This window comes from Nelumbo lutea, chromosome 1 (genome assembly GCF_056320005.1).
Source record: "Nelumbo lutea isolate HS-2025 chromosome 1, American lotus-T2T, whole genome shotgun sequence".
In the NCBI taxonomy this organism is placed as follows: Eukaryota; Viridiplantae; Streptophyta; class Magnoliopsida; order Proteales; family Nelumbonaceae; genus Nelumbo; species Nelumbo lutea.
Window position 1 is genome coordinate 201,731,554 of NC_142684.1, and position 72,089 is coordinate 201,803,642.

The following is a 72,089-nucleotide window of genomic DNA, read 5'->3' on the forward strand; positions in this document are numbered from 1 at the left end:
ACGTAACATAATGTTTAGCTTCACTCCAAGGGATATTAATCCAGTGGCACATTTCCTAATCAAAGATCAAAATATCGATATGCGTAATACTAAAAAAGATTTGGTATTGGTGCGTATCAGTAGATTGATGCTTTTTTTTCATCAACCTAATAATGCTCACACAATCTAAGAAGCTAGGATGCTTTCTGTCGTCCTAAACGTTCAAAACCTCCAAATTCTATGTATTTGACCCTTTATATACGGATATCATGCGTATTGATGTTTTGATTCTTGTTCTTACCATGAGAAGTCGATCTATATGAAAGTTAATATATCTATCCTGTTGTTTGTGTCTAAATTACTAACGATAAGGGGTTTTTCCCCTTTAGGCTGCATTTAATTTCAGTGGATCAATGGAAAAGTCAGTTGATAAATTTAAAATTTTAATGGACCATTGAAATGTTTTATGTAATAATCATTATAAATAATAATGATTATTATTTATATCAATTCACATTTACACTAAGAACAAACATAACCTTAAAGTTTCGTTTAAAAAAAAAATAATAATAATAATAAGTCGATATAAACTTATCTAATTGGGCTATGTCCTATGTTACAACCCGCCGGAAAGCTCACTACTAACCAGATAGTGTAAGCATGTGACTTACTCAATTTCCATTAATTTATTAATCACAATGGTGACATTCCTTATAGTGAGGTCTTAGGATTAGCAAAATTTGTTTTTTCTCTTGTTAGTTTCATTAAGACCCTGGTAACAAACACTAAGGTGGAAACAAAATATGTCACTTGTTACAAAAGGGAAAAGCCAAGAAGAAATAATAGCTTTGTTTTGTAGTCCGGGCTGGTCACGCCTCAGTATTTATTTTATGTTTTTATCTATTTAGGTTTCAGGGTCATCTATCCAACTTTTTTTTCCTCTTAACTCCCCAATAGCTCTAGGCTCTAGCATAGTGGTGGCATCCTTGGGAGAAGAGCTTTCAGCTATGCATACCGATGGGCTCTGTTTGGTTTGATAAAATAAAATTGTGATGTATTAGAGAGAGAGAGAAAAATGCAAACCTTACCTTCGTAATTCATAAATCACGGGCATATGCACATTCACGTGGGGTTCTACTCGAAGTGGGACCAATTCTACTGTAGGTGTCCCACGTATCTTTGCAATTTTTATATCGACGATACCATTGGACATTTGGCGAGAATTTTGGGGGAATTTGTAGTCTAATTGGAAAAAAAAAGGATGGGTCGACGGACGGATCCAGGGCCAGGTCAGCATTCCCTTGGCACGATTGCGACAATTTGTCACCTTTCTCTCGATTCACAACTGACAATTCTGATCAAAGACGTTGCAAGGTAAAAGAAATGGCATCACAATATAATATATATTTATATATATAATATTAGGGGCAATTACGTCATTATAAGGGGAGTCATAGCTTTTGCTGTAACCTATCTGGCAGATCCATTGTCTAGTAGCGTTCCAACGTTCAAAAGCTTAACTGTTTTCAGAAAATGGTCCCACCCAAATCTGACTCGTGACCCAACTCACGGCATACTACATTACAAAACACTATCCTCCATGCTTCCTCCATCAACCACCGCCACCACCACCACTCTCTCTCTGCACAACTTAAAATCTTTGATGATGGCAGAATTTTCTTGGGCAAGGTGACCGTTGAACATCAGGTTTAAAGCTCAACTAAGAGCTAACTGAAACGGTTCTAGTTGGGGATTTGGGGTTTACTGGCTTGGCTCAGCTAGTAAAGTTAACATATAACATCTAAACCGTCCATTAAAGTGACCTTTTTCTAAGACTTCTTCAAGGGTTCTCATCATCTCGCCCAGAGGCACAACACTGTATGAAAAGATTGACCCAAGTCCCTAGACTAGTCAAATACCACAAACAAGCTATATGATAATAACATTCTTGAACACGGTGCACGTAACTCGTTCTTGTGAATGCTGACCGTTTAAAGAATCTATCTTATCTAGAGATATACCTTTTGGACCATAGGCACTGACCCTCTCTCTCTCTCTCTCTCTCTCTCTCTACATGCAGTGTTGTGAACTCATGAGTCATGACTAAGATAAGCCAAGCCGAGCCGAGCAACCATCTCAACTCAAAACGACGAGTAGGATAAAAACCCGACCGTTGGACTGAAATCATTCCCGACGAAATTAACAAGAATATCAAGATAATAATAATAATAATAATAATAATAATATAAAAAGCGTCATCCCTTGTGGTTTCAGAGACTTTCACGTTGCTTTTTCTCATCTTCCTCCTCCTCCTAAGGTTTCCCTTCTCTGAGACTGAGAGCTCGAGAGGCACGCGACCCACAAAACTCAAGAAAAGAAAAAATAGAAAATTTGTTGGGTGTATCTTCCCCAGCTCTTCGGCCAAGACATTCTCTTCACTGCTATCAACAACATATATTTTAGTTTTTAATGGGCTCTCTCTATACTTTCTTCATCTTCTTAGTTTTCTTTTGCTTCTCTACTTTGTTCTTACTACATTCACCCTTACAGGTTACAGGGCTTCGAGACAATGACTGGGGCTCCGTTCCTACGGCTGCTAACAGAACGAGGCACCACCACAAGTGGGTTGGACCCACTGGCCGCCGAGTGATCACCGTCGACGCTCGTGGGTGCGGCGACTTCCTTTCGGTCCAAGCTGCTGTTGAGTCCGTTCCAGAGAACAACAGAGAGAATGTCATTATACAGATCAAAGCCGGGGTCTACATGTAATCTTCAAACCATCCTTTTCTTCTCCTGTTCGTCGATTGTGGATTTGCTGGTTGATTAATAATAATTGTCAGTTTCTCTTTTTACTCATTAAAATAATGTCCACGTGGTTTTGTGTGGTGGGAGAGCAGAGAGAAGGTCGTTGTGCCAGCGACGAAACCATTCATCACGTTTCAAGGGGAGGGCAGGAAGGAGACAGTAATCGAATGGCATGATAGAGCGGGAGACCGTGGGCCGAACGGTCAACAACTACGCACATATAATACAGCTTCTGTTACTGTTTTTGCTAATTACTTCACAGCTAGAAACATTAGTTTCAAGGTGATCGAAAATCCTTCTGATATATATTTTCTAAGTGTCTCCTTAAAACTCCTATACTTGAGTAATTAAATTAGCATAGATCTCGGCCACTGGTTCTCACTTGAAGCTATAAATACGAACAAGGGGTTTCAACCCACATTGTACAGATTGAAATTACTGGAGTATCCCAAGGTTTTATGTACTGAAGTAGTGAGAAAATGAAGGAAAAGAGAGGTTCACGGCTTTCAGAGATATACAGTGTGTTCGACGATAAAATGGGAAGAGAACTCCATTGGATTTCTTAGAGGTGACCATCGGAGATAGTGGAATAGATCTGAATTCAAATCTAAAGACTGAGTATTTAAGGAACTAAACTGTAGATGCTCAGAAGGTGATTAAGAATAGTTAAACATGTTTTGAAATTAATGAATAGTACTGTGGCCATGCAGAACACGGCACCGGCACCGATGCCAGGGATGGAAGGATGGCAAGCGGCGGCCTTTCGCATATCCGGTGACAAGGCTTACTTCTCGGGTTGTGGCTTCTACGGTGCACAAGACACCCTCTGCGATGACGCCGGTCGCCATTATTTCAAGGAATGCTACATCGAAGGCTCTATCGACTTCATCTTCGGCAATGGTCGATCAATGTACAAGGTACAACTGCACACTTGAATAATAATAAACTCGTCATCATCTTAAACGTATCTGCATTTGCAGAAAACCAGAAACCCATTAGTACTGGTAGTAGAGAGATCAGAGACCAGAGAGTAGCAACCCTTTTTGGAGACCATCCTGGTTGGCCTGACCAGCCTGTCTCTGGTTGAGTAAAGTGATGAGAACCCTTTTTTCATCCGATCCGAGTTTCTATTTGCTCTTCCACTTCTTCAGCATATTACAAAAGGGGAACCTAAACCCCAAGTGATGAAAGAGAGACATCATCTCGTGCGCCTGCAGAGTGTGTAATCACCTTTTTCAGCCTCTTGAACGGAAAAGAAAGAACGCATGCAGATGCAGTGGGACAAAATAAATAAAAAATAAAATAAAATAAAGCTTTTCGTGCTGTTTGGGTAGGGGTGTGGGCTAAGTTAACTACTAAAGAAAGGTGTTCGTTTTGTTTGTATGTTGTGGGCGGGAAATGCAGGAGTGCGAGCTACATTCCATAGCGACTAGATTCGGGTCCATAGCGGCTCAGGACAGGAAATCGCCCCAAGAGCGAACAGGATTCGCCTTTGTCCGGTGCAGGGTGACGGGTACGGGTCCTCTCTACGTAGGGCGTGCAATGGGTCAGTATTCAAGGATCATCTTCGCCTACACCTACTTCGCTGACGTGGTCGCGCCAGGTGGCTGGGATGATTGGGATCACACCAGCAACAAGAACAAGTAAGGACTACTCACTCACTACATGTCTACAACATAAATATATATATATATTAAATTAACACTTTTTAGCAGTTAGCACTGCCACGTATACACACTGCCCGATGGCTCCGCTACAGACAAAGAAGGGCCCCAGGGTAATAGAGCAGAGACAACTTTTTCGTGGGTAGTACTCTCTACTCTGTACTGCTGAGTGAGAGAGAAAAAGATTGCAATTTGCGGCAATCACGGGTCGGGGGTAGAGAGCCACAACCCTTACGGCTGCCAACCCCACCAAGGGAATTTTTCAGAGTGAAGACTGGTGGACTCTGGAGCATGGAATATATATATGGGTTGCCTGTAACTTATAAGATAGATAGATAGATATATAATGGTTTTTGGCTTTGGGTTTATCTCTTCTAAGTTCTAAAATTGGGTGAGTTGGGTGGTTGTAGGACGGTGTTCTTTGGAGTGTACAAATGCTGGGGACCGGGAGCATATGCAGTACGTGGTGTGACATGGGCTCGGGAGCTTGACTACAAAACGGCTCATCCATTCCTTGCCAAAAGTTTCGTCAATGGAAAGCACTGGATTGCTCCTCGTGATGCTTAGCCTTGGCCCAGAGACTTATTACTTGTCCTCTTTTTTCTTCTCTTCTTTCTATTAAAATTCTTTCATTCATTCATTCATTCAAAGTTCAACCAAATTCTTTTCCCAACCCCAAGTTGTAATAAACTACTTTAATTGCAAGGCCGGTGCTACTCAGATCTTTTTTCTCTTTTATTATCTGTCAATGCTGTGGTTTCCATCAGATGTTTGTTTGGATAAGTTTGTAGAAAGCATTTGAACGTGATTATTATTATTATTATTATTATTATTATTTGTTTCTGCCATGTTCATTAAGATGTATTTATATTGTATGCCATCCTAATACAACATGTATTAGTTTCTTTATTGATCGGTTATCAATTTTGCTAATCCGACCCAATAATGACTAGTATCAATCAAGGGAGGTGGAGGTGGTAGAATAATTGTTTGACAGACACAGACTTCCCATCTTTATTCTTCTTCACACAGTTACAATTTACAAAAGTAAAAGAAACATAGTGTTGAGAGCTCACGTTTTTGAACCAAAAAAACAAAGTTTGATGCTCAAGTTTTATTTTACCGGTTTGATAGACATCATTTTATTTTCTCACAGTCACAGTATACAAATAAATGAATAATTATTCAATAAGCAAAAGAAAGCATAGAGGTGATTTGCAACATTATACAACAGTTGGACTCAGACGCATCTTCGGAGACCTGGAAGCAGCAGCCTATATACCAAAGATAAGATGGTGCAGATTGCAGAGACATGAATGCCTCGTTATGGGCTACCTATGCGATAGGCCCAAGGTCAGTCTGGGCTCGGGTTGGACTGCCCAAGCTGCATCCTAAGGACTCTAATGTTTCCCTCCAGGCCTCCATGTGAGAGCACGAAATCTATCAATGAGTAAACATATTAGATTGTTAATGTTCTGTATCCTCACATCACAAGCATAATGGGTTCCAGTGAGATGTGCACAGACAAAATCATGTCGAGACCGTGATGGGACAGTTTTCGTTATAAACAGATCCCAGCTCTTATTTACCAAATTGGGATAGAGCTCGTATACTTCTTATTGTTATTTCATGGGAAAATACTCCCAATACACAGTAGGATGGACTGTGACATCGGTGTAATGTGCGCTCTGTGAGGAGCAAATGATACCATATTCACACACTTGTGCTCGTATCAAATCCACACTTCCATATAAAAAAAGCCCACTGTTAACAACAACACTATCATACATGCATGTGCATAGTTTAAACTTTACAACATTACACTTTAATCAATAGTATAGCAGACTTTTATACTTAGAATAAAAGCCATCATATATATATATATAACACTTACAACATGGAAAGATTGGTTAACTCCATATCAGGAGCAAATTCTTGCAGGATATCAATAGGGAGTTGGCCACATTCTTGCATTTTCTGCATGAGATCAACTACTTTGGGAAAGTTATCAGGATAATTTTCATATACTGCGTTCAGTTGTTTTATGATCATATATTGGTGGTTGTAGCGCTCATATTCTTCTTTGTTCAATCCAGACTTATGATCTTCCAACCACTTTGGATATCTTTCTCCGATTTCTTTTATTGGTCCATGAAGAATCTCCTTAGACAAAAGCTGCTGCATCATGGTCTCTGCAATTGATTTCATGTCCTACAGAAAAAAAAAAAATGTTGTATTAACTTGTTTGCAAGCTGGTATAACAGAAGTTGAAAAATTATATTTGTCATTTGGATACTAAAAATATTGTATCTTATATGAGACAAAATTATATGATCCCACTTTATATAAGAGACAATTGAGATCTGAGGATGGTGTTTCAAATTTTGCAGCACTTTTCGGGATGTAAAATTGGTATTGAATGCAAATGAGAGGGTGATTAAAATTTATAGGAAGTGATGTTTTAAAAATTGATTCAGAATCGAAACTGCTTTGACTACCAGTTTTCTGGTCAGAGGTTTGATTGTCTGGTTTGAATGGATCAACTGGTGACAATTTAAAAAAAAATTAAAATAAATCCCCCAAACGAACCATTATCCGGGTGGATGATTCAACTGCCTAGATTAGTATTTTTGACAAAAGGGGGTTTGGGTTGAAACGGAAACTGATATCCTGACTGTTTCTGGGCCAAATGGTCCGACTGTATATATTAACAACAGCTCGAAAACCATGAGCCAAGATTTGGGTCTTTTGTCATAAATACATTAATTAATCAAAATGATTTTCCAGAATGTTGGTTTGATCGGTAATCAAATACCCGAGCAATGAAACTGTAGTATAAGAATTCATTTAGGTTGTGATTGGTATCATTGCCATTTCTATATTTTTTTTCTACCACAAATGCTTTAAGTTATCAATACAACATCTGGTATCGTTGTTGTTTCTTCATAAAACATGAAATTTAGTGTTTCAGTATAAATTCCAACATCCAATTCAATGCCTTTTTTAGTAAAAGTAGTTATTTAAAATGATGTGATGATGTGATGAGATCATTTCTCAAAAATTTGCATTGGCCGACCTAAACTTATATAGAGAAGTGGCAATGGTACCAATCACAACCTTTATCACAAAATCAATAATTAAGGGGCGTTATTTTTTGGGATTTTGAGAAGAGGGGAAGTTGGTCAATGTGATTTTAGTTTCTATTGACCAAGAATCTCATATTCCTTTTTCATATTTATGTGGGGGTCATAGAAAGTTTATTTTCTTTAATACTTCTAAGTGGGTAAATAACTTTCTCAACTAGGGGGAAATTTTTCAAAACTTGAGTGGAAAAAAATATATCCCTTCTAATAATAGATTTTTATGGCAAAAATGATCATTGGCTTATTTACTGAGAAAATAAAATAACATGGGTAAACGCAATTACTTGGTTAAGTGCATTTACCCGGATAAATAATCAGGAAATAAGACCCTAAACGTTATATGAGAATAGAAACATACCTGAGACCCAACAAGCTCCTCAATTTGCTTAACCAAATCTTCAACCATTATCTCCTTCGTCAAATCATCTCCACCGACCTTGTCTGTGGTTGAATCCATCTCCTCGACAAGCTCTCGTGTCTGCTTCCTAAGCTTCTGAGGGTCCACTGAAACGTCAGGTTCTATCGAGACCTGCTGCTTCCCTTTCTTATTATAACTTATCAAATCAGGCAACCCATTCCCCAACCCTTGAACACCAGAAAGCAAAGGGAGCTTATCTTTTTTCTCCTCTCCACCATCCACATTACTAAAAAATATTCACAGGAAAAGAAAAATAAAATAAGATAAAAATCAAAAGAAGAAAATCAAATGACAAAACAGAGAAACTCTTGTTACCTTTGGTCAGAAGAATCAAGGTTGAAATCCTGGAAATCGCCTAAAGCACCTGAGAGAATTAACAAGAACCAATATAATCCTTAGAACACGCATTAATACATGCATGGATACAGAAAGAACACCTACGAGAGACAGAACTTACTATCGAGGAGTGCTTCTAAATAGTAAGAGTTATCGTCCATTTTGGTGTCTATCCCCCTCTCGAGCTCTCTGCTTTTTGTAATCTGGGATACTTGAATTGAACTCAGGTGTCTCCTTTTTATACGTTGGAACGTAACGAACCAGCTTGTGTAAGGAAGAATCAAAGAATCGGACACTTGCCGCTTCGATAAGGAAACCCCAACACAAGGCAAGTACCGATTGCAGAATCAACTTAGCAGCTAAAACCGCCTCTCTCATGTTTCTTTCTTTATCTTTTTAAAAGAAGGATCGAGCCTTTGGCCGGGGAAAAGACTCAGAAGAATACTTGTGATGGAGGCCCATCATGGACCCCATCTCACCATATGGGCGGCAAGTTTATAGGAAACAAGATAAATCAAGAATTCAAGAATTCAAGATAATTCAAGAATTCAAGAATCTAAGATAATTCAAGAATTCAAGATACATCAAGAATTCAAGAATCCAAGATAATTCAAGAATTCAAGATACATCAAGATCCAAGATTTTAGGAAGTTCAAGATCCAAGGTAATTTCAAGAAGACAGGATAACTTATGCGCCCAGGGAGATTGGACGGTGGAGATCAAGACAAGATCAAAGAAGAGTTTGAACCTAGCTAGAAGATTAGATGTTTGAGATCTATTACTATTTTTCTTTCCTAGTTATTCTACAATTTTCATATGTATTATAAATATTGTTATTTTCCAAGCTAATAGACAACTTCAGTTTTTCGCGACCTTTTCTCTCTCCTCTAGAGATTTACGTTTAGCTTCGCTAGAAGCTGGTGTTCACACGATGCTTGCATAGCCAGCTTGGTTTTCATTGCTTCCACGCTGCGTCAGGTGGTATCAGAGCAGGGAATTCACCCAGTCAGATAGCCAACCAAGACGGTAGCAGTCGCAACCCACCCCGTGACGGAGATCAAGGGGTACAAGTTGTTTGGAGAGCAATCGAAAAGCAATGCACGGCCACACGTAACATCGAACAGTAGTTGGCAGAGATAGCTAAACAACTGCGGACCTTGTTACGCGAGGTTGTTCCACGGAACCAGAAAAATCCACATCCAATTGAAGGAGACGATCACGATAGACCACTTGTCCACATTGCATCCAGGCATCCAGTTTTCGATGATGAAAGTGACGATGAGTTAGAGTTCAGTGTTGCTCCAGCTATTTCTGGCAATGTCAGAAACGGAAAAAATTGGTGCAACCCAGGTAATTTCAATCCCCATCAAAATAATGATGAATTTAAGCTCAATGTAAACATTCATACTTTTAGTGGAGATCTGGGGATAGAGGGTCTGCTAGATTGGATCACAGAGGTCGATTGTTTCTTCGAGTACATGGAAATCCCAGAAGAACGGAGAGTTAAACTGGTAGCCTTCCGACTAAAAGGAGGCGCATCTGTTTGGTGGGAACGCATGAGAGAGACCCGGATCAGGGAAGGAAGGGGTCCAATTCAAACCTAGAGGCACATGAAGCAGTTAATCAAAGGTAGATTTTTACCCCCAGGTTATGAATAGTATATGTTTGAATCATATCAACAATGTGCGTAGGGTTCCCGAAGTGTTAATGAATATACATCTGAATTTTTAAGATTAGCTTAAAGAAATCAATTATCTGAAAGTGATAACCAGCAGGCAACCCGTTATCTGAGCGGTTTAAGGCCAGTTATCAGAGATAAAATTGGCGTCTAAATGGTTCTTAGTGTGTAAGAAGCAAGGAACCTAGCCTTGAAAGTTGAATTAATGTTCCAAGAAAAGACGCATAGTGATAGTTATCGCCGGTACAGCGGGAGCGACAACAGATCGGCAACTGTCGACAGGAACAAATCAGCCCCGGTAGTACAACCTTCTCACCCGGAAAGTACAGCTAACGCCGGTTAGGCCATCACAGGAGGAAATACTCGAGGTAACCCTTCCAACCTTCATAAATCCAGTAATCCCTATGCAAAACCTGCTCCTTTTAAATGTTATAAGTGCAATGAAGTTGGGCATAGGTCCAGTGACTGTCCCAGAAGGAATGCGGTTAATATGATAGAGAGGGAGGAGGAAGAAGATGTTAAAGAAGAAGTATATTTTGGACCTGATGGGGAAGATGAAGAAGGTTCATACGAACATGAAGAATATACATGTGTTGTGAGAAAATTAATGTTGTCCCAAAGAAATAAAGATACCTCACAAAGGCACAGATTATTCCGTACTAGATGCACTATCAAGGGTAAATTATTTGACTTAATTATTGATAGTGGCAGTCAAGAAAATATCATTTGCAGGGATGTAATACAAAAATAACAACTACTTCTTGAAAAACATCCAAACCCATACACAATTGGGTGGATCAAGGAAGGAGGCGGCGTAAGAGTAGAGGAACGCTACAAGGTGCCATTTTCTATTGGTAAGTATAATGATTAAGTATATTGTGATATTGTAGACATGGATGCTTGCCATATTTTGTTAGGTAGGCCTTGGCAAATTGATACAGATGCAAGACACATGGGTAGGAAGAATACCTACCAACTTGAAAAAGAGGGTATACGTTATACTTTGTTACCCATGGCTGAAAAGAATGTTCCAAAGGCCCCAAAAACAAATGAGAAAAATTTCCTTACTATTACACATCATCATGCTGAATTTGTAAAAGAATGTAAGGATACGCACGAAGTACATTTGTTGGAAGTAAAGGGAGAAGATATGAATGAGACCCTGGAGGGGAATAAAATTCCAATGGAAGTGCATAAACTACTTGATGAGTTCCATGATGTAGTTCCAAATGAACTACCACCCATGAGAGACATAAAGCATCATATTGATTTTGTTCCGGGAGCTAGTCTACCTAACCTCCCACATTATTGGATGAGTCCTAAAGAGAATGAAATTTTATGGGAAAAGGTAGAAGAATTGTTGAAAAATGGACACATTCAAGTCAGTATGAGTCCTTGTACAGTACCAGCATTGCTAACGCCAAAGAATGATGGAAGTTGGAGGATGTGTGTCGACAGCATGGCCATTAATAAAATTACTATTGGCTACAAATTCCCTATTCTTAGGCTGGACAACATGCTAGATCAACTTAATGAAGCTGTAGTTTTCTCAAAAATCGATCTCAGGAGTGGATACCATTAGATCAGAATCCACCCGAGAGATGAATGGAAGACAGCCTTCAAGACTAGAGATGGCCTGTTCGAATGGTTAGTCATGCCCTTTGGATTAACCAACGCACCCAACACATTCATGAGGCTGATGAACCAGGTACTACATCACTTTACTGGTAAATTTTTTGTAGTATATTTTGATGATATTTTAATTTACAACAAATCTATCACTGAGCACATTTGACATATTAGGGAGGTCCTAAAGGCAATAAGGAAAAATAAATTATATGCTAATTTGAAGAAATGCACTTTCATGAGTGATAATTTGTTATTCTTGGGGTTCATTGTGAACAATGATGGAATTTAAGTAGATGAAGAAAAGATGAAAGCCATTAGGGAGTGGCCGACCCCATCAAATGTCACAGATGTAAAACGCTTCCATGGGCTAGCAACTTTCTACAAGCGATTTATTAAATATTTTAGCAGTATTATAGCTCCCATCACTGAATGTTTGAAAAAGGGGAAATTTCAATGGGTGGAAGAACAAGAACAAAGTTTTGCTCTCATAAAAGAAAAGTTATGCACTGCTCTTGTCCTTGTTTTACCAAATTTTGATAAATTATTTCAAGTTGAATGTGATGCTAGTGGAGTTGGCATAGGGGCTGTATTGTCCTAAGAAAAAAGACCCATTGCTTTCTTCAGTGAAAAGTTATGTAAATCCAAGAGAAAGTGGTCCACTTATGACAAAGAGTTTTATGCTGTGATGAGAGCCTTGAAAACATGGGAACACTATTTAATTGCAAAAGAATTTGTTCTTTACACTGACCACCAGGCCCTAAAGTATCTCAATGGGCAGAAACAATTAAGAAGTGATTTTCATGCAAGATGGTATACTTTCCTTGACAAATTCCCATACAAAATTATGTATAAGGCTGGACAACAAAATAAAGTAGCTGACGCTCTTAGTAGGCGTGTAACCCTCATCAAGACCCTCAGTATTGAGATTGTGGGTTTTGAGTGCCTAAAAGACCTATACGCCTAGGATAAGGACTTCCAACAGGTATGGGAGAAATGTGTGAAGCGACAACCAGCAGATGATTTTTACATTTATGATGGGTTCCTTATGAAGGGGGAACAAACCAACGCCAAGTACAAGTTGGTAGTAGACAAGCATCGTCAGCACCAAGTATTTGACATTGGTGATGAGGTTATGGTATTCTTAAGGAAGGAAAGGATTCCCATGGGAAAGTACAACAAGCTGCAGCCTCGGAAGTACAGTCCATACAAGATCATAAAGAAGATCAACGACAATGCCTATGTCGTAGACCTACCAGATCATATGGGTATCTCTAAGACATTTAACATGGCTGACCTTCATCGCTACCTACCAAAGATGACACATGCATATCCTAGTCATGACTCGGGGTCGAGTTCTTTCCAAGTGGGGGAGAATGATGGAGGCCCATCCCATCATGGAGGCTCATCTCACCATATGGGCGGCAGTTCATAGGAAGCAAGATAAATCAAGAATTCAATAATCCAAGATAATTCAAGAATTCAAGATAAATCAAGAATTCAAGAATCCAAGATAATTCAAGAATTCAAGATACATCAAGATCCAAGATTCTGGGAAGTTCAAGATCCAAGGTAATTCCAAGAAGACAGGATAACTCATGCGCCCAGGGAGATCGGATGGTGGATATTAAGACAAGATCAAAGAAGAGATCGAACCTAGCTAGAAGATTAGATGTTTGAGATCTATCACTATTTTTCTTTCCTAGTTATTCTAGAATTTCCAAATGTATTATAAATATTGTTATTTTCCAAGCTAATAGACAACTTTAGTTTTTCGCCACCTTTTCTCTCTCCTCTAGAGATTTACGTTTAGCTTCGCTAGAAGCTGGTGTTCGCCCAGTGCTTGCATAGCCAGCCCGGTTTTCATTGCTTCCATGCTGCGTCAACTTGCAACTACTAAATTGATTAGGGTACATTTGGCCCTCCACTGACATCATGACACATGGCATATCAAAATAGTTGGACTACATCCCACCATCACCTAGGCGACAACTTGCCTTAGCCAAAATGGGGTCCTAGCTGGTGACCTACCTCTCTTGCCGACCTAGTGACATAGTTCTGTTGCCGACCTGACGACCTACCTCTGCTGTCGACCTGGCGACTTACCTCTACCACCGACCTGGCGGGCTGCCTCTATCGCCAACTTGGCGACCTGGTGATCTGCCTCTATCACCGACCTGGCGATCTACCTCTATCGCCGACCTGGCAACCTACCTCTCTAGAAGCTTGCCAGTTGTCTCCAAACCTTTCAGAATCACATTGCGTAACCGTAGGCCTTATCCTCATCCTGTCTGAATCAGAGGGAAACGGTAAGCCTTATTAATTGGCACGTTATCCTCCTTCCAAAGCGGAATGGATCCCTACGTTGTGGACCGAGAATTCCGGGAGCATTTCGTGAGACCCACGACAACCTAACTATTTAAGGGCATCAGCCCCTAAGACCCAGGTAGATGCGCAATTTTTAGTTCTCGTAGTTCTCCAACTATCTCACATTTAGCTATTTTAAAATCTTTGATTCGCTAACTTAAGCATCGAGGTGCCCACCCCGGGTAAAGCAACCCATGCACTAACACTGTTTCCTTGTAGGTCGCATCAGAGCCACCTTTCCAGCTCGTTATTATTCAACTAGGCATCAAAGCCACCTCTCTAGCTCGTCACAATTCAGCTAGGCATTAGAGCCACTTCTCTAGCTCGTCACTACTCAGTTAGGCATCAAAGCCACTTCTCCAACTCGTCACCATTTAGCTAGGCATCAGAGCCACCTCTCTAGCTCGTCACCATTCAATTAGACATCAGAGCCACCTTTCTAGCTCGTCACCATTAGACTAGGCATCAGAGTCACCTCTCCAGCTTATCACCACTCAGTTAGGCATCAAAGTCACCTCTCCAGCTTGTCACCATTCGACTAGGCATCAGAGCCACCTCTCAAACTTGTCACCATTTAGCTAGGCATCAGAGCCACATCTCCTGCTCGTCACTTTCTAAGTAAGGATTATTCAGCCATGCATCTGAGTCACTAGCTAGCCGGGAACTGCCAAAATGCGCATCATCACGAATCAACTTTGGCTGTTTAGAAAAAAACAGTCTACGTTGTTGCTTCCTCTGCATGACAAGTTATCAGACTCAAGTTGTCTTTCACAATAAAGGATAAGCTGAATTTGATAAATAGTTCATAGCTAGCTGTAGGACCGATCATTTATGACTGATGTAGAGCAAAATGATTGGGGATACAACCAATAAAATAAAACAGTTATCAAATTCAGCTAACTCTTGGTAACGCATCATCCACAGGCAGCCCTCATACTGGGCTGTTTTTTTCCGCTTTCTACATTCTAAATTCTGACAATTTAAGCTATCTAGTGCAAACGAAGCGAATTGAATCATATATTCAAGTTTGGCTGCATTACATTTGGATTTAAATAGAATTCCTATTGCAAACTGATATCAAATAACATTAATAATTAATATTATATATTATTAATAAAATGAACTATAACCTTTAATATTATATATCATGCACAAAATATATAAAAAATAACTTATATTTGAAACTTGAACCAATGATTCTTTTAATTTAGTAAAAACACAGCATAACCAACTTTAATAATAGATACAATATAAATGTGCATGTTAACTTGTTAAGTACTTATAAGCATATATATAATGGAATAAATAGGATCAGGCAAGGATTGATCCATATTTAATCAAATTATAAATGGATAAGATATTTTTGCAGCCCTACCTTTTTTATTTTATTTATTATTTATTATTTTTTTAAGGTTACACTCGTAAGTATAAACCACTATCATCCAACTAATTCTATTCGACCACATGTATCTAGTTTGGTCATAGTAAGACTAGAACATGACCAGATGGTTTACTAATTAGTGTAATTGTGTCTTGGAATATTGAATTCATGGATCTTCAAAATTCTCATGAATCTAACCTTTTTTTCTGACTAAATATGTTTTTACAATTATTAATTAATATTTCAACTTTAATTATTAAAATCTTAAAGATTATATAAATGCAGTAATTCGCATGGTTTTCAAAACTAGACAGGACCGGACGGTTGGACCGGAAAAACCGGGAACCGATCACCTGGCCGGTTCTGTTTTACCTCATAACCGTCATTTTGGCCAAAAACCTTGATTTGGTTAGCAAACTACTGACCTGTGCAGTAAAACCATTTGAATCATTCGAACCGTTCAGCGGTTTTTAGCTGTTTTTTATTTTTTTGTCAAAACAAGTCATCCGTTCGGTTCAAACAGTTGGACCATTTGACTCGAGAACTGGACCCCTGAACAATTTGTTATCCGATTCAGTTTTAAAAACCTTGGTAATTCACGGATCCTCAACATTCTCATTAATTATTGAATTGATGCATTATCAACAAAATTATTATATGATATGTACGTATCCCAATTGTCTTATTTATAATGTATTTCTTCATATATATACTTATACTGCTTTTGTTTATTATATTTTATAATTAATCTTTTCATAACTTCTATTAATTTTGTCGTGGTGCAGGCAAAGGTTATTTTCTTCTGGAACCTGCATCACAATCTAAAACTGAGGTTTACACATCTTTGAAGTAGGCATTTAGTAATCAGCACGATGCTACCAATAGTTGGCTAAGGGTCTAGTCGACAGAGAGACTGGATCTGCTCCTCATACCGCACACCAATCTCACAGCATGTCTTGATTATACATCGAGAACATCTTCCTTATTTGTATTTATTATTCATCGAAAGATGTTCCTAATATATGATGGGACATGGTTGTTAGTTGTGCTCACAGTTAACTAAATCGTGGGATATTTTTTCAAATCAAACCGATCTGATTGGTTTTTTAAATACCCAAACTGAAACCGAACTAGTTCAATTGGTTAATTGGTTAACCGGTTAACCACGGTTTGAGTTTTTGGTTTTTTTTATGCACTTAAAATAAAATAAAATAAAAATCTAAAACAATCGATGGACTGGTGGTTGCTGTCGGTGCTGGCCATCTGTTATTCTCCTGTCGGTGCCGGCCATCAATTCAGATCCTGCATCGAGACATGGTGCTTCTAACAAAGTTATTTTCAGAGGTTGCTAACAAAATTATTTTCAGAGGTTGCTGTAGGCTGTTGCAGTGAGACCTTGAGAGGTGGCGCTTGGCGAAGCCGCAGAGAGGGGAGATGAGAGAGAGAGAGAGAAGAGAGGGATACAGACTACAGAGATGATGGCGGAGTCACAACCAGCGTTGCCGCTTGGGGCTGGTGGTTGGCGCGGGCCGCACGGCGGAGATGACAGGCAAGAAGCCGAGAAGAGAACTAAGAACTACTGGCAAAGCGACGACCAGCGTTGCCGCTTGGTGCTGGTGGTTGGCTCGGGCCACACAGCGGAGATGACAAACAAGAAGCTGAGAAGAGAACTGAGAGAGGTTTACTGGTTTAGGTAGGAGGGACCGAGAGAGTGAGAAATTGAGAACTGAGAAAAAAAGAGAGACTAGCAATCACCAGTCTAGCAATCAACAATCTGAGACTTAAAGCCTTTTTTTTTTTTTTTTTTTTTTTTTTACTTTTCAGTTCGATTGGTCGATTTGATTAACCATCAGTTTTTTTAAATGGTTAATCGAAACCGAACCGAAACTATCGGTTTTTTTTAAATATCAAACCAAAACCAAACTGACCGGTTTGATTAATTGATTTTTCAATTCGATTACGGTCGATTCAGTTTTTCGATTTTTTGCTCAATTGGCCAACAGAACACTACTTACGAAACTAACAAAAGAAACAAATTTTGGGTTTAGTACGATTTAATCCTATGATCCTATCTGAGTGAATACATTACGTTTAAGTTATTAGAAATAAGTACAATACCAAAGGTATAAAAGGGGAAATTTTATATATGCTCTTCCAGTAAACCTCTCTTTACTCCTTGAGAAACAGAAGGGGTGCTTTCTTTAAACTCTCTTCTATCTTCCTCAAGAGCCATTTCAAAAAGAACAAAAGGAATTCCTGTGTCCAATAAATCAACAAATGAACTGTACAATAGTGCCCACAACTCCTTTTTCTATTTGAGGAAAGGACACTAGCTTCCGTCCTTATAGAGAGGGAGGGTCCCCTGGGACATTCTATCAAAAGCCTTTTGCGTTCAAGAAACTGTTGCATTTCACCAAACAGATCCCCATTTTGGCATTTCAAAATTCCCAGTGGGATATCAAAACCCACTGCTGACCTTTCTCTGGGGCAGAGGATGGAGTAAATGTGTCGACTAATGTGACCACGAGAAGCAAAATTGGAGATCTACATATTCACCACTGACTTCACAATTCCACTTCATGAAGATCTCCGAAACTGTTCCCATTTATTGGCAGGGGCTTTGGTGATGGATCACAGGATGATGGTGGCACTCCTAATGCCTCTCCTAAGGGTTTTATGTCTGCTGTATTGGACACGTTAAATGTATCATTAAAGCTTCCACCCCATGATGCTGCCCGCCGTGAGTGGTGAGAAAGAGACTCCTTTCCATTTCCCATCTTCTCCATTCCCTTGTTTCCCATAGGAGCAATATTATTCATGCTTGGAAATCGTTGCCTGGATAATCGTGATGATGATGATGATGATGGTGGTGGTGGAGATGGGATAGATGACTCGTTGATAACAGATGTTGAAGGATCGTTATTGGCTTCAGTGCCTTCTTGTGTGACCTCACCAGTTGTATTTAATGTTTGTTCTCCTGATGCAATAGGAGTGGGAATAAAGAACTTGGCATTGGCACCTCCAGCTTTGGAAACTGGAACAGAAGGCGACTGGAATAGGTTGGCTGGGGAGGCACCTCCCTTGTTAAAGGTGTCAACGTATCTGCAGAAATAAAACAGAAGCTCAGGGAGTTTCCATCGATTGCAAGCCCAAGAAAATTACACACGCATCAAAACCTCTACTCTCTAATGCGGGCAAACAGCTTAACAATACATAGTATGCACCGCAAGGGGGTCATAAACTAACCAGAAAATACCACAAGGGTGGGCTCAGGTAGTCCTCAGCAAGGTTCAAAACATTGATATACACCGGTAGTGGTGTATCGGGCAGTATCGATAGCTTTTTTTATTTTTTTTAGTTTTTTTTCAGATCTGGTTGAGGGGCCGGATTAAGGTCCATCCACCCCCTGAACCGGTCAAAACCCTGATACACCCTCTGTAAGGGCATATCGGGAAGCTCCCGGTATGGCCTGATATGTATCGATACTTTGAACCTTGGTCCTCAGACACTAGGGCCTCCATCCTTTGCATGTTTTTAATTAGGGGTGCAACTTGGGTGGGCTCAGGTAGAGAATTTATTAAAATTTGAATGGGTCTCAGCCAAAAAGCCTGGGCCCAATAAAGTGAACCATGTGTGACTCCGAATAGCACAAGTAGGAATAGCTCAAATGAGGTAAAAATGGATGATGAGGATGCCAACAAAAAGGACAAGAAAATTTCAAAATGTCTTTACCTTGATCGAACACCCATACGTCCACGAGCAGAGAATTGGTTGGAGCTTGGTGGGATGGGTGGGATCCCTGCATTCCGTTCTGAGGGAGTTGGAGTTTTGGTTTCAGGTGTTCCATTAGAAAGCATATTTTCACCCTTGATTGCATTTCTTATATTGTAATCTGACATTCCATTCTGGAAGGCAGAAGCTTTTGGTGGGGGCGGTAAGGCTGCTTCTTCAGCTGGAGGTTCAGTGCCTTCTTCCACCCATCGCTTAAGCTTCTCATCATAATAGAATTTGTTTCTTTCGCCCAATTTTGCCTTTGGGAGGAAACAGCAGAAATGCCAATAAGTGAGCAACAGAGAGAGATGTAAGAAAATGAAAGCATCTTGTCATTTACTGAAAGGAATATACTAGTAAACATGTACATCTGGTGCGGTTTTGCAAGAAAATGTCCAAAATGAAAACTTAAGACCCTTAATAATCACTTTAATGTTCTTTATCAAAAGCTTTCTCAATAACCAAACGACTTTAAAAAGGTGAAATAATCCCCGTTTTTTTTTTATTTTCCTTCTTTTGGAACAAAAAGTTTCATGGCAGTAGTAAATTGACTAATTACCTGTCGATCTGTACGGGATCTTGAGACCCACCCCATAGTCTTTTGTAGGAGCTGTGATCCAAAACGTCCAAAACGAGATGGCACACCAGAGACCGATGCTTTGCTTTGAGCATCAGAGGCAATGTCTTTTGATTGATTGACCTGGCCCTATATAATGTCAGCAAGACTGAGAAAGTTCATAAATTGTACCTATAATACAACTTTTGTCAGAAAACAGATCATTTGTTCCCAAAAGCAAAAAATAAACCTGTCTAGGGCTTCTACCAAAGTCCGGCTCTGAGATGCTTCTATTATGTATTATCTTTCTATTGCTATCACTTGTCCACTCACTTATAGGCTCCATTGATGCTGAGGGAATTAAAGAAGACATGGCCATTGTTGATTGACTGTTTGCCACTCTTGGAACCGTTGGGTGGTTATCATATTCATTAATTTGAGAGTTAATCTGGGAAGTTGACTGGACTGGTGGTGGTGGGGCCCCAATCATGCGATGAATTGATCTATCAATAAAAGGAAGTAATTTGCCTACAAGTTTTGCAGGAGCCAAGTTTGTGCCATATCCACCCTGTGAATGGATGTATGTTACCAATTAGTACAAATAGCTTGACAAAATGAAACCCTTTGTATGTCTTAATTTAACTCCAGAAAGATACCTGTTGATGGGTTCTTATGCGCTCCTCAAGAGATGATACTAATTGCTTCCAACTATCCACTTCAGGTGCACGACCAGTTTTCAAAGACTTCAATATTGCTTGACAGTACCTGCCAACACAGAATGATAACTGATTGCAACAATGCACATAACATCAAAGCAAGGAGAAAAAGATCCATATACTTACTTCAATGAATCTGAAAGTTTCCCAACTTCAGCCAGCATGTGGGCATAGATAAGCTTATATGGTTGAAACGGTATCAGAACAGACTGTGAATTTCCAAGCACTTTTGAATACTCATACAGTTCAGTCCTCTGTACAGATTCAATGGATCAGTGAAAAGCAAGACACTAACATAAGGAAAATACGAAACCAACCCAAGATCAATGTAACCCTTAGGTCCACATTACTTGATCCATGGTTCCCAATATTTTGTGTATACAGAACTAGGGCTGTAATAGAGTTGGATTTGATACAGATTCAGCTACATCCGAATCTGATCTGATTATTGAAATTTGATCTGAAATCTGAAATATCTGAGTTGGATCTGATTTGGATTTGAATTTAGTTTGATTCTGTTCAATTGGCATCAAGAATTCGATATCACCAATACTCTTTTTTTTATTTGTTTATCTTATAATGATTAGAGGGTTGTGGCCCACATCTCTAAATCTTTTAAATTTTATAAAAGACTATTGTATCGATGTTATCCAAGTGTATCTGGGTACACCGATATGGATATGATATGCCCAGTATTTGTATCGGTATTTTAAGATTAGCAATAGAATAAAGAAAATTTTAAAAATTATTTTTTAACTTGTTATATATATATATATATATAATTATAGAATATTATATATACTATTTATATTTATGCAATATTATATTTCATATAACTGGACTTGGATATTTATCAGATTGGATGGGTCAAATCTGTATCCAATCCGAATATTAAATAGATGCAGGTTTTAACATCCAAAATCCAAATAATCAGATTTGATGTCAAATTGGGTATCAGATTTTTGGAGTCCGTTGATAGCCCCATATGCAACAGATTAGGAATGACATGGTTTGTGGACTATGACAATACAATCAATGATGAAAGACAGGACTTGATATACTTGTCTACAACTATACTTGTAATTAGTGTATATTAATAACGGTGAGAGAAGATATAAAGACTGGCCCTAGGCAACAAAAATGGGAAAAGATAATAATAGAACACTGCAACAGGTTTTCATGTTCAGATCAATACTAGAAGGAAAAAAAGAAATAGGATAGTCATTATACAACAGAAGTGCTAATGAAAGGGGAAACCTAAAGAGTAAGCATTGTGCATACACTTGTTAATACAAACTCCAGTGTTTAACTCTTTAACCCTTAGTCACCACCCTTGTGCAATATAAGAATTATGAACTTCAGCATGAGTAAAGAAAAAAGATTCCATCTTTTTAACAAAAGGAAGAATATGAGAATTGAATAGAAGCAGATAATACCTGAATAGCCTCAGGACTAGCATAGGTTCGGGGGAAATTCCAGTGATCTGCCCCAATAAGACACAATCTTGCACTGTCAGAATATGACTCAAAGTTTGCTTCCGCAACCAAGTAGCAGGTGTGTGCAGATATTATCTGCATCAAAATTCTAGTGTAAGGAAAATTAAAAACATATTTAATTAATTGGGGACTAATATCAACTAAGGAAGACAATTTGCAAAACATACTTCACATCTCTCCTTCCATAGGCAATCCCCAAGATGAATAATTACAAGCTCATCACCTTTTGTTCGGTTTGCAGTTATGATGGCCAAATTTTCCTGCCAATCATCTAACATACCATTGGCTCCAATCTGTTATCCATGTAATAGAACTAATGAGCTTACCAACAACAATATTTGAAAGGAAACTAAATTGATTTATAATGGCATCAGCATATAAATTAGATAAAGGCAGTTGATAGAAATATCAGGAACTGCACAGGACTTATGTACATCCTCTGGTATGCACAATAACCATGATTACATGCAACACAAGATTGAAATTACATAGTGCCCATGAGTCAGTGAAATATTGCAAAATTGGACACCTGGGAAGGCTGTTGTGGCAAATGTCCAACAAGAGGTGGGTCACTACTTGAGCTGACTGTGGAGAACACATCTGCTGGTTGTCCTGCAATTAGCAGACATAATGTTCGTAATGGCGATCCTGCTACTAATTGGCGATGTGTCATTTGCTTCACCGTATCAACATAAAACTGCAGAAATTCAAAAGAAACAAAGGAAGGTCAAAGTAGGTAAAAGAATATGCTGAAAATTTTAACATATTCATCATGGATAAATTACAGGATAAATCTAAACAAACTGGAAAAAAAGGTAAAATATTTTTCACAAACCTGGTCTCCAAGTTGTGCTGCGAGAACAAGTGCAGGTCCCCACAACTGACCTTCTTGTGCACATTTGAGAGCCTCTTTTGTCTTACCGGAAACAAGAAGGTTTTGCACCTCAACAGCAGTTGCCTAGGAAATGTGATACAATTATTAATTGCAGGTGCTTCCTTTAGGAGTAACAGGAGGTACATATAAGAACCATTGCATACCCGTATTTGTCCTTCAGAAGGAAGGTTCTGCAAGCAGTGAGCAATGGCTCCATATCCACTTATTTGGGCATCATTCCTTTTAGCAGACGCAAAAAGCTTAGCAACTGCTGATTCTGGTCTATCATTTTCCTATTAAAAAGAAATTAGAGCTCTATAATAAGATCATGGATATGTTATCAAATGTGTAGGAGAGCTTTTGATAGACAATATCTGCAGATGAGAGAAACAGTAACAAACTTAACCAGCAGTTATCAGTCAGTAACTTCATTTACCCTAAAAAAATACAAAAACAAAGAAACGTCAAACTGGTATCTAGCTTACATGTAACATTGACTGAACACAATTATCAATACCTCTTCAGAATATTTTGAGGAGGTTTACAAGATTGCTAAGAAGACTCCTTATTTATTGACCAGTACTGTTAGAATCTTTATTTTTTTTTTTCAAAATAACTGTAGAAAAATTAAATCACACTTTCACCAAACCAACACTGCCCTATGAGCTATGGCTCTTTTGATAAGAATCACAAGGAAAATCGTTCAGAACATTTCTGACATTAAATATTTTCTATTTAAAGAAAGAAACCTACTCAGGATATTGGATAGTGAAAGAAGTTCTTAAAAGGAGCAATATCATTTATTTTTTTATAGCAAAAAATATAATTAAAACAAAAGCAAGTACAAGGAAGGTAATAAGAAATAGCCTGAAAGGAGAAAGCAAAAAAACAACATAACCTTCACCTAATCCAAGATCCTAGTAAGCACCATGACATCAAAACTAAAACCACACCTATAACAGATAAATCCCTCTTACACTATTCAACTACAAAACAAGACATTAAACCCTTCCCCCTACCCCACCCAAACTACATACCCAAGCTTGTGATGTCAAAATTTCCAAAAATCCTCACAAGAATGTTTACCCCTCCATGATCCACCTAACATAAACTGATAAACCCCCATATTTTAATTTGGAGGATTCTGATAACAAATTTAATCATTCACTCCTACACTTCCAAATCCCATTTCTTCTTGAGAATCCATCACCATCTCATTTACAAGCCCAGACAATATACTTAGTGTCATTATCGATTATGCTATCAGACAAATGCTTCCCTTCTGAATGATTTCTCACCTACTCGAAAAAAAATCATTTACTCGAAGTCAAGGCTACAACCAATGCTCACAATGGAAAGTCTGACATATTTAAAGTTTACATCTTAAACCTTGCACTACTTCATTCAAACTGGTAGACTCAAAATGCATATGATATTGGATCTGATAGTGAATGGGTAAGGCTCAACTCCAACAACCATAACTTCAAAATTAAACACAACCATTACCCAACATCAATGCCAAGAGTAGAGCATCAGGCAGATGCACTTATTTGTCTACATGTACAAAGGCTCAATAGGAGATATTATCAACCAATTTATACAATCAAATCGAGGATCACAGAACATATGTTATAGGCCCGGGCGTAGGATCTCGTCACAGGTCGGTCCACAGGGAAAAGCTCCTGTTTTCCCTTGTTCCTCCCCTTCCTAGCTGAACCTATCTTGGCATCCTAGAGGGTGATTTGTCAAGAGATCACCGAACTCTCCTTTTACTCTCTTTCTTGACTGGAAATTTGATATATTTATTCAATAATTTCAGCTCCTTAAATAGGAGATTACAAGAGATAAGAGTCCCCCTTGTAGGAAGTCTCCTTGATAACTAAACTGCTTGCAGATAAGATAGATAAGACTCCTAGAGAAGACTAACTAAGCTGCTTACAGATAAGATAGATAAGACTCCTAGATAAGACTAACTAAACTGCTTACAGATAAGACAAGAGTAAGAAAGCAGATACGATAAGGATAAGGTAAGATGAACTATGGCTAGCTAGATAATCTGATGAGGGTCCCACGTTATTGCTGCTGCCGGCGGCGGTACTTCTTTCCCACGAATGCATCCACAACATTACTCCCCTCCTGGACTACGAGCTTGTCCTCAAGCTCGAAATCTGGATGTGTCTTGGAGTTCAATCAAGGGAATCCAGGATAGGTGGAATGATTTAGTCCTCCTGGATCATGTTCCAATGAAAGGGGTTCACCCTCATCGTCCTCTTGTTCCAACAGGAGGCAGAAAAGTCTCTTGCACATGTGCCCTGCTGAGTAGAGTTCATCACAATTAAAACACTGTCCCCTCGCCCTGCGTTCCGCCATCTCAGCCCAGGACAAGTGCTTAATAGGGGGTGCAACAACGCTGCTCCTCTCACTGGATGCTGATCTGGAATTGTGGCTCGTTTGTGGTTTCTGTTCTTGGCTGGCTGCTGAAGATGGAGCCATTCCGAGTGGTTCTGGGGATGCCCATGCGGATGGAGACCGCCCCATACTGAAGGTTCCGCGGCTGAGCTACATCTTTCGTTCGAAGGCGCGAGCTAGATTCATGGTTGTAACCAGGTTGGGGGGGGTGTTGCATCTCCACATCCACCCTCAAGGGTTCTGCTAACCCTGAGGTGAACATGTCTACCTACTGGTCCGATCGTACCGAAGCTGCTCTGGCAAGAAGGGTCTGGAATTGGCGCTAGTATTCAGCGGCTGAGCTACATCTTTCGTTCGAAGGCGCGAGCTAGATTCATGGTTGTAACCAGGTTGGGGGGGGTGTTGCATCTCCACATCCACCCTCAAGGGTTCTGCTAACCCTGAGGTGAACATGTCTACCTACTGGTCCGATCGTACCGAAGCTGCTCTGGCAAGAAGGGTCTGGAATTGGCGCTAGTATTCAGCCACCGTTCCCGTCTGTTTGAGGTTGATCAGTTCACCTAACGGATTGCTCGTCAATGGGGGCCCAAACCAGAGGAGGCAGTAGGATTTGAATTGGGTCCAACTGAGCCCGGGTTCCTCCTGCTCCAATTTATAAAACCAAAGTTGCGCCTCCTCCGTCATGTGGAATGTGGCCAAGCTTACCGTGTCGCTGTCCCCTGTCCGTTGGTTGCGAAAGAGCTGCTCGCATCTGTACAGCCATCCCAAAGGATCTCCGACACCATTGTATGAAGGGAACTCCAGCCTGTTGTACCTGGGAACGACCGCGGCTACTGGGGCGACGACCTGTTGTTCACCGGACGACTCCGTCAAGTCTGGTCGGCGGTTGTTTGTGGTTACAGCCCCTTCTGGATTCCTCTCCTTGTTAGAGAAATACAATTCCAGCAAGCGTCGCAATTCCCGGACATCGTCTTTGACCTCTCGAACCTCCACGCTGGTTTCCACGAGCCTATGCTCCAATTCGTGGACCCTGGATGATAGCTACTCCAGATCTCCCATGACGGTTGGCTCTGATACCAAGATGTTATGGGCCCGGGTGTAGGATCTCGTCACGGGTCGAACTACGGGGAAAAGGTCCTGTTTTCCCTTGTTCCTCCCCTTCCTAGCTGAACCTATCTTGGCATCCTAGAGGGTGATTTGTCCAAGAGATCACCGAACTCTCGTTTTACTCTCTTTCTTGACTGGAAATTTGATAACTTTATTCAATAATTTCAGCTCCTTAAATAGGAGATTACAAGAGGTAAGAGTCCCCCTTATAGGAAGACTCCTTGATAACTAAACTACTTGCAGATAAGATAGATAAGACTCCTAGATAAGACTAACTAAACTGCTTATAGATAAGATAAGAGTAAGAAAACAAATACGATAAGGATAAGGTAAGATGAACTGTGGCTAGCTAGATAATCTGATGAGGGCCCCACGTTACTGCTGCTGCCGGCGGCGGTACTTCTTCCCCACGAATGCGTCCATAACAACATACTCGTCTACACCCCACACTGACTAATTTCCTCCAGGTACAATGTATACATATTATAGATAGCTGAGCTTTTAAATATATTTCTGTTTTAGCACTCACATTTTCTGGTAATAAATAAAAAGAAAATATTTTATTAGAAAAAGGAATAAGATATTTAGTGACAAGAGATTGCCCACAAGATTGAGACAAGGATCAAAGTTTCACAATGTATTGGCCTGTATTGCCTATACCGGTATGCTGATTTTAGGAAAAGACACCAAATCCTTTTTTTTCCCACATCAAACTTCGACTTAGTGAGAGAACAGCTGCTTCCAGTTGATTTCTATCTTTTATTTCTGGTCTTCGTTCCCCTTCTCTTACAGGTCCTCTTGAATTTATTGTAGGAACCATCTCCAAAGAGACCTTCCTCCAAACGAAGAAAAACATTAGAACATGAACTAATTGTACATTGTTAAACATTAGGTTTTTTTTAAACCAGCCACAACCCCAAGATTTTTATTGTTCCCTTCAAACAAAATTATCTCTTTTTTCCTTCCTAAATTCACACCCAACTTCCAACAACAACCTGTCTGACAGTGGATTGATCCATAAAAACCACATCCCCAGGTGAATGTTCAACTGCTGTTTTAGTGCTTGCACCATATGGCTCTTGGTTGTACATGGGCTGTTTTTATATCTTAAAGGGGTAAGGATTTACTGTCTAAAAACTATTAAAAAACATCAGCTATAAACACATTATCCAATTCCACTTCCTATCTATATAGGACCACCATATTAAAGAATAGGTAAAAGGAAACTCAACTCAACTAAGCCTTGTCCCAACTATATATGGTGAAGTACACGAATCATGTTCCACAATTCTGCCTTGTTCAATACATAAACTGTATTTTTTCTATAAGAAACAGAAATATTTCAATAAGGAGAATAGCAAAATTACTTATCGAAAAAAAAGAACAGCCAAATTGCTCAAAAAACAAAATAGCTAGCTGGCCAAAACTAGTACAAAGTAGTTCAAAAATAATACATCACTAACTGAAATTCTCATGCAACTTAATTACATGATAAAAAGATATTACAGATTACAACCTGGTCCTGGACATCCCCATTTAAGCTTATTACTTTGCACTCCTGCCCTGACTAACAAGTCTGCAAGTCTATTAGCACATCTAGGCACCAAATAGAATGAGCTATTCAAATATGATACCCAAGAATTGTGCCTGTCACCATTGGCCTTACATTCCAAGGAATCATATCTCGTCTTTTTTTTCCTTTAGATAAAAATCACATCTTGTTTTCTCATCCAGCAAATTATAGTTTGGCAGCCACCCAGAACCTCCACATTCTTCAAACCCTCCATACTAATCAAATTTAACACCCAAATCAAAGCAAGTAATTTGGCCCTCACGGAATTTCCAACACCAACAGGGCCAAAGCTTAGTAGTATGGGCCCGCAAACCATTTCTCACTACTTCAATCCATGTCCTATTTGGTCTGCCCCTAGCTTTGTTAGACCCTTCATTTTATTGCCTATTAAAACTACTCGTACCTTCCTTCAGATAAGTTCATTTCTGATCATGTATTTTCTACTTTACATTTCTGCTACACAATTTTTTCGGACATGTTTCTTGACTGACCAACACTCTGCCCATAGCCCCATACTATTACCCAAAAAAAAAGAACACTCTGCCCATACAGCATTTGTTTTATAACTATCTGCCCGTACAGTATTGATAATCTTATAACTGTTTTATAAATTTTTCCTTTTAGCCTGAAAAGAAACTCTTATCACATGCATTCTACATGATTGCCAAAAAATCTCATATAGGACCCTGGATGCACCTTCAATTTTGCCCATCTTCCTCTAATTGTATGCACAACAGCCAACACCATGGTTTCAAATAATTTTTCAGACATGTTGGCCAACATATTTTGGTTTCTAAGCCTACTAATAGAAACTCTAAAGTAAGTTTTAAAATTTCAAAAAGTTGGTCAAATATCATAGTATTTGAGTCAAAGTTGACCACATCAACAACCAACATAAATATATTTCTTTTCAGAACTACAATCACCTCAAACAGAACAGGGTAGATGGGTAAATAGGGAGAGGATGTACAACAGCCCATTATTGTCTTAATCTGTGTATAACACACATCTTTTCATATAGCCTTCACAGCGTAATGCTTTTTGATGGCTCTCCATCTTGTACATCCTCATTTTGTATGTTTTCCCTCGATTTTAATAAATTTCTTTTGACCATTGTTGCTCCAAAAATGTTTTGGAAGTAATAATCTAAGAAAAAGACAAGACATCCTTAAGCTTATCATAAGAGTAAGATAATGACAAAAGGACAACAATCAGAGAAAGCTCAATGAACTATACCTTCGAAGTGGGGTCAGTTCCAAAAGGAGATCTAAGTTTTCCATAGTGCTGACAAGCTATTTTTAGCAAAGACAGAAGCAACTTCAAAAGCTCGCCCTTTCTGTAGTCCATGTTGGGGGATTCATAGCTTGCAATTCTCTCATCAATCCATTTATTTAATTCTTTATTTCCAACATTCCCACCAACTAGTGGGCCAGGGAAGGATTGCTGGCACAGACTCTGAAAGTAATCACAAACGCCATATGCAATGCCTGTGGTATCAGTTTTGTCCAAGATAACTTCCATCAAGTTGAGAATAGAAACTGAGCCTCCCATAGGGTCCTTCACATAAATAAACATAAATGCAGAACCTTTGATGTAAGAAAATTTCTAATAAAGATAATTTACAAATTGAAAACACAATAATTTTATGGAGAGCTGAAGCTATGAACTTAGGATCTAACCTGGCTTCCATATGCAGGATTAGTAACAAAAGAATAATTATTTTTCATGACAATGAGTTTTCCACCAAACCCAAAAGTAACCAGGGCATGGGGGGGACGTCCTGCAGATGACCTCCCCTCATTAGGAGAATAGGGGGGCTGAGTGCCTGTATGGAAATGTTGCTGGGAAAGGTTCCCTGATTTCTGGCTGCCATAGTAATTGTGTGAGGAATGCATCTGTTGGTTCTGCTCTACCTTTGTCTGTTTAAACTGTTGGGAGAAGTTGTCAGGAGTAAAATTTTGAAACCCAGTAAACCCAGTGCTACCACCATAACTGCACATTGTCTGCTCATACGAAGAACCTGTTCCTGTGGGTTTATACCCCATTCCTTGATTCATATAGTTATTTACTTCACCAGGTAAACTATAAAGATCCCTTGATTGCTGGTTTTCAACGAAACCAGCTACAGCCTCAGTCTTAGCAACAGCTGTAGGTTGCCATGTACTCATATTTTGATGAGTATAGTTATTCATTGACCCAGCCCAGTCCCCAGTTTGGTCTTTAGCACTGAAGACTTGTGATCCATACTTTTCAACTTGCCCATACTCACTGTACTGGTTGCGGTCTTTCTCGGAGTGAAAATCACCTGTCAAAGCATTATCATGTTCATTTGTCTGGTAATGAGCTGTCCCTGTTGACTGAACAGATGCAACATAAGACTCTAACAAGCGCCATTCCTGGGCAATAGTGTCATAGTACCAACCAGGATACTGGGGATCAAATACCATATTTGATGGGTACTCGGTGCTCACTTGGGAGGCCTGATTCCAGCTAGAGACACTACCCGTTGTGCAACTCTCAGCAATGGTTCCTGCAACTGACTGAGCTGTTTGTTGCAAATAAGAAACTTCTGATCTCTGGCCTAAAACAACATTATCACCTATCGACTGAGAGTTACCTTCAAAATCCCCCCCTCTATTCATTGTTGTTGCATCAGAACCATCCACTTGATGCCATTCCCCAGTATTTGGATTATATTTCCATCCTGGATAGAGGTTTTCCCAATATTGACTGCTATACATATCCTGCCCATCTGTAGTTTGTTCCATCCCTGATCCATATACTTGACTCTCTTGATGTTGCACAGAACTAACTGAAGTCGTCAATTTGCTACCTACATTCCCTGAAGTGCTAGATATTGTGTTGGAAACAATCTCTGTATTCTTCTCCATCTTCTCAAATGGGTCGCTTGATCCATCTCCCAACTCAGTAAAGAAGTCCGAGTATGATCCGAACCCACTGCCACCATGCTGAGCCAAATCAGAGTTAAAAGAACTCCACTGGACCTCTTTAAAACCCGCATCCCTGGATCCACTGTTCTCGATTGTTGTGGAATCCGATGCAACATCCACCCCGGCAACGGTATTACTTGCTTCGATCACGTTATCAGAATGCATTTCCCCTTTTCTATCGAAACCGTCATCTTCGGCGTCGGGACCTTCTGATACAGTGCCAACCTCGGAAATGCTCAGATTCGATAGTGCTTTCACCTCATCGGAATCATTAACTTCAGCACCAGATTCCGTAACGGCAAACTCCTCGTCAACGAGCTTGTTGAAGAAGTCCACATCCGTCTGATCCTCCACCTGAAATGGAGGAGAAGCCATGGAATACAATACTAAAACCTCTAAGATCCTTCTCTCGAACGGTTGGTCCGGAATTCAACCCAATTCAACAAAGTTAACTACAATTCAGTTCAGAAACGTTCGAACTCCTCCTCAACACCAGTCTCTGCAGATCCAAAGATACGCTTAAACGAGTTAATATTCCCCGGATCCCCTCTCTCAAACCTTGTTATACAAAATCAGATCTGAAATCCAGAGATAAGAAAAAGAACCCTAGGCATTCAAAACAAAAGGTATTTCCAATTCCAACACCCAAATTAGGGTCCTACGCCCGAATCATCTAAAGCAAAACCTAAAACAAGTAAGATCCACCCTTCCTGAAATACGCCACTTAAAAGCCATAAATCGACCAAAATTTAAAATAAAATACGGAAAATAATCGCCTTAAATTCAACCCTCCGGCTGACAACAAAATTTAAACTTTCAGGGAAAAAGAAATCACTTACCAAATTCGCAGGGCGATCAAGAGAAAGCAAAGAGAAGCCAAGCGGGAACAAGCCCTCGGTTTCGCAATTCGCACCAGCCCGCACCAGCCCGCACCAGCCCATGTATCACCCACCACCAAAGTCTCGGTTTTTTTGTTCTTCTGTTTTGTATTTTCTTTCTTTGTTTATTTTTTTACCGCCAAATACGATATAGATATATAAAGAATAATTGAATATCACACAAACTTAGTTTTCATTTTCCCAAAAAAAAAATATATAAATATATATATATATATATATATATATATATATATATTTGTTTTTCAGATCTGCCGGTATCAGTGTCTTGTTGGTAAAGACATAAATGAAGCCTGTCTGACTAACTCCAGTTTGCCCTCGCCTGTGTATCTTTTCCTTGGACCAACTAACTTTTGGGTGTGGTGACTAGGAATAAGGAGAAAAGGTAAATCATTCAAAATGTGATTTTTCAAATTCCTTCCTTAATAATATTTCAGAGAAATTACACATGCATACCCTTAATTTGACATGAAACCCTAACATAAAAGGCTCTTGTACAGTTGTACATATTCTAGGGTTACAAGAACCTTTGCATTTTACATATATGAATAACTTTTGGGGGATATTTTGGACACTCCAATAGTATTTTATGGGCAAATTAGAATTAATGGAAGGGATTTATTTGTATGATTTCCATGGTTTTCGAAAACCGGATCAGATCGGGCAGTTGAACTGAAAAAATCGATTATCGATCAGCCCCCAAGTCCAATTTTACTAAAAATCGGAAATTGTTAAAAAATGTTGAAAAAAGTTAGAAAGCCATTGACCCAGGCGATCGAACCGTTAAACCATTTAACCTGACTAGCAATTTGCGGGTTAGTATTTTTATTTTCAATGTTTTAAATAAAAAAACAAAAAATAAAATACTTTTTATATCCCCAACCCAGTTCGAATCCCTTACTCCCTTTAGCTTTAGGGTTAGAACTTCTCCTCACACCCTATTGACCGACCACCTGCGATGGCCAGCACCTCCCGCATCCGATGGCGACACACTGATTGACAGCAACCAATGAGCTTGCAGAAAGACTCACCCACACTTGCAACGGCATCCAACAGCGAAAAGTCTCATCCTCACCAGCACTTGCAACGGCGTCCAACGGAAAAAAGACTAACCAACACTTGCGGCGACTATCCGGCAAGTTTACAGCGACAATCAACGCAGCACTTGCAGGTTTGCAATTGCAACTTGCCTGCAACCAAGCTCGACTGCCCGAACCCACTAGCGGCGAACCGACTATGTATTTTTTGTATTTCATTTAAATATCTATTTTTGCAGAAATCCATGCATTATTTCCTTTCTCTTGGTTCCTCGTCTGACATGCTCATCCGCACCCAACGCCTCATGCAGATTGCCATGAAGAGGCTTAAGAAGGAATTTTATCATATTCTCTCTGCCAATCGCGATCATCTCGATCCCAAATTCATCTCTGGCCACTCCTCCCTCATCTCCACCTCCGCAAGATCCTGCATCTCCGATTACGATGACACTTATGAAGACGACGTCCATGTCATCGCTCACTCTATCTCCAAGGTCGAGCAAGCTTCCACGCTCGCAATGTTGGATCTCAGGTCCATTGCCGATTGCATGATTTCCTCGGGCTACAGTAAAGAGTGCGTGAAGATCTACAAGATCATAAGAAAATCAATCATCGACGAAGGTCTCTACCATCTCGGAATCGAGCAGCTTACCTCCTCTCTCATCCAAAAGATGGATTGGGATGTCTTATACCTTAAGATCAAAACCTGGCTCAACGCCGCCAAGGTCGCAGTCAAGACTCTTTTTAAAGGGGAGAGAATTCTTTGCTATTTTTTATTATATATAAATATTTTTTGTTTTTTTATTTATTTATGACATCACGGGTTGAATCGTTTAACTTGGACGGTTGAACCGCCGAACCAGAAAACGGTGCTCTGATCAATTTGTTCTCCAGATCGTTTTAAAAACCTTGATAATTTATCTAAATGTCATGAGAGGAATTTGGAAATGTTAAAAGCATAGAAGAGGTTAAAGCATTTGTCAAAAAACATAATATATGGAGCTTTAAGGATCCATTTGGTTTATAATAGGAATCAAAATTAGAACCCCTCAGAAGCAAAATTGGAATGATCTATTCCCATTGGTGTTTTTAAAGCTGGACCGGATTGGACGGTCGAACAAAAAAAAAACAGGACTTGACTAGTTCTGTTTCACCTCAAAACCATTGATTTGGTCAGTGAACCACTGACCCGAGCAATTGAATCGTTGAACCAAACAATATTTTTTTTGTCATTTTCTATTTTTTAATATTGTAAGTTCTTTTTGTCTAAGCAGACCGTTCGTTCGAACTGGAAGGTCAGACAATTTGACTTTGGGACCAGACCCCAGAAAGGGTTCCTTGTTCGTTCATTTTTAAAAACCATGATTCCCATAGTCTGTTTGGTTCATACAGGAATTGGAATCAACTGGAATGAAATTTTATTTCCAAGGGAGAGGGGGGAGAATGCCATTCTACCATGAATGGGAATAGGATTCCAATTCCACCTAACCAAACAGTTGGAATTAGAATGACCCATTTCAATTCCAATTACAGACCCCTTTATCGTAAACCAAACAGGCCCTAAGTAATTTATGCTACATATGTCCATATTTGAGAATGAAATTCCACTTGGATTTATGAGTTACCAATAAACAACATGATCCATGAGATGCATAGAAATTCACAATTTTCCACAAAAATTAAATGCATGATAAATTAGAATTCGGATTTTCTCCTCACCAAAAATGAGAGCTGAGATACAAGTGCTATGAGGTTGGTGTGAAGATTGCTCTCTGAGCAGAAAATCCAAATTCATATTTACATGTTTGAAGGTGCATCCTTATTTATTGAATCCATAGGGGTGTAACTAGGGCGGGCTTAAATCATTATTATTATTATTATTTTAATTTTAAATGGGCCCAGGCCCAAAATAGTGTAAAATGCTAACGAACAACTCAAGTTGCAGCCATAAAACCCACTGATAGGTAGATCCTATAGACAGAACCAATGTTTTCAAAATCGGACCTGATCAGACAGTTGAATTGGAAAAACCGGTAATCGGTCATCTGATCAGTTTTGTTTTGCCCTAAAACCACTATTTGGCCAAAAGTTATTGATTTGGTCAACAAACGTTAATTCGGGCGGTTGAACTTTTTGACTTGGGAATGGTTTTTAGCCATTTTTTGGTTTTTTTGATTTTTAATTTTTTTTATTTTTTGTCAGAAAAAGCCATCCATTTGAACTGGATGGTCAGACCATTTAATTCGAGAACCAGACCCAAAACAGTTCTGTATCCGATCCGGTTTTAAAAACGTTGCAAACAACTTAAAATAATTGGACGGCATACAAAAAAAAAGCCATAAAATATATTGACCCACAATTTTTTTGGTGGGAGTATGGGACCAAGGAATGATGTGTAATAAGATCACGTTTCCTGGAAGGTCCACCTCTCTCTAATTGCATCACAAAAGAAAGATGAGAATCGAGAGTGTGGATTTGGGGGAGAGGGAGGAAAATAAATGGATTAGAATTTTTAAATGGTGGCTTGGACGTGAAGCTAATGCAAATAAGGATACTATACGGTAAAGATTTTTTTATAAAAAAATTATATCTTATTTTTGAAGTCTTAAGATCAGAGAGAGTGAAGTCACTACACTTGTCACGAAGATCAGAGAGATTTTTTTTTTTTTTTTGGTGCCTAATAAGTATGCATGAATCCACTGGATAAAATTTGTATGAATTGATCAAATATAGTGAAAAAATTAGGAGATTTAATGGTGAAAAGGAAGAAAAATTGAATGTGAACTTGTCATCGAGTACAATGGTTCTGCGAAAGTAGTAGTTATACAGGAGGTTTATTTGTTGAGTACATTGTTTAATCATAAGCACTCATGGTGACTACACGGAGTAAGCATTCAGAATTTTTTTTTTTTTATACACCTGTCCCTCAAAATATACGTTCAGCCTATTTTTGAAAATAGATTAAAAATAACTTTTGATACAGTTGTCGGAATATTATTGAATTAATGCTGTATTTCAAAAAAAAAAAAGAATATTAATGAGTGCTCATTGAATGCATTTCCTATATCAGATTCTCCTAAAGTGCACCTTCATATTAAATGGGATCTCCCAGGTAGGCTTGGTGTGCTGCAAAAATATTTAAAGTGGAAGGGGAGGTTAAGGGACAGATATCAAAATGATGAATCCGGATCTCTTCTCACAGAATGTTCCTCACACCAACCAACATGTGTGTTTTTATTAATGGGATATATTTTCAATACATGATGGGATGTGGTGTGAAGTTAGTGTCAAAAATCCTAATTCCAAAATGATAATGTGCTCAAAGTTCAAAATTTTGATATATATTAGTGGCTTCCCAATATGCCCCTATAAGGAGTGTTTCGGGGTCAGACCTAGTTCAGAAGCTAGACAGGTCTTAAACTGATACCTCTGAACCGGTTTAAAAAAAACTAAAAATTAAAAAATAAAAGCGAGCCTAGGTACAGATATGGACATATCTATTTGTATCGATATTTTAAACTTTGAATGTGCTTATTCAATTTATTCAGTATGATTTATCATATCAGGACTCTCTCCCTTATTATGCAGCATTATATGGCAAAGCCTACTAGCTTTGCACCATGTCAATATATTGGCGTGAGCTGTAAATTAAGGGATATCCCTTGAATTCAGGGATACCTCTTATCTTAAGTTTGTATGTAACTAGGAGAGAGAGAACAAGTTTACGTGTAACTAGGAGAGGTGTGTATTGTGTATATATAACTCATTCTTTGCAAAGGAAGGATAATAAGAAAAATAGAAGAGCTTCTCCTTCTACTCGAATTATCATGGTATTAGAGCATCACGATCTGTGACAAACTCGATGTCCCGATCGCTGTGAAATCTTGGTCGTCGGTAGGTGACCGCTGCTATTACCACTGCAAGTCCGGCGATGGCTCTATCATATGGTGTTTTCCCTCTATCCAGAACTATCAACCCCACTGTAGACTCCGGTGGTTGGCTACTACTACTGGCATTGCAAGACCGACAATTGCCCTGCTAAGATCTCGTCGTCTCATCGTGGTCGCCAGTGGCTAACAACTGCTACTACCGCCGCAACCCGCTAATATTGCCGCTGCGAATTCTTGTTGAGTGCAACCTTCATCTTCTTCACATCAGAACTGTGATTCCACCGTGGTCGCCGGTGGTTGACAACTACTACTGCCGCTACAACCCGCCGGCATCTTCGCAATCTGCAACAACCAAACACCATTCCCTGACACTCAGCCTTAGGGGAGATTGCTGACTTCCTTCTACTCCATGACGCCATCGGAAGAACACCCTTCTGCAGGCACAATCATCTTCGATTCAGAAACCTCAAATCCATTTGGAGAACAACGGCCTAATCCTACCCTCACTGAATTGACCACCAGAATAACTGAACTCCTGCACAAACCGATCCCGACTGCAAAGACCTCCGCCACTCAGATCGGTATTAAGTTGGACGGCACCAACTATGCCCTTTGGTCCCAAGTTGTTGAGATGTATATCTCTGACAGAGACAAACTAGGATATATTAATGGCAAACTTTCTCAGCCTCCACCGACTGACCCAACCTTTCGAAGGTGGTGCACCGACAACACTATTGTCAAAGGTTGGTTAATTAACTCCATGGACGTATCATTGATTGGTAACTTTATTCGATTCCTTACAGCAAAGATTGTGTGGGATTTTGTTGCTACTACGTACTTTGATGGCAGTGATACCTCATAAGTATATGATCTCCGGCATCGTGTGACCCACTTGCGCCTGTCTGGAGGGTCTCTTGAAAAGTACTATAATGACCTCCAAGGATTGTGGAGAGAAATTGATTTTCGCCGTCCGAATCCAATGGAGTGTGCGGTGGATATTCAATGGTACAATACTCTCCTTCAAGAAGAGAGAGTGTATATCATTTTGGATGGCCTTGATGACAGACACACATGTTCAGAGAGAAGCTATCCGACAGAGGGTCATGATCATCAGCAACAATATTGAAACTCTAGGAGCTGTTTTGGCCTCTAAAGGTGTTAAGACTAGGCAACCTACGCCTTCCTCAACGGGCTCTCTGCCTACAAGCAACAAAAAATCTGGTACGTCCTCTAAATCTCGAGCATCTTCTGGTGGAACTAAATGTTCTCATTGTGGTAACTCAAAGCATACCCGGGAGAATTGCTTCAAGCTACATGGCTATCCCGACTAGTGGCATGAACTCCAAGCTTGGAAACGTTAAGACAAGGCCGAAACTAGTGGTAAGGATACAACGGTTACAAAAGAATCTCAACTCTCATTCACACCACAGAGAGATTTACACCTCTCGGATTTAGGTAACAATCTTCCCAACAAGACCATTGATAACAAGGCATGGATTCTTGATTCAGGAGCTACTGACCACATGACCTATGATGCTACTGATTTTTCAAAGACTTCAACCCCAAGACGGACTACAATTACTAATGCCAATGGGGCTATCTCTCAAGTCACAGGAGCAGGCACTATGACCTTGTCACCCGCAATATCCTTGAAAAACACCTTGCTTGTTCCCTCGCTCTCCCATAAATTACTATCTGTTAGTCAAATCTCCTCGGATCTAAATTGTGTTGTGCTCATTTATCCCACTTTTTGTCTTCTTCAGGATATTACCAAGGAGATAATTGGGCATGGTACTAGACGATGGGGGCTCTACTACATGGATGATCTTAGCATGGGCCAAGCACATCATGCACATCATCAAAGTAACACCAAGGCACAACAGAATTGGATTTGGCATCGCCGGTTAGGACATCCATCATTCGGTTATATGAGACATTTATTTCTGGAGTTATTTACAGATATACAGCCGCATGTTTTTCAATGTAACACTTGCATCTTAGCTAAGAGTCATAGAACCATCTATCCCTTAAGTATGGATAAAAGTCAAGCTTCATTTGCTTTGATTCACTCGAATGTGTGGGGGCCATCCCCGGTAACTACAATGTCTTGATTTTGCTGGTTTGTACTCTTTGTTGATGATTGCACTCGCATGACATGGTTATATCTACTGAAACATAAAGATGAAGTGCTGACTGTTTTTCAATCCTTCCATATGATGGTGAAGACTCAGTACAAATCCTAGATCCAGGTACTCAAGTCTGATAATGGTGGGGAATACATGAATCAACGGTTCTAAGATTATTTTCAGGTTCATGGATTACTTCATGAGACTTCATGCCCCCAAACTCCACAGCAGAATGGCATTGCTGAGAGGAAGAACCGGCACATACTCGAAATTGCCCGCACTCTGTTACTTGGAGCACATGTACCTAACCGACATTGGGCTGATGCTATTGCTACCGCCGTGCACCTCCTTAACCGAATGCCATCACAGGTCTTACAGTTTAAAACACCATTACAAGTTTTTTCATCACATGTCACATTGCCCTCCGTTTTGATGATTCTATCTCAAGTTTTTGGTTGTGTGGCGTTCGTACATCTACATCAAAATCAACGCACAAAACTGGATCGACAGGCAGCTAGATGCCTATTCTTGGGGTATGCGCTACACCAGAAAGGGTACTGTTGTTATGTCCCAATCACCCACCGCACCTATGTTACCATGGATGTCACCTTTCTGGAATCTAAAACTTTCTACTCTCCTTCCACAACCAATTCTTTTCTTCAGGGGGAGAGTTAGAGTGAAGAGCAGAATTGGTTTTTACCCGATTGGTCGAATACGAGTGCTTTAACAGAGATGGTGGTCAATGAAGCAACCGGTAAGACACCTACAAAGATAGCACTAGAAATATCTACAGAGACCTCAACGTCAGCATCGCCTCTACCAGCAGAAGAAGTAGATACCCCAACCTCCCTAGTACCGGAAGGCCCACCTCCTGAGGATATCCTGGAAGCACGTGAAAGCATCCCTGAGGTAACCTCCCCTACCACACCTTCAAGCTCTAATGGTATGAATACTTCGGCTGGTTACACTTTACCTTTCAGGCATAATCGTGGCAAACCGCCAAATAGATATTCTCCAGATGTTGAGGATAGAAGGACAAAGTATCCAATTGCCAACTATGTATCAACGAGGAGACTCACCAAACCTCTAAAAACATTTGTGCAAGAATTGTCCTCTAATCATATTCCCACCAGTGTTCAAGAAGCTTTGATAATCCTGAAACGGACTCGGGCCATACAAGAAGAGATGGAGGCACTATTGAAGAACAAGACATGGACTCTGGTTACTTTGCCTAAAGGAAAAGACCTGTAGGGTGTAAGTGGGTATTTTCCGTTAAATACAAGGCAGACGGGACAATCGAGAGATACAAAGCAAGGCTAGTCGCATAAGGTTATACCCAGACGCAGGGTGTAGATTATCAAGAGACTTTCTCCCCAGTGGCCAAGTTGAATACGGTCAGAGTCTTATTATCTCTTGCAGCAAACCTTGATTGGCCACTACACCAGTTCGATGTGAAGAACGCCTTCCTCTATGGTGATCTTGAAGAGGAGGTATACATGGACATCCCACCTGGTTATACATCGAACTCCAAGAATCAAGCTGTGTGTAAGCTACAACGAGCACTATATGGACTGAAACAATCATCACGGGCATGGTTTGGGAGGTTCAATCTTGCGATAAGAAAATATGGCTTCCAACAAAGCAATTCATGCCATACACTATTTTTGAAGCACCAACGAGGAAGGGTGACAGCTCTAATAATATACGTGGATGATATGATTATCACAGGGAATGATTTAGAAGAAATAGCAACACTACAGAAGCAATTGACAACTGAGTTTGAGATGAAGAACTTAGGTGGGCTCAAGTACTTTCTAGGAATTGAAGCTGCTAGATCAAAAGAAGGCATATTTCTGTCTCAACGGAAATACACCTTAGACTTGCTCTCCGAAGTGGGATAGTTAGAGTGCAAACCGGCAGACACACCAATCGTTCAAAACCATAGACTTGGAGAATACCCAAACCAAGTACCTATTAATAAGGAGAGATATCAGAGGCTAGTTGGTAAACTCATTTACCTCTCACATACTCGTCCAGACATCGCCAGTTCATGCATTGCCCAAGCGAATATCACATGAATGTTGTAATGCAGATTCTTCGATACTTGAAGTCCTCTCCTGGAAAAGGACTCATGTTCTAAAAAAATAATCATCTAAAGATAGAAGGCTACACAGATGCAGATTGGATCGGAAATATCTCAGATAGAAAATCCACCTCGGGGTACTTTACATTTGTCAGTGGAAATCTGGTCACATGGAGGAGTAAAAAACATAAGGTAGTAGCCCTATCAAGCGCTGAAGCTGAGTTTCGAGGAATGGCTAAAGGGCTTTGCGAGCTACTCTGGCTTAGAAGACTGATGACTGAAATTGGTTTCCCCCCAACCTCTAAAATGGACCTATTCTGTGATAACAAGGCTGCCATTGACATCTCTTAGAATCCCGTCCAACATGATCGAATAAAGCATGTGGAGGTAGACCGGCATTTCATCAAACAAAATATCGATGACAGAATCATACGATTTCCCTTTGTCAAATCTGAAGACCAGCTTGCAGATATACTTACAAAGGCTGTATCTAGTAAAAACTTCTACAACTCACTTGGCAAGTTGGGCATCCAAAATTTGTATGCACCAACGTGAGGGGGAGTATTGGCGTGAGCTGTAAATTAGGGAATATCCCTTGAATTCAAGGATATCTCTTAAGTTTGCATGTAACTAAGAGAGATAGAACAAGTTTACGTGTAACTAGGAGAGGTGTGTATTGTGTATATATAACTCATTCTTTACAAATGAAGGATAATAAGAAAAACAGAAGAGCTTCTCCTTCTGTTCGAGTTATCACAATACACATTCTTTTAGTCCCAAATTTTACTCCTGATAGTTAATGATAAAATTCTATTGAGTAACCCCTTGAAAAAGCTATACACAAGATCATCTCTTCATTGATCTTCTTAGAAAAACAAAGTGGAGTAGATCCATAGCACACCTACTTTATCATTTTGGAGACACTTTTGAAAATGGATAGAAGGACATGAGTAGGTAGATCTGCAACTTCGACGGGCTAAGATTGAATTTTTGTCAAATTTTGAATGCGCTTGACCCTTGGCTTTAAACAGTGTAAAATGTCACCTCGAACCAACCCGAGTTCCACCCTTATCACTGGGCCAGAAAATGCTGCTCACCCTTGAGTCCCATGCATAGTTTGCCAGAGCATCCACCACATGGTGAGATCTCATTACGTGTGACCTTGGTCACAGAACACCTCAGTTAAATGCAAATACACCTCAGCGACTCCCGTGAAATGCAAATACATGGGTATTTGCAATAAATTCAATACATCATGTCAAATGTATTATCATTTGAAACACTGACGTGCTAACATTTCATTGGGGTTGTTGAGTTATTCTTCGAGGAGAGTTGCAGGTATGTTTTCTCCCACTTGGTTATGTTACTTGTTTCTGAAATAAGATCATCATCATCGTTGTCATCATCTAAGTCTGGTGCCATATCCATCGTTACCCCACTTAAATCATTTTTTATTATTTCCATCCAAGTGGCTGAAAAAAAAAACTATTTTAAGATAAGATAAACTCACATTGGCAATGTAAGATAAACCCATACTAGCAGAGTTGTTGCTGAAATAAAATAACAACTTTAATTAATAGTCTTTTGATTAATTACGTTATATTAGTAGCTAATAATGTATAATCTGCTCACTCACTTGTGTCATTAACTGGGTCGGAACTAAGTTCTAATCTGGCAATGCCGAGTTGTATTGTCGAGTTAGTAACTGTAAGTCCGAACTGAAAAGGGTTATAAAGAGAGACGACGAATTAGAGTGCCTAGGTAGGTTTTACCCAAGAGAACACTCTGATGCTTAAGTCAATAAGGAGATTTTAGTGAGAATATGTGAAAGAGTTCAAGAGCATTTTGTGCACATACCTTTTAGAGTGATCCATGGACCTTTTTATAGGTATCTGAGGTTCAGGTACCATCAGGCAACGTCTCTAAGTCTTTTGTGGAGTTGTTTTTGCAATTTGGGGCATATTGACTGCCAGTTGCTAGATTCACACAATAGTTACTGGTCTCCCATGGGTCTTGTGGCGTATGGTTCGGCGAAATGTTCCTATGGTTGCGGTAAGGGTGTTCGTGAGGGCACGACATGTGGAATAGTTTTGGACAAGCTAGTGTTGTTGACAGGCCAAGCTTGCCCCATCTCGGGCGCACACTTGATGTCAATTGCCACGTGCACTATTTTCAAAACCAGACCAGACCGGAAAAATCAGGAACCGGTCACCTGGACAGTTCCGTTTTCCTCCAAAACCACTTTTTCCCCCAAAACCGTTGATTTTGGTCTGCAAACCGCTTCACTGGCCAGTTAACCGTTGAAACGGTTTTGACCATTTCCAAATTTTCAATTTTTTTTTAAATTCTTTTATTTTTTGTCATAACGGGCCGGCCCTTCAGGTTGAATAGCCAAACCATTCAAACTGGTAACCGGACCCCTGACTGGTTCATTTTTAAAAACCATAGCCACATGTTAGTTTGTCAAGTTGTCTTATTGAGTTGGACGTTGTATTACCAACAACCTCCACATGTCGGTAATTGTGTGGGGTGACCAAAATGCCCCTAATCAGTAGCCATCTAAAATTACAATGTGTTTCATGTCATATATTTTAAAAAACAAGCATGTTAGCAACCAATTAGGGTAGCTTAGAGGGAAAAAAAACTTATATATATAAATACTAAGAAATAAACCAATGCAATGCATGAAGTTGAATAGAAATTTTGATTAGGTTTGGATTGGCAAATTTGGATCCACCAGGGTTCGATGTCATGGGTTGGTTTTGTCTTGACCCTTAATTCCCTACTTTCTTTTTTATTTTAACCGGGTGGCTCATTCTCTTGCCAAATTGGGCATTTCTGGCCATTTCTTTTGGAATGGTGTCACTGCCCCTTGTATTTCAGAGTTAATTTCTTATTCCAGACGGTTAATTTTTGGACATTTCTGGTCAGAGTTAACTTCTAAGGATTTGTCCTGCTTCGAAGGATCTATAATTCAAGACAGTTGATTATTATTACTTTTTGACCTTTAGGCCCATTCAAAAAAAATCCCCTACTTTTTTCAGAAGGACGAAAGAGAAGAGATTTAATGGGGGATAATGAATTCACAAATATTAACTATTGGGAAGAGAGAATTTTAACAATGACATTTTAAAACAATGGTGGATTTTATTAAAGAAAATTAAGACCTACCACAATATTTAATTATTGTAACTTCTTAATTTTCTCAATATTTTAATTTGAAAATAAATAACCATATATGATAAATGAGAAGAAAAAGAGGCATGTATGAGTCCTGGGGTCAGAGGACCCTTACTTTCCCCATTTTCCTCTTTCTAATATAGATGCCATGGCCCGTGGACAAATGGGTTGCGGACAAAAAGAAAAAAGAGGCAGAAGATCAATCTCAGGTGCCTCCAAGAGACAACAAGTAGGAAGTGACATAGGCGGTTGGTGAAAGACAATGCTATAATTTTGGCAAAAGGCATATGTTGTTGGTAATGCTTTCAAAACTAGACCGAATCAGACGGTTGGACCAGAAAATTTGAGAACGGTCATCTTATCGGTTCTATTTGACCTTTGAATCGTCTTTTGGCAAAAAAACCATTGATTTGATTAACGAATTACTGATTCAGGCGGTCGAATTATTCAAACCGTTGACCTAGACAATGGTTTTTGGCCTTTTTATTTATTTATTTTTATTTTTTATCAAAATAGGTCATCCATTTCGTTATAACGGTCGGACTGGGAACTGGACCCCTGAATGATTTGTTGTCCAATTCGGTTTTAAAAACCTTGATTGTTAGTGTGGATGGGAAGGAGGAAGTGACAAAGATGATGGCATGTAACACTTGTACATTGCCCACCAACTACAAGCACCTAGTTACAATATGCTTGGTAACTGCTGAAAATCGGGTTGCCCCATCTAACAATGGGTAAATTGCTGAAACCTCCTCTAAATCTCCCTTGAGGTTTGGCAATTGCAATTACCTCTTCTGAACCTTTTAAAATAGTTGCAATTAGATCTCTTCTAGGGGTGGATTCGAGCTAAGTCGAACTCACCAAGGCAGTACGAGGTTTGATCTCCAGTTCAAGTTCGGTTCAAGCTAGAACCTTGAGCTAGAGCTCAGCTCGAGTCAAAAGCTTGTAAGCTTGTAAGCTTGAGCTTGGCTTGGCTCAAGATAAACTTGAGAAAAATGTTTTATAAAAATAAAAAAATTATATATAAAAATAAAATTATTTGATATTTAAAAAATTAAGAATTATAATAACTAGTTATTATTATATATAATAATAAAAATATTATAAGATTTTTATTATATATTTTATTTATTATTATTATTATTATTATTTGATGAGGGGTGATTTGGCCTGACCTATTAATAAGCAGACACGTGAATGCTACCAATTGACAAGGCATTTCCTACCACCTCAACAGGACAGGTCACCTCGGGCACCTTGGCCAGGACTGAGGTGACACGTAGCAGACTTCTAGAAGCAAGCCAATTGTCTCCAAGCTCTTCGGGATCATGCCGCACGTCTATAGGCCTTATCCTCATCCCGCCCAGATCGAACGGACTTGATAAGCCTAATCAACTATCATGAAGCCACCTCTTGGTGCGGAACAAACTCCTAACAACACAGGCCAAGGATCTCAAAGGTGTTTCGTGAGACCTACAGTAACTCACCTATATAATGGTGCCTACCCCAGTGACACAAGGTACGCATGATTATTTGCTCACTAGCCTACTTGTTATCAAGCTTTCAGCTCGCACACATTGAGTACTGATTTAAGTATCGGAGCAACCACATTGGGTAAGCCACCCCGGGTCCTTTGATCCCTGTTCCCTTGCAGTTCAACTGGCCAGCTAAGCAACTGATGTCCGAGCTGCCCTCCAACTAGGAGCATCCATATCGTGCTCCATCAATTGGCGTCGTTTATGAAAACGCGACAAAAAGCTAATTTTTCACTTTTAAATTACTTACTTTTTTTGTAATATTTCATTAAGGGCATCATCCAACAACACCGGCAAGAGTATCGACATGACTGACACCGGGGGCAGGACCAACCTGCATTTAACCCAGAGATCCCCTTTGTGACGACCATCAGACAATTCACCACCCCCCTCACCATCTCGGGGGTATCGACAATTCAGAGCAAAACATTTGTCGCCTAGTCAGTTAGCGTACCCCTACCTCATGTGAGCATCACTTCCCCAACCATAGAGCCCTTTATGGTTCCTGTTGGGGTAGAAGCACGGCAATTCCATGAGCTCGTGCAAAGCATACGGGTCATGGAGCTCTAGATGCAGTAGATCCACTAGTTCCAACAATACAAGTAGTACTACTACTACCAACAACAGTTTTCACTGCTTCGCCAGAACTAGCATCAAGGACACTAGTCACCTCCTCGGGTATCAGTGCCATCTTGGATCCCTACTCCTCCCCGGAACTAGACTCCACCCTGGGAACCCGCCCCAGATCAACGTCCATCACCACCCCGACAAGTTGTGGACTAGAGAAACCAGTCGTTGCGTAGCCATCTAAGCGATTAGTAGCAACGATCGCGCAATGACCAACAACATTGTCATCATGACAACCAACATCCCAGGACAAGAGGCGAGGACCCAACTTGGGACCCCTCTATTCCCTATAACAACCAGAACCCAGATCGCGTTTGTGATAATGCCAGCAATAGACACCAGCTCCCTCCTCGTGGCAGTATCCGAGATCGGGAAAATACCAAGGTCGAGGTACTAGCCAACATTGAGGTGAACAGCCCTAACTAGGAAGTAGAGAAGAAGCGATGTTGTTGCCGAGCATGCCACTCCTCGGGTAAGAACAACAACACCCCAACAACAACAGCAGAGAGAAGATGGGAAGAAGTGAGCTCGATAGTTGCATAATTGGCTCCTATCTCATTGAGCCGGCCTTCCCCGCTAGTACCGAAGATCCTTTCTGCCTCGAGGCCGAAAGGTTTTAAGACCCTAGCCTTGGAGACCTACAATGGGAAGACTGACTCCAACAACCACGTTAATAGCTTCCAGTCCTTGATGCTACTCGTGGGAGTTGATGAAGCAAGCTTGTGTATGGCCTTCTCAACAACCCTGAAGGAAGAAGCAAGGTTATGGTTCCAGACTCAAGCTCCATGTTTGATCAGGAGCTGAAGCAGTTCATGGACCTTTTCATAGTGCACTTCTCTACCAGTAAGAAGTGCCCAAAATCAATAACTAGCCTCGAACTTGATGTAGAAGGAGAATGAGTCACTGAGAGACTATATTAGACAGTTTAACTCCGAAAGGCTACAAATACCTAACCTCGACCCAACTGTGCAGCTTGCTACGCCCAAGAGAGGAGTACGCCACCCTGGTCTTTGTTAGCACCTTGAGTTGAACCCCCCAAGCACTATGGAGGCATTCCTCGAGGAGGCCGATAAGTTCATCAAGGCGGAAGAGGCTCTGGGGTCCCAGCTAGAGCTGCACCAGGTCGGGAAGAGGAAGAGATCAGAAGAGGAGAGTAGCAACAACAAGCATCGGTGAAACAACAAGTCACCAAAACAAAGCAGGTAAACTGCACAGCAGGTGAAGCAAGTCGCCGAGGAAGCTCCGATCACTACCTCGGGGTTCTAGGTAAGGTCAGCGATCTAGGACCCCTCCTATTCAGAGATCCAACTACACCGCCTTGAATGCCAAGAGGGGTAAAATTCTAATGTCCATACATCAAGTGGCCTTCAGGATGAGAGGTGACCCTACCACCAGGAACCCGAACCGGTATTGCCACTTCCATTGGGACATCGAGCATGACACAGAGAGCTGCCGCAACCTGAAGGATGAGATCAATGAACTGATCCGTAGGGAATATCTGAAGAAATTCATTAAGTATGAAGATAGAGAAGTGGAGCACCGGCTTGCCGACCACAATAGAGATGCGCTGAAATCAAGCAGGCGGAACGACCATGATTAACAGCCACCTTGACAGCTGCCACTAGAAGACAGATCGATCCATGAACATGATCACCGGTGGATCCATTATAGCTACAACATGGCAATAGGGAAAGCATCTTTTCGAGAGCTCATGCACGAAGACGAGGACCCGCCGAAGCACCCTCAGGTAGACGAGGTGATCTACTTCAGCGAGGATGATGCTTGTGGGATCTAGTATCTACACGACAATGCTCTCATTGTCAAGATGGTAATCAACGACTTTGAGGTAAAGTGGATCCTGGTAAACTCAAACACTTTTGCAAATATCAACTTCCTAGAAGCCTTCGACAAGATGAAGCTGGAGCGGAAGGATCTTCAGCCGGTAGACACACCCCTGGTCGGGTTTAGTGGAGACATGGTGAAGCCCCCTCAGCGAATCACAATTCCAGTTTGTAGCAGGGACTAGGCCCAACATAGTCAGGTTCGAGCACACGTTCCTGGTGGTCACCCATCCTGCATGCACTACGTGCGGTGGTGTGGACCTACTATTTGTCGATGATGTTCCCAACGAACTATGGAGTAGGGGTAGTACGGGGCGACCAACTAGAGTCACGGAAGTGCTATGGGGCAAGGCTAAGTTGGCGGACGATGTGGAATTGGAACCCACCCCCAAACACATCGCGGGGTGAGCTGCACCAATGGAAGAGACAGTCCAAATCTCAGTCTCAGATGTCGAGCCCACGAAGACTCCAAGCCGGCGCTCACCTAAATGAACCACTTCAGTCACAACTGGTAAGCTTTTTATTAAGTAACTTAGATGTTTTTGCTTGGTCGGCAGCAGAAATGCCCGGCATAGAGTCATAGACCTTAATATTATAAGTCACAAACTTAATGTGGACCCTTTAGTTGGGCCAGTTAGACAAAGAAAAATGAACCTCACCCTTTAAAGGTGGAGGGTAGTAGACGAGGAGGTCGGGAAGCTCATCGCGGCAGACTTTGTTAAAGAGGTCTAGTATCCGAGTTGGTTAGCAAATCTAGTCCTTGTAAAGAAAACCAATGGCAAGTGGTGCATGTGTGTCGACTGCATCGACCTGAGCAGATCCTACCCAAAGGACAACTTCCCCCTTCCCAAAATAGATTGCATGGTAGGTGTGACCTCAGGGCATGAGTTGCTAACCTTCATGGATGCTTACTTCAGTTATAACAAGATTAGGATGGATATAGTCAACCAGGACAAAACTGCTTTTGTAACCGAACTAGGGCTATATTGTTATAAAGTAATGCTCTTTAGATTGAAAAATGGTAGAGCAACCTTTTAGCACCTTGTAAGTTGTAAACAAAGTATTTGATCCTTTAATAGGCAATAAAGTGGAGTGTCATGTAGATGACGTGGTCGTGAAGACCCAATTTTTTTCTTCCTTGATTAATGATTTAGATTCTGTTTTCCAAACTTTGTTTTTCAAATTTTAAGAAAATTTAACATGAAGCTCAACCTGAACAAATGTGTCTTCAGGGTCACGTTGGGCAAATTTCTTGAGTATATAGTGAACTGGCATGGCATCGAGGCTAACTCAAAGAAGATAAAGATCATCTTAGATATGAGACCACCCTGAAACATAAAGGAAGTGCAAAGGCTAACTAGCCGAATAGCCACCCTGAATCGGTTTATGTCCAAATTGAATGGTCGATGCCTACCCTTTTTTGAGGCTATCAAAAAGAATGAGGACTTTGAATGGTCAGAGGAGTTCTACCTCGCATTTGACAAGCTCAAAAAATGTCTAAGTACCCCACCAATTTTAACTCAACCTGAATCTAGAGACGAGCTTAGAATATATCTCTTTGTGAGTGTTGAGGTGGTCAGCTTGGTACTAATACGAGAAATAGACCGGGTCCAAAGGCCCATCTACTACATAAGTAAAGTTTTGTAGGCAATTGAGACAAGATACACCGGCATCGAGAAACTAGCCTATGCACTGGTCATCGCAGCTCGAAAGCTACGCCCTTACTTCCAAACTCACACCATCGCCGTCCACACGAACAGACCACTAAGGCACATTATTCAGAAGCCCGAGGTCTCAGGCAGACTGATGAAGTGGGCCATCAAGCTGAGTGAGTACGACATCTGGTTTGAGCCATGCCTAGTCATTAAAGCTTAAGTCCTGGTGGATTTCGTCGTGGAATGCACGTTCAACACATCGACCCCTGAAGTGGTTGAGCCAACCAGTACGTCAGAGGCATTAACCAGCACAGCACCAGTTCCAAACAAGGAAGCCCCAACCTAGGACGAGGAGCTTTGGATTTTCTACATTGATGGCTCATCTAATTAGTGAGGAAGCGGAGCCAGACTCATACTATACGGGCCGAACGAAGTGAAACTAGAGTATGCTCTCTAGTTCGAATTCGAGGCATCGAACAATGAAGCGGAATACGAGGTGTTGATAGTTGGGATGATGCTAGTGAAAAAGGTTAGAGCAAAGCACATCGTGGTGCAACGACTCTCAGTTGGTGGTGAACTAGGTGAATGGCAAGTATGAGGCTCGAGAACTCGCCATGATGGCTTACTTAGCCAAACGAAGGGAACTGTTGTCTAGCTTCCACTATTGGTTCATCTGGCAAGTACCAAGATCAGAGAACGCCGACGTCGACGCACTCTCGAAGTTGGCAAGCACGAACGGCAACACCATGAGGACGGTGCACACTGAAGACCCACCTTAACCCAACATCGTTAGGGGGACAAAAGAGGTCACTCCTGTGTTGTAAGCAGAACTGAGTTGGGTTGACCCACTTATGGATTATCTGCTCCACGGAACTCTACCAGTAGAGCGTAACACAGTTCAGAGGGTAGAGCGTCAGTCGGCCCAATACGTCATCATCGACAGGCGACTATATAGGAGATCCTTTATGCTCCCTACTTGTGCTACTTACAACCTTCAGAAGCAGGTCAGGTGCTACACGAGATCCACAAAAGGTCTCTATTGGAGAACACCTGGCGGTAGGCGTTTGCCCAAACAACTTTAAGGCAAGGATACTACTGGCCTACAATGAAAGTGGATGCACTCGAGCTCATCCAGAAGTGTGACAACTGCCAGAGGCACACTAACATCCTTCACCAGCCTGTTGCTTACCTCAAGTATCTAACTAGCTCGTAGCCTTTCACCTAGTGGGAAATGGACATTCTCAGTCCATTCCCACTTGCAACTGGGCAGAGAAGATTCTTGGTCGTGGCAATTGACTATTTCACAAAGTGGGTGGAGGTCGAGCCCCTAGTGATCATCACAACGGGAAGTTGTTTGAAGACAACACGTTCCAAAACTGGTACGCTGAGATGGGGATCCAGTAGAACTTCACGTCGGTGGCACATCCCCAAGCGAATGGATAAGTCGAGGTGATGAATAGGGCAATTCTCCACAGACTGAAAGGTTGCCTAGTGCGAGCTAAGGATTTGGGGGTTGATGAGCTGGCCAGCGCCCTGTAGGCCAACAGGACCACTATCAAGACCACGACGGATGAGACACTGTTTAACCTAACCTATGTTACTAAGGGCGTCATCCCCGCTAAGATCAAAGTACCGGCCTTGCATCTAGAGGTGTATGACGAGGAGGCCAATGATGACGAGCTGCGCACAAACCTCGACCTGATTGAAGAGATACATGACCTGGCCTACATCTGGACTACGACTTACCAGCAACGGGTAGCTCAATACTACAACACTCAAGTCAAGAGATGCCAATTTCGAGTTAGCGATGTTGTGCTCTGGAAGATAATAGTACTTGAGCCTGGTGTGGGTAAACTTGGACCAAACTGGGAGGGTCCATACAATGTAAGACGTGTATTTGATGAAGGGACATATGAGCTCAAGACATTGGAAGGGAGGTAGGTGCCCCGTTCTTAGAACATCAACAACTTAAGTAGATATTACTTGTGAGCTCAGGAGCAAAGCATCTGCCAAAATTTTCTTTGTCTAGATGGCCACTCGCTTAGGCGACCCGGTTAGGCCGCACGTCGGCTAAATGATACAATGGGGAGTGGATCACAAGCTGCTCCCAAAGCCTAAGGGCCATGGTGCCGAGTCAATAGTGACCTTGATGCCAAAGATGAATAAGACCCAGTCGCTTTTTAAGCATATGGGCAGCATAGGCAAATCTACACTTATGGTTCGTTGGTGTACATGCAGTTTGGGTCCTATACCCTATAATGTTTGTTCACCTCAGCACATTGTTATCTCGGGTTACTCCTGACTGTGCCTAATTGTGATTAGAAGCTTGGCACCTCGGAGCAATCTATACTTAGAAAATCTTTAAGTCATTGATTCAGTGTATGCGAAGTGACAAAAAAAAGAGCATTTCATTACTTTCAAAACATGGTTCGTACATTAAAAAAAAAAGAAAGATTCTACTAAACTGAGCTCAGAGGCTCAAAATACTTTGTATTTACATGGGGGGTCCAAAGAAAAGATGCAGAAAGATAGTTTTCACGAGGCTCCTTGCCCCCCACCTTCGATGTTCTCAGAGTCCTTGGCCGGCTCAACGTCCATGACATCTTCAGCAGCAGCAACCTCATCAGTCTCCATGACCTTGTTGGCTGTAGCATCCAGGCTCTTCTCTATTGCTCCCACGTTGAGACCGTCATCACTCTCCTCGTCAGAGTCTGGATCTTGGTTGGCTTCTAAGACCATTTCAGTATCGACTCCAATAGTGGTGAGGGCTTTGAGGTCGAGCTCGGGGAAATTGCGCCTAGCTAGCTAGTAGCAAACCTTGAAGCCCTTCTGAAAGGCATCCGAGCGGACCTCCTCACTCATCTGCTAATACTCTGATGAGGCTTTATAGGCAGTGATAGCGGCAACCCCAGCATCCTTAATGCTCTGGGTAAGAGTGGCCTCACGCTTGGCAGTAGCAGCTTTCGGCTCCTCGGCTTCCTTCGTCAGTTGTTCATTCAACCCCTTCTTTTCCAGCACTTCGACCTCTAGCTTATGAATGGCATCAATGGCCTTCATCAATTGACTCTGGACTTCTATAAGTGCTCCCTTATCCCGTTCAACCCTCATTTTGGTGGCCAGTGCCTTTTTCAAGTGTTGCTCAGACTACTGCATGAGGGAATGGATCAATGAGTTCACCTGCAAGAGGATGTAAATTTTCTAAGAATGAAAGATGGAATTAGAAAAAGAAAAGCACAGAGATTAAGGACATACCCCATGCAGTGATTCACAGCTTTGGCCCCGAGTTGAGCGACAAGCAGCTTGGCAAATTTAGATACCTCCTCGGGGAAGACCACATCCTTACTCTTCAAGAGGCTAGACTGAGTACTCATGATGCCTAGGACCATCTCGGGGCCTTCACTAGAACTGGCTTCGAGAGTAGCGATCTGAGGCACAAATGCTTGGACTGCCTCGGGTTGGCGAGGCGAAGAATCCTTTCCTTAGTCCTCTTCGACTAAGTTGGTAGGGATCGTAGGCTCGATTGTGAGCACCTAGGAAGTATCACCTTGGGTCATTTTACTCTTCTTCCTCTTCTTCATGCCCGAGAAGAGGTTGGTTGTTGGGACACCCATCATAATGCCTGTGGAAAGAAAGTACCGAGTCAACCCAAGTGATAAGAGAAAAGATAATGTAAAAAGCAAAGTGTGTGTACCGAGGTGGTGACCTACTAGGAGGACTCAGCTCCGCTGCGACAAGCTTGTCCTTGGCCAGATAGTCTCCCAACACCAGATCGAGATCTACTAAAATCAATATCTTCTTTTTCATCTTCCTACTCAAGTGATCTTTGGGGTCACTGATGGCAGTTCTCCATTGAGTTTGGAAGGGCCACCCGCCTTCAACGATCATAGTAAAGTACCTAGTCTTCCAGGCCGACACCTTGGAAGGGTATTTATGAAACAGATTGTATCCAGGTTAGTAACAGTAAGCAATGTAATAGCTAAGCTTGTCAACCCCTTTGGGGTCAGCAAGGTTCTTCTTGATCAAACAGAGCGAGGTGAAGGTATTTATATCTAAAGGGAGGTCACAGTCATGGAACAAAGAAATGGTGCTAACCATAGTGCGAACTGAGTTTGGGTGAAGTTGATCTATGGTGACACCGAAGAAGTTTAGGACTTCGACAATAAAGGGGTGGAGAGGAAACCAGAGCCCTGCGATCAACTGCTCCTTGAAGATAGTGATCTTGTCATTGTCATGCTCCCAAGGAAAGTTTTCTAAAGGAAGACTATATCCATAGTGGTTGGGAAACTTATAGTGGGCATTTAAGGCACTAATTTGCTCAGATGTTAAGATTGAAGGATTGAAGCCGTCCGGCCCCCAAGAAGGACGAGCACAGTGAGAGGATGAAGCCTTTTTACCAAAAACTTTTCGCTCCTGAACCGAAGTGTCCACCTCAGTCGGGCTAGACTCCGAGCTACGGGCTAATGTGGCCATCTCGATTGGGCCAGATTCTATGTCATGTACCGAGGTGCCCACCTCAGCTCGATTGGACTCACTACTCATGTCAAGCAAGCTACCTATGCTACTAGACATACTAAATTGAAGCCAAGAAACAAACTCGGAGCAACGCAAGGAAAGGCGACTTACCTAAAGACCGAAGAAGAGAGGAGTGACCTCAGAAACAAGATAGATAGCACTAACTTGGAAGCTAGCTCCAGAACTCAAGAATCCGAAATAAGACAAGGTGAATGGGAACCTAAGGCCCCTATTTATAGCCACAGTGGTCGATCTTGGATGGATTAAATCAACGTGATCCGATGGCTCTTGTAAAATCCAGTTGTACAGCTCTCGAGGCCAAAATCGGTTGAGCGCGCATTTTGACATCCGCGGAGTTTGTAACTCGCGTGACGTCTGCGTTTCCCTGATACTAGACTTTGTTCTACAATTGAGCTAGTTGGGTTATCATGGTTTGACCTCCGGACTAGACCTTAGCCAAGGAGAAAACTGTGCCAACTCCACCTAAGACTGTCATGAACTCCCCACATTGGGTCAAGACCCCTAGCACGGGGAGTGTGAGACAATTGATGAGGGGTGATTTTGCCCGACCTACTAATAAGCTGACACGTGGATGCGAGCAGGTGACTTCAACAGGATAGGTCACCTCGTTCAGGACCGAGGACCAAGTAGCTCATTATGACCCTACTTGCCTAGGTGACACGTAGTAGACTTCTAGAAGCAAGCAACTATCTTTGAGCTCTTCAGGATCATACCGTATGTTTGTGGGCCTTATCCTCATCCCGCCTGGATCGGACGGACTCGATAAGCTTTATCAGATATCATGAAGCCCACCTCTTGGCGTGGAACGAACTCCTAACAGCACGGGCCAAAGATCTCAGAGTGTTTCGTGAGAATTATAGCAACTCACCTATATAAGGGCATCTACCCCAGTGACACAAGGTATGCATGATTATTTGCTCACTAGCTTACTTGCTATCAAGCTTTCAGCTCACACACATTGAGTATTGACTTAAGCATCAGAGTGACCATATTGGGTCCTCTAATCCTTGTTTCCTTGCAATTCGACCGGCTAGCTAAGCAACTGACATCCGAACTGCCCTTGATCTAGGAGCATCCAGATCGTGCACCACCATCACCACCACCACCACCACCATCATCATCATCATCATCATCATCATCATCATCATCATCATCATCATCATCATTATTATTATTATTATTATTATTATTATTATTATTATTATTATTATTATTATTATTATTATTATTATTATTATTATTATGATTACTACTACTACTATTATTATTATTACTATTATTACTATTACTATTATTATTATTATTATTATTATTATTATTATGATTACTACTACTACTATTATTATTATTACTATTATTACTATTATTATTATTATTATTATTATTATTATTATTATTATTATTATTATTATTATTATTATTATTATTATTATATGTATGTATGAATGTATGTATGTATGTAGCTATTCGAGCTCGGCTTGCAAGCCGAGCTTTATTAGGCTCAAGCTTGACTCGATTAATATACGAGCATGTAAATTAGGTTGTAGCTCAGCTGAAACCGAGTCGAGCCAATCTTTTTATGAGTCAAGCTTGAATAGCTTGTGGCCACCCCTATCCCTTCTGTTAGAATCCTCAAACAAGAGGCATGAAAATGTCCAAAATAATGCCATGAAATTACTATTGAGATTAGTTTCTATTGGAATACAATACAAACTTTATAAATTAAACAACAACAAAAAAATGCAAGTATGTTAGAAAGTTCAAGGGAGGTAATTTCTATTGCCAAACTTCAAAGGAGGTTTTAGCAATGATAAAAAACTTCAAGGATAAATTAGGGTTTGGATAAATTAAAAATTTAGAAAATTTCCAACGCAACCCGACAAGCGCATCCCTAGATTGCACACCACGTCAAACATTGCTAATTTGATCTTATCAAATAGAAAATAATTGTAGTTTCTATTTGTTTGGGTTGACCATTTGTTAAAATTTGAGTGGGCTCAGCTTATATGTATAAGTTCTTAAATTAGGGTAGCTAATTTGCATGACTACTTGTAATCAAGGATAAAAGTATTGATATGATACACTTGATACACTATCCATAACGTATATGTATCCATGCTCATCGACATAGGATACACTACAACTCTATGCGTATCCTACAAGTCATGCATATCAGCACAATATACCACTGTTTCAGTGTGTATCACATTGTATCGGTGGATACAACCTAATATTCACCGCTACGAAGGCATATCAGACCCTAATTTGGTGACATATTCAAACCTTGATTTAAGATTTAATTTTCCCCAAAATTTAATAAGAACTAAAAATTATAAAATTAATTTATTATATTTATCTTAAGTGACTTATATAGTTTACTTTACATATAAACTATATGTTAAAAACTAAAACATATTTATTATTTGAAAAAATGATTTATTATTTATATAAAAAAAACTAAATAAATAAATTTCCCAAAAAGTTAACAAAAATTGTAAATTATAATTATAAAACTGCACTAAATAATTTAAGAGTTAATTTTCCCAAATTTTTAATAAAAATAAAAATTATAAAATTAATTTATTTTATCTATCGTAAATGATTTTTATGTTTTATTTTAAAATTATATGTAAAATAAATATTTGTATGTTTAAAATGAAAATATATTTATTATTTTAAAAAATAGAGATTATTTATATAAAAGTACTAAATAAAAAATTTCCCAAAATTTAATAAAAGTTAAAACTTATGATTAAATCTTCGAGAGTCTAGGTATTGTTGATTGTATTGTTGATTGTATTGTTTCTTCAAAAAAATCTGTAATAGACCCAAAGTTTTCTGCCTCATTTGGCTTGAAACTTTACCTCTTTTACTCCCTATTTCATTTTCTTGTTTAACTTGCCCCTCCCAATAAAATTCAGACTTCGCCACTGGTCTCATTCATAGTTAATTCAACTTTAGATCTAGTGTTATTAACATATTTATGCGATTTACATGCATTTCCTTAACGACATGATAGGGCTCACATAAACTTCTAGCATATCATTTTTTCATATGGATCCACCCATGTCTGCAGCGCATTATATGCTTGTAATGACAACAATCTTTAGTTCGTTAATCATGCAAAATCATATGACCATTGCATGATACAACCAAATGTATCTATCAATTTAGAAAGTTATTGAAAAATAATTGAGCAAATAAAATCAAAATTGAATTAAATAATCTACAAAATAAAGATAAGAAAATTAAGGGGGTGTTTTCTTTGCGTTTGTTTGTCATCGATGCCATTGCTCCAGAAAACAATGACACATCAGTGCCACATTGAAAAAATAGTTCTCCAGGAAACGCCTGCTTGGAGCAATGTCAAACTTGGCATTTTCTCAAATTGCAGCTCGTTGTTGCAAATGAGGATGTGATGTGGTAGTGACATGGACTTCCTATAATGGGTATCAATGATGAAAACTGACATGGATCACTAGTACCAAACAGAAAGTGTTGGTATTGCTCTAAGAAGCGTCCTACCTGGCAGCAATGTTTCGAAACAAAAAAAGACACCGTTTTTTCAGTTTCCAACCCACACATCAGCAGAAAACGGTGCTGTATCTGCAGCATCGATGCCAAACATATACTTTCTTCTGTTGCTAATTCAAACAAAGACGAAACCAACTGGTTTGAATATAAATTAATTTTTAAAACAAAAACACGGAAAACATGTTGTTGGCTTATAGGGGTGGGGTGGGTGTGTTTTGTTTCAAAAACTTAAACCGAAAACATGTTTTGAATTTTTCGCTGAAAGAGCATGTTTTCATCTGATTATTTGACATCATGTTCTATAAATTATATAATTTCTACATTACAAAAATTATTGTGTTTAAAACCATTATTTTGATGGTTTAAAAAATATGTACATATTTTTCAAATAAAACCAACTTGTTTTTACTAAAAAAACAAAGATGAAAAATGTCTTCTTGATTTTTTTTCTGATGTAGTGATTTCAAAAACAAATAAAAATAAAAACTAAAATATGTTCAACCAACAAGCTGATGAGAACTTATGTAGTCAAGATTTCATAGGGATAATGATACATGGTAAAAATCTTCCGCGTAATTTAGGCGGGTATAATTGTAGTGAGCTTTTGTCAAAATCTGAATGGGCCTCATCGTGTACTTGGGCCACTGAGTTGCACCGGCTCTGGCTAGAAATAAATCAAAGATTTATAGATATAAATACAACTTGTTTTTCTGTTATGTGTTTATAACTAGTTAAATCCTTGTTAAATTAATTAGGCTCAGTTTGGAAGGAGTGTAAATATAAATATGTAGAGTGCAAAACCTTATATTTTGTATGTATTTATATTGCATATATTTGTATTAATACTCTTTTTAAGTTTGGAAAAAATGCAAATACAAATATATAAAGCACAAATATAAGGTCTTGAAATATTATATACAAGGTTTTGCACTTTATATATTTGTATATATACTTTTCTCAAATTGAGACTGTATAAGTATAAATATGTATAGTGCAATTATTGTACATATTTGTATTTGTATTTTTCTCAATATCTTGTATTTTGTATGTATCCCCCCCCCACCAAACATCCCACAGCACATCCCTGCTGTGTATTGGGAACATTTCCTATGATAATTTCTAGTATTATCATTGGGAGATATTCACAATAAACAGCGGAAATGTATTGTGGGACGTTGTGGGGGGCTGATTAGAACTCACATTTGAATAGAATTCTGGAATCCCTACCTAGATCGAGTTACATAGTTGCAAATTAACTGATATTATATTTTTGTGTGGTAGTTTTGACCGAATTTTTAAAAAACTGATACTGATGTTATGTTCCTTTCAGTTTGAATTTGACAAAGCACTCCCACCGGGAAGCTCAGCTTTGATTATTTCAGATATGGGCTCTCCTTTGTAGGATTGCAAATGGATCGGACCGGATTCGGTAAAGGTATATTATATATTAAAATATATAATATATAATATATAAAAAATATATAATATTTTATAACTAACGGATCAGATTGGGTGATGGCGGATTGGATCAATTTATACTCAAATTCAGTCTATAAAGTTAACGGATCAGCTTTTTCCAATCCGATCCGATCTATTAGGATCAAGAGGAATATCTGAATCACATTTTATTGAATTCAGATTTGAATCGGATCTGATTCTACTTATTTACAGCCATGATTTTCAAAACCGGAACAGACTAGATGGTCAGACCAGAAAAACTGGGAATCGATTCGTTTTTCCGGTTTAATGGATTACTCTTTTCCACCGAAAAAAAAACTGATCTTATGGGCATTTAAGAACAGATTCATGATTTTATGGATATAGCACTAAATTAATTAAATAGAATATATAGAATAACGAAACACGACTCATGTACCTATGTCATTAGGATAAGGTTTAATAGGATCTCAATAAAGAGAGGAATAATTCATTGTAAAGGAACTTTAGTCGTATGGTCAATGGAAATGGGAAAAGATATTGTGAAGGTTGGTTAAAGAGGGCATAAATCAAGTTGATTTGTGGGAATGACAGTTCAAAATATACCTAAAATCGTAAGCCGGGCCCAAACGACACCTTCTTCCAATTTCCTCCGTCAACTAGAATGGTGCTAATCTGCTTTCTTTTACTGTTGAATTTGACCTCTTCTTTTGAGAATTCCTCAATGTTCAATAGTCGTTGATTTGTATTTTTCTGGGTAATTCCTCAATAAACAATTTCATCCTCCTATTTGTCTAATAGACCGGCTTTTTAACATAAATATATATTTTTTCTACAATCAATTTGACCGTTTCAACTCAGATTTATTATTATTATTAGTAGTATTAGTAGGTGAATCGTGAATTTGCATTTGTGACATCCTAATTCCTACGGTCCTATCAATTAGTATTTTTAAAATCGGATTGAATCCGATTGTCAGACCAGAAAACTATTGATTAGAACGGACTATCTATTTGGATCGGACAGTTAAACCGTTCAACTCAAAAACCGATCCAGTCTGATTTTAACAACCGTTACCAGCAAAATAGAATAAGAAAATAAGAAAAAGAACAAAAAGCAATTAGTTGCGTTTTGAAAACTGTGCATTGAACATTATTATCAAAATAGATCTCATATTTAACGCCGTTAATTTATAAGATTCCCCATCTTTTCTTCTTTCTTCTCGATTCAACCATTTATTGATACTTTCATGATCAGGGAAAATGATGGGACACATGAATGTGAATGTTGACCTCGATATTCATTTCAGAATGAATGCATTTATAATGATTCCTTGGTAGGTTGCACAACTTGGTTCGGGTTGTGGGTTGGGAACTTGTTAGATTTTTCAATGGACCAGAGCCCGACTCCAAGGTCTTCAAATTAAAGATCTCGAAATCGGGCAACCCGACATGCACTCTTACGTCTCAACTTGTTCTTATTTGCGGTTTTTAATAATAAGATATTTTTACATTATGCAAGGGTAAACCTTTTCATGGGCCTGATAGCCTGACGGGTTTGCCTGGCTCGGCCCGTTATAAGTCGGGCTTGGTCATATAATTTTAGGTTTATGAATTCGGGTTAGGGCCTAAAGCATCGGCCTTGAATTGTGAGATATTTATTATTTTTGAATTTTAAAGGTTTTTAGTATAAATAAAATGCTTTTATTAAATAAAAAAAGAAACAAATTTCTGTTTTTAAATTTTTGGTCGAGCTTCGGGCTTTATATGAGGGTCGGGCTTGGGTTCAAGACCTAGGCCCAATGGTCAGGCTAGGCTCGGACTCAGGCCTAAGTGTATTTTGTTGATACATATACAAAGCCCAACCTAGCCCATGAACAGGTCTATCCAAGGGTATAAGATTGGAAGTTTACGGGTTAGGGTTACCGACCCTTTACTTGGATAAGATTGTTGTTAATTGTTTTGATTTTAAGTCAGGGGAACAACGAATCATTCAGGGGTTTGGTTTTCGGTTCGAACGATTCAACTGTTCAAATTGAACGGATGACCCATCCTTACTAAAAAAAAGAAAAAAATGACCAAAAAGTTTTGGACAGTTCGAATGCCCGGATCAATGATTTGTTGACCAAATCAACAATTTTTTGCCAAAATGATAGTTTTAGGGTAAAACGGAACCAATCAGGTGACTGATTTCTAGCTTTTCCGATCTAACCATCCTGTCCGGTTTTGAAAACGATGGGTTGAACTACAACCCCAAAGGGCCAAAACTTAAATATGCAAAGTTTGACCATTTAAGTACCCCCCCCCCCTCAAATTTCCAATAGAATTGATAATTATGGCACCGCATACTGATTTAAATAGAATTATTATTATTTTGCAAATACTATTTAATTAAGGGTAAAATACAAAAAAACTTCTTAAAGTTTCTAACAATCATAAAAACATCCTCTATAGTTTCACTTTAACAAATATCTTCTATAAACTTTTGTGAAACTCGACAAAAACCTCCCTTTTGACACTTTTCTAGACAAAAAGCATTAGATTGATGCATCAATTTTTTTTTAAATGCCCATTCTACCATTTTATAAATTATTTTACATACAAAATTATTGAAATAACCCTATTTTAATTTGTAGGTCATAAATACAGTAATTCATTTAGCTAGGAGCCATGGATTGAGATCTCACTGTCCTATTGGCCTCAAGGAACTCGTCATTTTCCAAGTGACAACCTAAAAATATTGTGCCACATGGCTAATAAAAATCTCTAAGGGGTCGATTTATAAGAGTTGAATTGGCTGAAGTGAATGACTTATTTACGTGGATATTATTGAATAACTTCTCAAAAAAGTTATGAGTTCCTTATTGGCTGAAGCTGAAATTGAGTTGATTCTTATTCCCTTTAATAATTTTTGTATGAGATCGACTTCAGTGCAGAGTCCAGGCACACTGTTTCTAGGCAACGTTTGCACATCTGGAAGATGTGCCACGTGTCCTCCAAATCATGGTTTTTAGAATTGAACTAGTCAGGGCATCGTTTTCCGGTTCAATGGTCTAACCGTCTGGGTCGAGTGGTTCGACCCGTGATGTCATAAATAAATAAAAAACAAAAATACTTATATATAATAAAAATATCATAGAAATTTAAATAAAATACAAAAAATACAGGAAAAAGAACAATATATGAAAAAATAAAAATATCTAAATACAGAAAATACAAAAAAAATTCCAATAAATATAGAAAATTTTCCAAAAACATAGAAAAAATTCCAAAAAAAATTCAACTGTAGTATTTACATCCTTTGGCCTACCTGAAGCATCCATGCCAAAAGATATGTAGTCTAATAACCAAAACCCTAAGGCCCTAATGCAAGGCAGCTTGGATCCATCTTGCCTTGGGGTAGTCTAATAATCTATAGTTCTATACAGATTTGTATTTCCAAAAGATCTAAAGTTCTGTACATTCTTCAATAAAGGGGTAGTCTAATAAATATTAGTAATATATTTGTAACTGCAACCAAACACCACAACCTACATATATATGAAGGTCTTTAAGGATAGAATTGCTACTGACTAATGAAACATCCCAATCAAAATAGCTCACTTGTGTAATGGAAATTGGAAAGAAATGGCAATGTCCTTCTAACAAGTGGAAATGAAGTAGATCAATAAAGCATGTGTGAAAAATTGGTTTAGCACCTTTAATAAGCAAGATCTTTTCAAATCAAGAATCATGTAATTGCAGTCATAGTTTCTTTTTCATCATATATCAAACTATAGTCATAATCACCCATATGTTTGATGTAATGCAACATTAAAAAAAAAAACAAGAACTTAAGGTCCTAATAAATTACCTTCAATTAACCAATTGAAAATAGTAAATTTCCTTTAGTCCTATGAAATCAAAATGATGAATACAAATGAAAATGGATTCATAGTAAATTTCCTTTACATGATTAAACTACTTGAAAAATAATATCTATTAAAAAAACCTAGGGTGAAGGCATTGAAAGCTTGTGAGAAACAAGGAACTCTTGCCTATGATAGCCCTGTTAATATGCTTAACAACTAAAACTAAAGAAATAAAATTTACATCATAAGGATGTGTAAAAGATGGAATCCTTGATCATGACTCTAGAATACAGAAATGGATTTTACCTATCTCCCATGGTCACCTTTAGCCCTTGTTTGCTTCAGAATGTCTATCACTTTTTGCCTTTGTTATTTGCTTACTTCTTCTCTATGCATTAGAATCACATATAATTATCAAGAAATCATTCAATAGATTTTGTATGTTCAAGAAGAGGGTTGAACAACCACCTTGTCTCCTTTTTGCTTTAGATTTTGCAAAGAATTCCATCCATTCATCAGTCATTACAAACACAGGTTCTTCCTCTTCTTCTTCTTCTTCTTCAATTTTTTTTTTCCATCAAGTCATCTTCCCCCTACTTATAAGAAAATACCCATTATAACAAGTCAATGCACCTTCCATTAGTTAGATAAATAAAATTTTTGATTAACAGAAAAAAGTTATAACTTATAATTGAGAAACAAAATCATTCATTGAGAAATACCCATTATAACAGCTTAATGCGCCTTACCATTAACTATTTCAGGCTTTCAGCTTCTACTTTCTTTGAGTTTCTGACAAGGCCTTTTAACATGTATTCCAAATATACAAAGAAAAAGATAAGAAAAACTTCTACCATGCCATAAGCAATGCACACTATAAAAGGAGTATTTTCTTTTACCTTATGGAAAGGGACCCCTTTAGATGGTCAAGTCTTTCAGAGTTTCCTTTGGACTTCTTGTTCAAAAACACTAAGAAGACAAGAAAAAAAATTGCAAAAGATTCTATAAATATTGTTATAACATCGTGCAATCTTAATTCATCAAACATAATACTTACCTACTAAAAAATAAAAGGATCATAAACACAAGTAACAAAAAGATCAAAAACCAAGTTCACCAAGTATTAAACACAAATCAAAATTTCAAATTCAACATAGAGTTTGGTTCATTAATCAAATAATCCAAATTCTCTAGATATGTTGGTCCCATTTCTCAATAGTACCAACTACCAACCAAAGCCAGGTGGTATTTCACCATCATCTTCATCTTCATCTTCATCTTCAGGAGGTTGTGTTTCATCTACATCCCCAACTTGAGTGTTGGCTGCATTTTCCTCCATGATTCCCCATTGCTCAATGAAAAATTTATTATCATCTAAAGAACTAAAATAGAAAATTAGAATTCAAAAAATAACTAAAATAATCACGTATGGAAATGTCATTTGAGATAATATCAATGATAGCTACCATCAGTCCTAGCTATTTTTCTTGATGGTGATTCCTTTATTGGAAATGTTGTCTCATCATCTTTAAACATATCATCCTTCTCATTACCATCAAGTAATGGAGGATCCTCATCGTCGTGTACTATTTAATCTTTCACAGCATCAACATGTTCATGCCCAATTGGGTCAAGACTTTTAGTCTTTCTCTTATAAATCAATAAATGATACATTAGATGTAATACAAGCATTAAAAATAGCAATCATGAAACATAAAAGTTAAAACACTTACCCATCGATCACATGCAGGTTGCAATGAACATATACTAGGTCATTGAGCCTCTAGTGCTCTAACATATTCCTTCTCTTCGTGTGTATACGTTCAAAAATACTCCAATTGCGTTCACATCCAGATGATCTACACGTTTGGCTAAGGATCTGTACAACAATCCTTTTCAAATGTGGAGTGTCACAACCAAATCTTGATCACCATTCACCTATATACAATGAAATAGAGTGGATTTAATTTATAAAATAAAATTGAAAATTGAAATAATAAACATGTTATAAGAAAAAAATGTTTATTACCTGGAGGCGTTGACTTAAGTGTCTTTACTGAGAAAGGTCTTATAAAATTACCACGACAATTTTCAAAAAGAGTAAGTGTTAGACAGTTATGCCCTTAGCTCCAATCAGATTGATGTATCTTTTGACGTTTATTGTTAATGAATAAAGTAAATAATTGATTCATGTCATTGTGGTGTGTTTCTGTATAATACCCTTAAACTGGACACTTATGAGACTCGTGTTAGTTTAGAATCTTTACAGCCATTGGATAGATCTGGGGAGATTTATCTTGCAAAGGCTGATACTGATGTGTCGCCAAGTTGGTTGGGGTGGTTTGTCTTAGCTGCCAGGATGAGACCTGAGGTACATGCAGTGTGGGTTTTCTTAAAACCCTAAACCGGACCAAAATTCTAGTATTGCCCTAGACCTTGAAGATCGATAGACAAAACTAGAATGTTACACCTGATCCCTAGACTCGATTGTGGTATTTCACTAGGTGTTGGATTGGGCTATCTTTGATATATCAACCAATGAGATCCTTAGAGGGGGTCAAAACTTGGGTATGTTGGTACAGTCTGAGAATTCATCTGAGTGGGTGATCATAGTGACAAGATCAACCCCTTTATCAAACAAAGTGAATGATCGGAGATGCACTCTCTCTGATGGAAACCTAAACTACCGGCAATTGATTTCAATTGTTGAAATTTGTTTTTTGCAAAATATAATATACATATACATATTATGGTTTCAAAATGTTTGCAAAAAGGTTTTAATTCCCGGGATCCATGTGAGTAGAGAGTGCAGCACTATTTCTTGCAACCGAGGGAGATATACTCTTTTGTTGGACAGTGTTTGATCATTATGGGCTGAGAGGTTAAGTGTAAGACCATTGGGGATAATACCTGAGGGGCTATTCTTGCATCTGCCCATAGTCCTTAAGGTGACTGGACCCTAGGACCATTTAGTGTAAATGTTGGGCCCATTAAGAGCCCATGGTGATGGAGTCAGGGATTCACTGTCTCTTATAGTAAATTCGTCCAGACTTTATAACAAAGGTTAGGCTAAACCCATGTGGCTGATGTGTACATCAATGTTTGGGTCCCACGCCATACAAAGAGAGCCAACTGAGCAGTAGCAGGTTAAAAGGTTAAGTGAGCACATAAACTTAATGGGCCTAAAGCCCAAATTGAACTGGACTTAAATTAGTTAATTAAAATGAGGCAAGATAGGATTTATAATCTGATTAGGATTACCTGAAGGATAATATAAGTCTTATCCATTCAAGAGTCTAGATCCAAATATCATATTTGGATTAAGGAACTCTCTCCTAATTAGATTAGGAGGCTGATCCTGAGAAGGCTATAATTAAAGGGGGCGAACTCCTGAGTTACATAACATAACAACCTACATAATTCTCTCCTATTCTTGCCATTCCTACCAAGTTCAATATCCTCTTGAGGAATTGATTAAGAAAGGTTCTTGATATTGTTTCTTGGCTGAAGAAACAATCTGAAGTCATGCTCACCAGCCCTTGTTCGATTCTTGCTGAAGGATCTTGGTTCTTGCTGAAGAGCCATCCTGCTGATCCTGCTTCATTACACATTGTGTCATCTTCGGTGGAAGCGGGTTTTAGTATTCTCCTTGGGTGTGAACATCTTCATTGGGAGTTACTACTACTTCGTATCAGGTGTATCCCTCTCCTCTCTTTTGGTTTTAGATCTGGTCCGATTTTAGATTCAAGAACGATCATTGAAAATGTAGTTTAATAAAATAGGGAATGTGATTTCCAGATGGGAGGGATAAAATTTTTGAAAATTTGCCCAACCTTCTTGTAGGGTTCGGGCATCCATATGATGGATCTCTCATCTCTTCAGTAAGCTCTTTGTTCAGCTTTATCTCCACATCATCTGATTTGATTGCAAGCTTTTCAATGACATAAAAAACTATAGAAATAATGGCTAAGGATTTAATTTTTGATTTTGGATCATATTGGAAAGCCGAGTTACAATAATACCCTACAAGATGAAGCCTCTAACCCATTTGTCTATTCCATTTTCTATCAATAATGTCCATGATTGGGCCATACCAGCTTTCTTATAATTAAAAAAGTTTTTTAATGATTCTTTTGCCTTCAACATTGCATGATACATATACCCCATTGCAGGCCTAAACCCAGAATCTACAAGTGTCAATGCACTAACAAGAGGTGATGTGAAACCCACAATCATTTTGCATTATGCCCAAAATTTAGAATAAAAAACTATTTGTATTACTTCCTTCCCCATTGCATCTTTTGCATACCGAGAATCAATAAAACTTTGATATGTTCACCAAATTTTGCAAATCATGCATGTGCTTCAAAATGCTGTCCAATGCCATGAAATTAGTTACAAAAAGAGTGGCTCCAAGACGTACTATTTCAGTCCAACCAGGTCTCTTCCTTAGTATTAAGAGTACATGATTGTATACAAATTTGGTAATTCTAGATGTACATTGAACCACATTTGGAACATAATCAATTTCCCCAATTTCCTTTAACATCAAATTTAGACAATGTGCTGCACAAGGTAACTAATATATTCATGAAAATTCTGCTTCCAACAATCTTCCTACAACTACATAATTTGCAGCATTGTCAGTGACCACCTGAACAACATTTTCTGCTTTTACCCAATCAATAACTTCCTTAAACAAAAGAAATAAATTCTTTGCACTCTTGACTGTTTCAGAAGCATCTACAGACTTCACAAATGTAGTTCCTATAGGACAATACACTAAAAAATTAATAAATGTTCGGCTACGTGTATCTGTCCAACTGTTGGTCATTATTGTGCAACCATATGTAACCCAATCCTTACGGAGTTTATCAACTAACATTTGCACCTCTTGAACTAAATCCTTCAACAAATTGGTCATACAATTATGATATGAAGGAGCTTTGTACCTTGGACCAATAGTAGCAAGGGAATCCAACATAGGTTGAAAATATCTTGAAGACAAATGATTCAAGGGAATACAAGCATCACACAACCACTTCATAATATTATAGTCCACATGATTAATTGCTCCTTTAGATGCCAATACACTCTTAATTCCAAGTTGTGCACCTGGAGTGGTCCGTGGAGCAAAATGGCTAGTTATTAGCCTTGAAGATGCTTTCCCCTTTCCCGGTGATGTAGTTGGTTTTTTTCCTTGATAGGTATCATGTGTACTAGATGGATCTATTTCTATAATCTCAATATCACCATCATTATCATTCATTCCACATTGTGCTCTAGTGTCAACAAAATTCATTGGTTGCTTTTCACTTCTTTTTTTGTCATTCATTTCATTCAATGATTGCTCCATTTTGAACCTTACATCATGGGGTACTTTACAACAAATTGTAATCTCACCTTTCCTTTGGGCAAGATGTTGTTTCATCCTATTAATCCCTCCCCCTTTAAAATTCTTTTGACAATTAAGATATGTCATTGACTTTGATCCATTAAGAGGGTCAACTTTAAGAGAAACATGCTCCCAAGTAGAATCGGTTTTTCCCCTAACATTTAATGAAATGGACTCTTGTGATGGAGCTGGATCAGATGTATTAGCATTTGGACTTTGAGATTTCATCATTTTAGTTCAATCAAAGAAACCCAACTCAAAAATAAATCACTTCATACAAACACAAAATATAAAATTTAAAACCTTGCATTGACTAAAAGAACCAACCAAAATGTAAAATCGCTCCATATAAGCAAAAAATATTTAAGCAAAAAATTAACCAAAATATAAAATCACTCTATTAGAAATGAGAGTAAATTTCTTGCAAAAATTTAAGCAAAACTTTCAGCATCTAATCATCATATGAAAATTAAAAACAAATTAAGCAAAACTAATTAAACAAAGAACTAAGCATTTGATCATCAAATGAAGTTTGAGGGTTCAGCAAGGCATACAATCAACAAGAAATTGATACAAAAATACAAGCAACAACTTTCTGCTAGTAAATCTATCAACTTATAGTTTGTTGCTCCTAATTATAAACTATAAAGTATTCATTAAAAGCCTATGCCTAGCAAGTCCAAAGCAAAATGATGAACCAAATGAAAAACAAACAATGGCTAATGAACCAAATGAATCAAAAAAATTAAAAAAATTAATTGAATCACAAAAAAAATTAGAAAAAAAATTATACCTTTAGGGTTTCACTGCCGAGTGTTGATAATGGTGGTGTGACATTGGATTTGCTGTCGGTAGGGTTAGGCAGTCGGGCTTGGTCGCGAGCAAGTTGCTACTGCAAGTGCTGAGTGTCGAGTGGATTCGCTGCCATTGCAAGCCCTCAAGTCGGGCTTGGGCTCGCCAAAGCCCAATGCCGAGTGCTGAGTGCCGTTGCAAGCTTGTTGTTTGCCATTGCGAGCTCGCCTTCTGCCGCTGCAAGTGCTGAGGTGAGGGTGACTTTTCACTACTGCAAGCTCGCCGGTCGCCGTCAGTGTGTATCGCTGTCGGATGCTAGAGGTGATGGTTGCCGTAGGTGATTGGTCGGTAGAGTGTGAGGGTTGAGAAGATTGAGGAGTGAGGAGGGAACTCGGGAAAATGGGAAATAACCCTAAAGCTAAAGGGAAAACCTAACAAGGGATTTAAACTGGTCGGGATATAATAGGTCTTTTATTTTTTATTTTTATTTAAAACATTAAAAATAAAAATATTAACCTACGGACCGCTACCCAAGTCGAATGGTTTAGTGGTCTGACCGCTCGGTGGTTGATTGGACCTTGCCACTTATCAAGCAGTTTAAATTTGCTCTGGTGTCGATTCGGCCACCTGGGGACCCGTCTGTGATGAGACAGTTAGCGGTTCTAGCGGCACGATGTGTCAGGTTGACGGCCGAAAAAGAGGCCGTCTATGGTGGAGGTGGTTGAGTGTCTACAAACAGTTAGCAAGAAAGTGCCTTCGGTAGTTTGGAACAATCTCACTATCTCAGGAATAAGCGGGTAAAGAAGACATCTCCAGCAATTGATCGAGAGGTGTTTGAAGATGGGAAAGAAGAGGCTGTCGTCAAGACTTCCAAATATGGCAGTAGAGCTTCGTCATCGAGGAATACAAAAGTATCCAGTGTTCAGCCCGCTATGGATTTAGTGAAAGAAGCAATGGGTTCGATTGGTGATGTTACTGAGGAAATCGGGCAATAAGCAGTTAGTTAGGTTAGTGTTGTAAGTAAGAATTTTGGGCGAGAAGCAATTAGCTCCGTCAGTGCGGTTCCTATTGGTGACGGTGAGTATTCAGGGCAAGAAGCAGCAAGTCCTTCAAGTGGTGCTGTTAGTGAGGATTTTGGGCGAGAAGCAAGTACTTGGGTTGCTGCTGGTGGTAGTTGCATGCAACCTAAATCAACTGGTCCAGTTGATACAAGGAAAATGGGCTCTTCTAGTTATCAGGTTGCGCTGGTCCGAAGGAAATCAAGTTTGGCTGTGAGTATGCCTCATGCCATGAAATTGTTGAACAAGTCGAGGCTGTTGCAAACCGCAGGATTCGTACGGGGTGGGGAAAGAAGGTTGGTGTTTCAGCTGGTGAAAAATCCTCAGTTTAGGGGGCTGGGTCACCTGCATGTGTCGAGATTGGTAATATGCGTGCAGAAAGGTTCCCAAAAGAAGGTACTCGATAAGAAGCGATCGGTATAGGTCTCGGTTGGAAATTTGAAGTAGAGTTACTTGAAGAATGACTGCTTCATCTGTATAATATACTTCCAAACTGGCACATTGATTGGGTAATTCAATTTCATCACAACAATTTCCTGTAAATTTAATCCTTTTATGTATTTGCGTGTAGGAGATCGTAAAGAGATCCATTCTCCATAAACTTAACGACGAGAAGCTTCTCTTTTGCATCAACACTGAATCCCAGCAGATTCATCAGACGAGGGCTTCGAATTCTGGAAAGGACTTCGATCTCGTTGTCCACCGGATGCTTGTTCATGTTGTTGAAGTCCCCACCATGAAGCGTGGCTCCAACCCACGTCATCGTCTTCATAACAGCAGCAACGAGCTTACCATCGTCAAGAACAGATTTGTAGACACTGCCATGGCTACCTTTATCAAGAAATGAAGCCGGGGAGAAACCTCGGTGGCGGACTCCGGACTCGAAAGAGTGGATTTTCGATTTTGTTTCATTATTTGCAAGCCAACGGCGTTAAACACCACGCATACTTCAAACATTTTAAATTAAGTGGAGGACGGGTGGCCTTTTGCGCGAACTATGCCCTGACCGAAGCTGGCTGGACCGAAGTTGGACTCTTTTTGTATTTAGCTATTTTATTTATCTACCCAAGACAGAAATTAATCAGTCGGCTTAGCCACTTCAAAGCCAGCTCTTATCAAACGGCCGGTCTCCCCAACAGAATTCCAATAGCCCAACCCAAATCTACGGCAGAACTGGGCTCGATTGGGTTAAATCTTAGCTAGAGAGAATATAAGTGTTGTCATATGGTATCAAAATAATAAAGCATAACCAAATAGGTTGTGGATTTATACGAGTAAAATATAGTTATAGGTGATCCATACACAGTCACACGAGTCCGAATCACCTGTCAACAAAACACGTTCTAACCCTCTACCAACATGATCTTGATGTGCCGTGTTAAATAAATTTGGTAGAGGGTTGGAACTTGGAACATGCTTTGCTGGTAGAATACCTCAACTCCAGTTACACACAACCAATCCATGCAGTAGTTTACAAGATCCACACATGCACCCGTTAACAAGCATGGAGTTTCATGCCACATGCATCGAGTCTGGATTTATTCCTCATAGAGCACGCTTCACACCGACCTCACAACATGTTTTGGCCACACATCAGGAACATATCTTGTATCTATATTTATTATTCATGGGGAGATATTCCCAATACAGGGTGGGATGTGGTTATGAAGCACAATATCGACGTTGTGATTATTTACCATCTAATCGATCCTCTTGTTGCTATGTGAATGGGGAGGGGAATACTTCTTCTTGAGTACCAGGTTGCCAAAT

General features: G+C 39.4%; 4 protein-coding genes across 6 annotated transcripts; 1 reads left to right on the plus strand and 3 right to left on the minus strand.

The window, feature by feature from the left end:
* The first annotated feature begins 1,727 nt into the window (after positions 1 to 1,727).
* LOC148880395 (putative pectinesterase 68) lies at positions 1,728 to 5,285 on the plus strand. The gene is made up of 5 exons (XM_088962275.1): positions 1,728 to 2,744; positions 2,877 to 3,066; positions 3,495 to 3,701; positions 4,189 to 4,427; positions 4,859 to 5,285. Exons 1-5 carry the CDS (start codon positions 2,449 to 2,451, stop codon positions 5,013 to 5,015), a joined length of 1,089 nt encoding a protein of 362 aa, XP_088818401.1. The 5' UTR covers positions 1,728 to 2,448; the 3' UTR covers positions 5,016 to 5,285.
* Positions 5,286 to 6,178: 893 nt separating this feature from the next.
* LOC148880396 (peroxisome biogenesis protein 19-2-like) lies at positions 6,179 to 8,928 on the minus strand. Its single transcript, XM_088962276.1, has 4 exons — positions 8,467 to 8,928; positions 8,325 to 8,373; positions 7,950 to 8,235; positions 6,179 to 6,659 (listed from the first exon to the last, which is right to left on the minus strand). The coding sequence occupies exons 1-4, from the start codon at positions 8,504 to 8,506 to the stop codon at positions 6,339 to 6,341; spliced, it is 696 nt and encodes a 231-aa protein (XP_088818402.1). The 5' UTR covers positions 8,507 to 8,928; the 3' UTR covers positions 6,179 to 6,338.
* An 8,593-nt stretch (positions 8,929 to 17,521) lies between these two features.
* On the minus strand, positions 17,522 to 33,435 carry LOC148880397 (protein transport protein SEC16A homolog). 3 transcript variants are annotated; one of them, XM_088962278.1, is made up of 14 exons: positions 31,690 to 33,435; positions 29,579 to 31,349; positions 29,136 to 29,456; positions 22,975 to 23,103; positions 22,772 to 22,894; positions 22,466 to 22,633; positions 22,104 to 22,229; positions 21,877 to 22,011; positions 20,567 to 20,694; positions 20,381 to 20,489; positions 19,975 to 20,292; positions 19,728 to 19,868; positions 19,130 to 19,428; positions 17,522 to 18,499 (listed from the first exon to the last, which is right to left on the minus strand). In XM_088962278.1, exons 2-14 carry the CDS (start codon positions 31,223 to 31,225, stop codon positions 17,962 to 17,964), a joined length of 4,182 nt encoding a protein of 1,393 aa, XP_088818404.1. In that variant the 5' UTR covers positions 31,226 to 31,349; positions 31,690 to 33,435; the 3' UTR covers positions 17,522 to 17,961. The 3 variants fall into 3 exon arrangements, with proteins under 3 accessions (XP_088818404.1, XP_088818403.1, XP_088818405.1); XM_088962277.1 differs by having other exon boundaries at positions 19,728 to 19,874; XM_088962279.1 differs by having other exon boundaries at positions 29,579 to 31,428; positions 31,690 to 31,814.
* A 34,227-nt stretch (positions 33,436 to 67,662) lies between these two features.
* Positions 67,663 to 68,700, minus strand: LOC148880398 (uncharacterized). The gene has a single exon (XM_088976427.1). It carries the CDS (start codon positions 68,698 to 68,700, stop codon positions 67,663 to 67,665), a length of 1,038 nt encoding a protein of 345 aa, XP_088832553.1.
* Between the last annotated feature and the right edge of the window lie 3,389 nt (positions 68,701 to 72,089).

Bases quoted from the DNA above. Each gene is read 5' to 3' on its own strand.
- LOC148880395 (XM_088962275.1), top strand. From the start codon at position 2,449: ATGGGCTCTCTCTATACTTTCTTCATCTTCTTAGTTTTCTTTTGCTTC. The intron at 3,067-3,494 runs GTGATCGAAAAT...GTGGCCATGCAG, and splicing joins CTAGAAACATTAGTTTCAAG to AACACGGCACCGGCACCGAT. The intron at 3,702-4,188 runs GTACAACTGCAC...CGGGAAATGCAG, and splicing joins ATGGTCGATCAATGTACAAG to GAGTGCGAGCTACATTCCAT.
- LOC148880396 (XM_088962276.1), bottom strand. From the start codon at position 8,506: ATGGACGATAACTCTTACTATTTAGAAGCACTCCTCGATA. The intron at 8,374-8,466 runs GTAAGTTCTGTC...TAATTCTCTCAG, and splicing joins TTTAGAAGCACTCCTCGATA to GTGCTTTAGGCGATTTCCAG. The intron at 8,236-8,324 runs GTAACAAGAGTT...AATATTTTTTAG, and splicing joins CTTGATTCTTCTGACCAAAG to TAATGTGGATGGTGGAGAGG.
- LOC148880397 (XM_088962277.1), bottom strand. From the start codon at position 31,225: ATGGCTTCTCCTCCATTTCAGGTGGAGGATCAGACGGATGTGGACTTC. The intron at 22,634-22,771 runs GTTTGTGAAAAA...GAATTTCTGCAG, and splicing joins CAGCACAACTTGGAGACCAG to TTTTATGTTGATACGGTGAA. The intron at 20,293-20,380 runs GTATCTTTCTGG...ATCCATTCACAG, and splicing joins GCATAAGAACCCATCAACAG to GGTGGATATGGCACAAACTT.
- LOC148880398 (XM_088976427.1), bottom strand. From the start codon at position 68,700: ATGATGAAATCTCAAAGTCCAAATGCTAATACATCTGATCCAGCTCCA.